Source organism: Poecilia reticulata, chromosome 9 (assembly GCF_904066995.2).
Source record: "Poecilia reticulata chromosome 9, P_reticulata-male-v2, whole genome shotgun sequence".
In the NCBI taxonomy this organism is placed as follows: Eukaryota; Metazoa; Chordata; class Actinopteri; order Cyprinodontiformes; family Poeciliidae; genus Poecilia; species Poecilia reticulata.
This window is the reverse complement of record NC_088838.1, coordinates 1,103,269-1,175,357: the sequence shown is the minus strand read 5'-3', so window position 1 is coordinate 1,175,357 and position 72,089 is coordinate 1,103,269. Positions and strand designations below refer to the sequence as shown.

Sequence of the window (72,089 nt, the reverse complement as noted above, 5' to 3'; positions counted from 1 at the left end):
GTCAATGACCGAGAGGCAGGGTACACTCTGGACAGGTCGCCAGTTCATCGCAGGTTAACACAGAGACAGACAGGACAAACAACCATGCACACACACACACCCACACCTAAGGAGAATTTAGAGAGATCAATTAACCTGTTTTGAAAAGAATTAAGATATATTTTGAAAAGACCTCTGACTCAATTTTCTTCTCTCAGATCCCAAGATCTCCCAGATCTCACGCGGGCCGAAGTGAAACCACACAGAAAACAACAATCAGTGTTCGACGTCACAGAGTTTAATCAAAAATAAAACAAAACATGAAAATTACATCAGAAAACTGCAAAAAATCAGAAAGCATACATTTATTTACCTGAGAAAAATAGGATAAGGGAAAAATGCCAAAATAGAAGAAAAGCAAAGACTCGTCTTTGGAGAGTGCTCATGCGTTTTGCAAAAGCAATCTGATTCGTTACTCTGGGGCGCATAGTTTTATCCAAAAGGGTGTTTCCTTGTTTTTTAATTGATGCAATTAAGGCATGTTGTCTCCTTGTATAGCTGAAACCAGTTTCAAATTACTAAGTTGAAAAGTTCAAAGCAATTTTATTACCTTCTGGGGACCTGTTTAAACTCTGAGACAAGACATTCACTTCTCTAGACAGAGTAAAGTTAATCTTAAACAAGATTTTTCCCATGTCAAATTGAAATGTGATGTTACTCCTAATTCCTGGTTGGAACGAAGCCTCTAATCTTTTACCAGAGCTCAACAAAAAGTTGACTTGTCTTACGCCTATTTTACTTCCCTGTGGAGCAATTCCTACAAATACACAAATCTGTGCAGTAATTTTAAATTGACATGAAGCCTGGTATGCAAAGTGGTCCAGAACCTCTCCATTCGTAGATCAAAGCGCAGATTTTAAGGATTAAGACACTTATAGAATATACCTGAACAGTTTTAAATTGAAACACATTCATTCTAGACATTTTCTAATTAGTACTATAATAGTTTTGATTATATGTTTGACTAATTGATGTTATAGTTTAACATGAGTTAGGCTATAAGACTACAAGCTAGACTATTTCAAGTCATGTTAATTTTAACTAAATGGTATTCTACTAATTAAATTACAATTATTAAAAATATTAATTAAATTGCAATTATTAAAAGTGTTATATGTTGTTAGTTTGTTTTTCCTTAAGTTTTAGTCTTTCTCTGTGGGAGATGACTTGACTTGTCTCCTCCACTGCCTCTGTGCCAGAGTTTATTTATGGCATGGTTCCTTCTTGATAGCAGACATTCTTTTCTGCAGGGCTAACTTAAAGCCCTCTTATTCAAACTATTCCTGCTCAATCTACCTTTTTCACATGTGGTAAGATTAATTTTATTAAACATTAATGTAAGTGTAACCCACAAGAAGGGTTACTTTAAATACCTTTTAAGAGTAGATGGCAATACCAACACTACAAAAGTATAAATAAGTTGGGCCTGATCAGGAGATTCTAAATTCGGGGGAGCCTAGGTGTGAACAACAGAGGAGAGCACACAATGTATATATAAAAAGTAGAATTTAATTTAAAAAAGTAGAATTTAAAAATAACATTTGTGGATCCACATTGTACAAATAAACAAAAATTGCGCGCTTTAAAAAAAATTAAATAAAAAAAAGAACCCAGTCTTTTATGTGTCTGTCAAATGTTCTTTCAAAGTTTGTTTAGTCTTTCCAATATGTCTGTGAAATATTTTTTTATGTTTCATGGCTGGTGACCAGTCGGGTCACTGTCTACCAGTTCACTTGGTCCTCTGGGCTGGGGCTCGCCATCCAAGTTCTTGTAAGATTGATCTTGATGTCTCTGGCACAATGTTTCAAAAGTGCACCATAGGAAAAAAAACCTGACCGATGCTTCAATGCTATATAGTTATATAGCATTATATATGCTATATATATAAATCCCTGGTAGTTACCAGGGATTTTTCCGGATGTCAGTTGTTACAAGCTTTTGGAGATCAATTTCCAGGATTCTTTGTAGAATTTAACAGAATCTTACAGGGGATTCATGGAACAACCGTCAGCTCTCAGCTCTCACGGGAGTTAGACGCAATCTGAGCTAAATCTCAGCGCTCCAGTTAAAGGGGCGGGACAATCAACCTGATTGGCTGATGTGAAATCAGACGGTGCCAGTTATTGGTTGTTTAAAATGTCACTAAAAGCAATCATTAAAGGGATATTTCACAGGTTTAAAAGATTTTTAGCACTTTTTTTAAAATCAATATTTAAGAACATATTTACAAACATTCTTTTTTTTAAACTTAAATACTTTTTAATCTCGTTGTGGAATGAGATATTAAATCAACATCTATTCATTTTACTTGGGTTTTTACCACTGGGTTACACTGTCCCCCCTTGGAACATGCAAGGCCCTTTGCATGGGATGGGTTGCTTTGAAATGATGGGAAACCTGGAACCTTTGAAAGTGGTTTCAAGTTCAGGCTCTATCAAGGCACTGGTAAAAGCAAGGCTTAAGCCATGGAATAGGGACTGGGCAATGGATACGAGTGGGTTCCCTAGCTGGCTATACTGGAGCCTGTTTGGTTGAGTGGTTTGTCTCTCTGAACGTCTCACAGGATTTGTGGTTTCAGGACTTGGGTAGTTGGGTCTGTCCTCTGATACGTTTTGGTTACATACACCTTCACTAGGTAGATTAGGTTCACTTTCACAATCATTATCATGGACCAAACGTTCAGTACGTGCTACTGCTTCAAACTTCTCACAAGGAACTACCGGGTCACTGCCAGGTATGTTATCACAATCGGGTCTGTTGTTGAATTCAGGTATGTTGCCACATTCAGGTAAGTTGTCACATCCAGGTAAGTTGTCACATCCAGGTACAGTGTCACATTCAGGTAAGTCTTTAGGGCATGTCTGTTTTGGAATCTCATAAATTCGCGTGAATTTGATTGACTCTGGGACAGGTTGTTCTCTAAGCCAGTAGAGCTCCTCATCTTCAGGAGGTTCAGGAAGATTGCATTCTTCATTTTGCTCAGGAGAATGCCGTGTTTTAGGTTTACAGACGCGATTCGGCGGAGTTGGATTCTCTTCTGTGACAGCAAGGAACCCGCAAGGTAAAAGGAGGTCACGATGGACTGTGCGCACTGACCCATCTTTAGTTTCAGGCTTAATAGTGTAGACTGGTAGATCACCAGCTTGTTCCACCACAACATAAATGCCTGTCTCCCACCTATCGGCTAGTTTATGCTTACCCCTAAGATGAACGGCTCGCACCAAAACTCGGTCTCCGGGTTCTAGTTTGGATGGTTTTACACGCATGTCAAATTTGGCTTTATTTCTGTCGGCCATTTTGTTAGCATTTTGGGTCACTAGTTTGTAGCTTTCTTGGAGAGTTGTTTTCAGTTTTTCCACATACTGTGAGTGGGACTTAAAACATTTCCTTTGGAGAGGTAGATTGAATGCAAGGTCAACAGGCGACCTAGGTTGACGACCAAACATTAATTCATAAGGTGCAAATCCGGTTGTGTCATTTTTTGTACAATTGTACGCATGGACCAATGGCTTTACAAAGTTGCGCCACTGCATTTTGTCTTTATGTTCCAATGTCCCAAGCATATTTAACAAGGTACGGTTAAAGCGTTCCACAGGATTTCCCCTAGGATGATAAGGGGTGGTTCGAATCTTGTGAATGCCCATGATCTTGCAAAGCTCTTTTATTATGTGTGACTCAAAATCTGGCCCTTGATCACTATGTAATCGTTCAGGAATGCCATAATGAACTATAAAGTGATCCCACAGACATTTTGCCACAGTTTGGGCTTTTTGGTTAGGAGTTGGAATGGCTATGGCGTACATAGTAAAGAGATCAGTTAGTACGAGCACATCCTTTGTGTTGCTTTGATCTGGCTCAATGGATAAGAAATCCATACAAACCAGTTCGAGCGGTCTGGTAGACTTTATATTCACCAGCGCTGCAGCTTTTTCCGGAGGGGTCTTTCGCTGCACACAGCGGCTGCATGTTTTGATTCTGTTCTCGATGTCAGCTGCCATTCGAGGCCAATAAAACCTTGCCCTGGCGAGATCAAGGGTACGCTCAATACCTAAATGGCCCATATCATTGTGGAGACTGTGAAAAACAGACTCACGGAGCTGTTCAGGTAAAACGAGCTGATAAATGACGTTGCCATCATCTTGGCGTGTTCGGTACAATATTTGGTTGTGCAGTTTGAGACGACTGAGTTCTCGAAGCAACAGATTTATATGAGGAAGTTCAGTTCTGACTGTAGGTGGAACCTTTTCACCAGTCTCAATTTGGACAATGACTTTGCGCAAGCAGGGGTCAGTTCTTTGTTCTTGTTTGAGTTGTTCAGCTGAGAGATGGGGCACGACTGGAAGACCACCACAGTCATCTTCATTGACAAAGTCATCTGATAAGGTGTTTACCGAGATGGCTAATGAGTGTGTAGCAGGAAGAAGCCTGCCCCAATATTCAAAACACCTGGCCCCTAATCACCTCATGAGGGGTGGAGAGTATAAAGGCAGACCTTCTCACCTGGTTGCTTATGCTGGCATTTGGTCACACGTCATTGGGAAGGTCATTTGGGTAGCGTGCATGTTTTAAAGCTCTAGATCAAAAACCACTGGAAGCTCCTGCTTGGTACTGGGGTGTGGCTGTAATTCACCCTCCCCAGTGCAGTTTGCACATAAAACGGCACATATTGGAAAGCTGATCCTCCTGCTGTGGGCTGGAAACGATCCTCTGGTTTCGGGTAAAGTCATCCAGCTCTGCTCTGTCACTGCTGCAGCTCACTGGAGACCCTGCTGTTTTGTTTCAGTGTTTTGTTTCAGTGTCTTCATTGGTTGTCTTTGTTTCATTTTTGCAACTGCTTTGTTTAATCCGTTTTGTTTAGTTTTGGGTTTTCTTTGGTTTGAATTTGTTACTTTGGAACATTCTATTGTTTTGTGTGGCCTCCAGCCTCACTGCAGGTAGCAGCCATGGATTGTTTTAGACTATTCTATTAAAGCATTGATGATTTTAATTGGTTATGTTGGAGGTAACCTCATTTTAGTCTTTGGCCAAGTTTAAATTGTATTGTGTTCTTTTTGTATTTGCTTGTTTAACCCCACCCTCTTGTCTCCAGGCTGAGAGCTGACAGTAGTGGGAGGGGCCTCCTGGGAGACTGGAACTGTGTGTTGTGCGAGTGGCCGGTGTTGGGGTTTCTTCACGATGGAATGCCTGTTCACAAGTGTTTGGGGTGATTTATTTTGGATTTATACATTTATTTTAGGAACCAGTTCCCATTTGGACCGCCCTCCCCCTGCTGGTAGGCCTCACCCCCTTCCTATTGTGTTCCTTATGTTGTGGTTGTTTATTTTTTAACATGAAACAATAAATGTAATCCCATTTTTTTTGGAAAAGTCTTGTTCTCTCTGGTCACGAACCTCGAGCCTACTGGCAGTGTATTTCCTTGGGTGCAATTCCCAAGGTGGCGTTGTTGACAACTTCTGGTTGCCCTGCTGTAAGGAGCAGAGTACCAGACTCCTACCCTAGTGTTGCCACAATCGCACAAGAGGGGTAGGTTCATCGGAGAAACTACAACACAAGGGTCTCTCACAGATGGCTGACACCACTTCTTGGCTTAAACTGGTGTCTTGCTGTGCTAAATGAGTTTGGGTGAACTACTGTATCCTGTCAAGCTCTTTTTGTGACACAGCATCATTTAATAACTCACCATTTGGTCGCCTTGAAAGACCATTTGCATCAGAGTTCAGTTTGCCTGCTCTATATTGAAGCTTAAAGTTAAAGGTAGACAGAGAAGCTAACCAACGGTAGCTCATTGCATCCATTTTAGCTGTTGTCAGAATATAGGTCAGGGGGTTACTGTCAGTGATGACAGTAAACTGGTTACCATAAAGGTAGTCTGCAAACTTTTCTGTTACTGCCCACTTTAGGGCCAAAACCTCTAATTTGCGGGTGGGGTACCGAGCTTCGCTCCTGGACAGCCCCCTGCTCGCATAAGCAATGACCCTTGTTTGGCCGTCCTGTTCCTGATAGAGGGCGGCACCAAGCCCTGTGGTACTGGTGTCGGTGTGGAGTGAGTACGGCAGCTTAGGGTCGGCAAATGCCAAGATAGGAGCAGAAGCGAGCTTCTCAATTATATCTTTGAAAACTCGATAACAAGAGGGAGTCCACCGCTCACCAAAGGGTTTTTTCGTATCATGGTACTCAGCAGGCTTAGTTTTGGGATTTGTGCTCTTACGCAACGGTGGATAGCCTGATGTTAGATCAGTGAGAGGCTTAACAATGCTCGAATAGTTCTTGATAAATCGCCTGTAGTACCCTGAGAAACCTAAGAACGAACAAAGTTGTTTAAGGTCTCTGGGCACAGGCCAGGTACTCAGAGCTTTCATTTTCTCGGGGTCAGTTTCTACCCCTTTATGGGATACTATGTGTCCGAGATATCGCACCGAAGTTTGAAAAAACTTGCATTTTTCAGGAGATAGTTAAAGACCGTACTCTTTGAGGCGGTTAAGAACCGTCATTAAGCGAGTTTCGTGCTCCTCAAGTGTCTTGGAAAAGATTATGATATCGTCAAGAAACACAAGAACTCAAGAACTTCTTTTAAGTTCATGTCACCCACACACCGTTCCATGAGGCGCTGGAAGATGAGGCGCTGGAAGGTGCTGGGAGCATTTGTGAGGCCTTGGGGCATTCTATTAAACTCCCAAAAGCCACTGGGACATACAAATACAGTTTTTGGTTTGTCAGCTTCTTCTACTTCAATCTGATAGTAGCTCGATTTTAAATCAAGGACTGAAAACCATTTAGATCCTGTCAAAGTAGAGAATGTTTCCTCCAAGTTCGGGAGCGTGTAAGCGTCTTTTGCAGTCTGCAAATTGAGTTTTCTGTAATCTATACAGAGGCGGACATCGTCATTTTTCTTTCGCACAACGACAATGGGTGAAGAGAATGGTGAAGTGGATTCTCGAATTATGCCTGCTTGTTATAGCTCCCGTAAATGTTTACGGACGGCTTCTAGGTCGTTTGGGTGTATGTGGCGTGCTATGTGTTTGAATGGAGTTTCGTCTGACAGTTTAATGGTCTGCTTGACTTGATCAGTCCGACCAAAATCAAGGTAATTTTGTGCAAAAACCTCCGGCATGTTATTGAGTATATGCAAGATGCGCTCTTTCCACTCAGTACTGATAGGAGAGGACTCAAAGTTAAAAGCCAGGTTGTGTTTTTGACTAACCTCTGACTTGGAAGACTTCACTGAATGTTCATGAGAGAGAACTCTCTGGAATGCGTGGATTTCTCCAATCACACATTTCTGAGGAATCGTGACATCACGTTCGGTTTTGTTGGTGAGAACAACTGGTATCAGGTATGGTGCTCGCTCAGGTAAGCTGATGAGACTGGGCTTTACAAGGACACCCCCGGGTCAGGTTGAAAAGGATGGGTGCTCTAGCAGCACAGATCTCTCTGTGGCATAAGTCGACACAGATACCGAGCCTTCTAGGACAACTGTTTGGCCTGCTGGGACTAGCTGAGGGCCTTTGTTATACATGGTTGCTAGACCAAGGCTACTGTCTTTGGTCTGTTTGTGTCTTAACTCTAGGACTTTTAACACTGCCTTATAACCATCTGATGTGTGAGGCTGCAGTCCAGGACCTGCTTCCTTATAGAACTCATAAAGCACATATAGGGTGTTAGTCCCAATTAACACCAAGGACTGGGAAGCAGCTCGAATGCTTGGCACAACTAAGGCAAGTGTTGACACATCGGCTTCAAAGCCGAGAAACACTTTTGGAAAAGTGATGTTCATTTCAATGTATCCTAAGTAAAGCACTGATTGGCCGTTTGCTCCTTCAACTTCAAGCAGGTCAAAAAGTGGTTTAATCTCATGACTGGACAGATGTTGTTCATAATATGACTGTGGGACCGTGGTCACCTGGGAACCAGAATCGAGTAAGCTGTTTACAGTATTGCTATTAATCTTTACTTGGGCTGTACTTTTAGTACCGATTAAGCCACGAGGCAGTTTGAATCTGTCGGTTCTAGTATGCGACTTTAAAATGGCACATTTTTTAGTCTGCGCAGTTTGCTCAGTTTCAAGGGGACAGTTTGACCCTGTTGTAGCCTCTGTTTGTCCCTCAACAGAGGCAGACTTCAGTTTAAAGAAGCAGAGCCACTGTGTTGTATATCCCATATTTGTCTTTTTGCTTTTAGTTCTTTACGTTTGGCCTCTACAAGTGCAGGATTCGGCTCAGATTCACAGTTGGCATCAATATGTCCATCGTCCCCACAGCGAAAGCAGTACCAAGGCTTGGGCCATGAACTAGGGCGGCTGTGTGAAGGTAAGTTGGGTTCAAGGTTTGCATGGTCAGGTTTTGTTGTTTGGTTCTTCTTAGGTACTGTTTGTTTCTTTTGTTTCATAACTGCGGCTAATTGGCTTTTTAAATCAGCAACTTGTTTTTTCAAATCACTTAAAGTGTTTGAAGTTGTATCAGAAGAGTTTATTTTTGTTTCAGTGACAGTTTGCTCATGTGACACTGCTTTTTGTTTTCCATCCATCCATTTTCTTCCGCTTATCCGGGGTCGGGTCGCGGGGGCAGCAGCTTCAGAAGGGAGGCCCAGACTTCCCTCTCCCCATCCACTTCTTCCAGCTCCTCCGGGGGAATCCCAAGGTGTTCCCAGGCCAGCCGAGAGACATAATCCCTCCAGCGTGTCCTGGGTCTTCCCCGAGGCCTCCTCCCGGTGGGACGTGCCCGGAACACCTCACCAGGGAGGCGTCCAGGAGGCATCCTTACCAGATGCCCGAGCCACCTCAACTGGCTCCTCTCGACGTGGAGGAGCAGCGGCTCTACTCTGAGTCCCTCCCGGATGACCGAGCTTCTCACCCTATCTCTAAGGGAGAGCCCAGCCACCCTGCGGAGGAAACCCATTTCGGCTGCTTGTACCCGTGATCTCGTTCTTTCGGTCATGACCCAAAGCTCATGACCATAGATGAGGGTGGGAACGTAGATCGACCGGTAAATCGAGAGCTTCGCTTTTTGGCTCAGCTCTCTCTTCTTTTTGTTTTGTTGCACTAAAATGTTTCCTAATTCTTCTGCTCTTAACTTCTTGTCTGTTTTCTGCAGTACGGAGAAGGAGTAATAGTTCTGCAAACGTGGGCAGATTATTTTTCTTTAACTGCAGTTCTGTCAGCAGGTTTTCATCCCAACACCCCCTTCGAAATTGCTTAAGAGGCTGTCTGTCTCTTTCACTGGGGTCTACACTACCCCGGCGTACTGCAAGACTCAGTGCCACCTGCAAGCGAGGTAAGTAAGCAGATGGCTTTTCCCCAGGATCCTGCAAAGTGTTCATGAATTGCACAAGCAGTTCATCACCATCTTCAACAGTGCCAAATGCCGACTCGAACAGCCTAAGATAGTCATCAGGGGACGCGTCAGGCCCAAGAGGTCGAATAACATCTGAAGCCTTCTCACTTCAGAGTGAGAAGGCTCTCAAGAATTTTTCGGGTTTTTTCCAAGTTAGAAAGCGATGCGTCTCCCATCATTAAGTTAACATGGGAACGCCATGTTTCATAGTCTGCTTCGGTATGTGGTCTAGGGTTTTTCCAGAGAAAGCTCTCAGCCTAAGGGTGGAATGAGTATTAGATGTTCTATCTATAGTTTTAACATGTTCAACCACAATCCTCTGAACTTCAGGTGAGACTAGATCGCTTTGGCTTAACATCTGAGGTTTCTGGTTAAGTTTCAAGGAACTTGCATTAGGGCTCTGAACAAGCTTAGGAAAGTGGGGGTTATCAATGTGGTGTGGAGGGAAACCAGCACTTTGTGTAGGTTCTGCGTCATTATTTGGACATGGGCTTGCAGCTGCCTCAACAGGTCCCATAGACTCTTCAAACTTTGACATCACCTCCCTTAAGACTTCTTCAAAATCCTTCCCACTTAACTTAGCTAAGTTCTTTAGTTCAGTGAGGTAGGTATCTGTAACACTGCCCCCTCTGGTTTTTGTATAAACATCTGTTAGGGCGCGGATACAGTATTTAACATCTGGATTATCAGCTGATGGATAGAGGTAAGGCAATGTTAGCTCGTGAACAGCTAAATCAGTACTAAACTCCACAACACAGTTCTGGTAAAACTCAGATGAGCTATCGTCGACTGTTAGTGTCCTATTTATTGTACCACATTGTTGCAAGTAGTAAAAAACATCATCCTTTTCTGATCCAGTTAGACCGCTAACAATGACTGCATTTGGTATCTTAACACCTAATTTTGCAATGAAATCCATTTGTCCAATGTATTAACAAGCAAGGTTCAAATCGTTTTTCCACTGTTGTCACACAACTCTAGGCTCCTGGCTGGCTCGCCAAATTTTTTATGTAACCCACAAGAAGGGTTACTTCAAATACCTTTTAATAGTAGATGGCAATACCAACACTACAAAAGTATAAATTGGGCCTGATCAGGAGATTATAAATTCGGGGGAGCCTAGGTGTGAACAACAGAGGAGAGCACACAATGTATATAAAAAAGTAGAATTTAGTTTAAAAAAGTAGAATTTAAAAATAACATTTGTGGACCCTGTCATGTTGGGTTTAATATTCTTTGCCCACATGCAGAAACACTCACAGAGAGGGACTGGTGTAAAGAACCATGGGTTTATTATTACTCAAACAAAAACGCAGTTCAACTGATAATCAGAGCAGGTCTTCCTCACGGGGGGGGGGGGTTCGGGAGCACCCGCTCACTGAGGGAGAGAGATGAGGTGAGTACGAGGTAAGGAGAGAAAAATCAACTCAATAGAACGGGAACGGAAGCTCTTACTTGCGGAGGTCGGGATTAGATCCGAGGAGGGGGGGAAGGCCAGGTGGTGGGTATGTTCGAGGGTGATGCTGGGCGGAGAGGCGGAGTGTCGGCGGGCGGACAGGTATTCCTAGTTGGCAAGGAGGAGCAGTGGTGCTGGCTGCCAAGGTGCCTCGAGAGCATTCCTTCCAAAGAAGGGGGAGACTCGGGATCTTCCGGAGGTTCTGACACGCGTCCTGGAAAGAAGGATCACAAAGGTAAGTTTTTAGATTTCTAATCTACTCAGATTTCAACAAGAGTGCTCAGTGCGACTTCTAGATGGCTCAGTGTACCAATTCAGGCAAACACTCTGGCGGAGATGTGCTGGTAGCCAGTTGCTCATATACTCCACCACAAGATGACAATTCCCTTCAGGTGCGTCTGGTTAGGACCTGTTGGCACGCCCTCCAGGACCTTGCTGTCATCAGGCGCCCTCTGGTGGATGATCTGAAACAGAACCCAGCAGGCCCACCAGCCTGGTACCCAACAGATCCACATTGTACAAATAAACAAAAATTGCGCGCTTTAAAAAAATTTTTATAAAAAAATAACCCACTCTTTTATGTGTCTGTCAAATGTTCTTTCAAAGTTGTCTGTGAAATATGTCCAATATGTCTGTGAAATATTTTTTTATGTTTCATGGCTGGTGACCAGTCGGGTCACTGTCTACCAGTTCACTTGGTCCTCTGGGCCGGGGCTCGCCATCCAAGTTCTTGTAAGGTTGATCTTGATGTCTCTGGCACAATGTTTCAAAAGTGCACCATAGGAAAAAAAACCTGACCGATGTTTCAATGCTATATAACTACCAGGGATTTTTCCGGATGTCAGCTGTTACAAGATTTTGGAGATCAATTTCCAGGATTCTTTGTAGAATTTAACAGAATCTTACAGGGGATTCATGGAACAACCGTCAGCTCTCACGGGAGTTAGACGCAATCTGAGCTACATCTCAGCGCTGCAGTTAAAGGGGAGGGACAATCAACCTGATTGGCTGATGTGAAATCAGACGGTGCCAGTTATTGGTTGTTTAAAATGTCACTTAAAGCAATCATTTAAAGGGATAATTCACAGGTTTAAAAGATATTTAGCACTTTTTTAAAATCAATATTTAAGAACATATTTACAAACATTCTTTTTTTAAACTTAAATACTTTTTAATCTTGTTGTGGAATGAGATATTAAATCAACATCTATTCATTTTACTTGGGTTTTTAACACTGGGTTACATAAGCGTGAAAATTGTAGTTATGAGAATGTAAAATGTTTTATTTTGAAAGGCTCCCCGGATGGGGGAGAGGGGCGAACGTTCGGGAACAGCTGAGTGCCGGTCAGCTGAGTTCGAGGACAGCTGATTGTGTAGCGGAAAAAAATTAAATGTTCGACACCGAGAAAGAGCTCAATTATTTTCTGTCGATTATTCTAAAAAGTAGAATCACAGTATCTGGACACCCACGAGTTTTACACTGGTGGCAGCGGTGTCGAGTTTGGGACTCTTCTCACCAGGCACGTGCGCAGAGGGGGGTGGTGGTGGGGGAATGGGGGTGCTGGAGCACCTGCCCTTTTTGCTCCTTGTCCCAAAGTGCCCTTTTGGTCAATTTTTATTTATTTATTTATTTTTTGTATTATTATTTTCTAAGCCCTCTTGTGACACATAACATGTACTAAAATTATTCTTTTATTTATTTATTTATTTTTTTACAACATAATAAGCCCTCTAGTCACCTTGTTATCTTTGACCTTTTACCCATGACACATGACGCAGTTGCCTCTCGCGCAGTGAGATAAGCCGGCTAACTGGAGCTCAACGTGGTGAACGTTCCAGATTACAGAACAGTTTTTGGTGGAAAAAAAAAAAAACGTTTTTGGTGAATAAAGTGGAGTAGACTTGCTACTTGTCAGATGACGAAAAACGTTGAACGTATTGTTTCTGCTTCAGCACGGAGTAGCGGTTTAAGCAGAGAGGTAATGAAATACAACAGACACTGACAGGCCTCTGCGTCTGCCTTTCTCTGAAGAACTACTGAGCGGGAGGAGACAGCCAGATGAGGAAAAACTGTTCTTATCTATCGATTCAGTATTTTTAATCATACAGACATTAGGCTGTTGTTGTTGTGCTATTAACTAGCTGCTAGCTAACGATTTTGCTAGCAAAGCAAGATAACTAAAAGCTTCTTCCCTGTACCGTTAGTGATAGCGGTCATTCTTTAGTATTTATTATGCAATAAGGACACATCGCCCGTCCAAAACCGATCATCTCCATAATGGATATATGTCAGATCTTCTAATTTCCTTTGCTACATAATGTACATTTCATTTATTCTGGCGTTAGGTAAATGTATCCTGAAGGAGAATAACACTTAAATAATAGTCCAACAAGGATATTCATTTAGTATTAAAAATAACTCACCCTGAATTACCATGATGGATGTAATGAATGTAATAAAAGTGACATTAATGAAGGGGAAAAAAACTCAACCCAGACTTTAAGTTTAGGGTCTGGTTCGCAGAGTATGAAGTTAATCCCCCCCCCCCCGCTCCCCCCCCCAAATAATTCAATGGGGGGGGAAACTAACCTCAGTTAAGTAAAATAAAATTTTAATCAAAACTTTTGGAATTGTAATGATTCCTTTTCGTTTTGTTTAAAAACTTTTTAATTAAATAACAAATTTTTGTCTTGTGAACATAAAAAGTTATTTGCCAAACATAAACTTTTTTTTGCACACATCAGAAATCTTTTGTTGTGATTTTGAGCCCTGCCAACAACTCATGTGAGAATCACAAGCAAAACTTTGAGTCACAAACAAAACCTTAGAATATTAAGAAAATATTTCTGACATGCACAAATAAGTTTGTTTTGCAAAAAAAAAATTCACTTCATGAGACAAATGTGATTTAAATGTTTCAAAAAGTTTTTTAAGCAAAACTCAGTAGGCTTTTCTCATGGTGACATTAACAATTAAATATTTGTTTTTGTTTTTTTTCTGCAGTTCCCCGTTAAAGTTTGATGCAGCTCTGCTTTCCTGAATGGACCATCTTCATCTCCACTGCAAGTGCAGCAAACAGGCAGTTCTTTGTTTTATAGATTACTGTACACTAAAAGGTTGCATTGTGCCCTTGTTTATATTTTTAATAGTGTAATTCTGTAAAGACAAAATATGTCTGGTGGTCCAGCTCTGATTTACATATCTTGCTAAATTGCGAGTTTGAATATTGCAAAACTTTCTCATAACAAAATAGACCTGCAGAAAGAAATTACTAATAAAATATCTTACATATGCATAGTTGTATGCTCTATGTAGAGATTCTCTTTCGCTCTGATTATATATCTCACAATTTTGTAATTTATCATTGTTTATTAAACTTTGAAAGCTGAGAGGCTTTGTTAATATTCTGTCCTAAAATACGGTTAGATGTGCCCTTATTTTTTTTTTTTGAGCACCTGCCCTTTTAGTGGTCACTGCACGGCCCTGGTAGTATGGCACATGTTACTCAATCTAGAGGTCAAAGTGAGGGCAATATTCCAGATGCAGTAGCAGGCCCACCAGACAGTGCAATTCCAACCCCTGTGAAACAAACTAGGTCCGGAGGTCCCATTTGTCCTCCACACAGGTATAGCCCTGAGTTCTGAAAGGTTATTTTACTTTATTTTTTTTCCTTCTTCACTATAAAGCTATGACTTTTGGTTACTCTGATGCCCTGTTCAGAACGGTTTTTGAAGTCGCGTTGTGATTATTTTTTTTCTCTTCCTTGTTTCCTGTGTTAACAGTTCATTCCTGTAAAAGTATAATTCTATAATTCTAGTTTATGAAAATGGCTGTTTTCTTGTACTAAATCACCCCATTTTATTTGCTATGTTTTGAACCGGGGACACTTCTTTTGTTGTAAGGGGGAAGTAGTGTAAGCGTGAAAATTGTAGTTATGAGAATGTAAAATGTTTTATTTTGAAAGGCTCCCCAGATGGGGAGAGGGGCAAACGTTCGGGAACAGCTGAGTGCCAGTCAGCTGAGTTAGAGGACAGCTGATTGTGTAGCGGAAAAAAATTAAATGTTCGACACCGAGAAAGAGCTCAATTATTTTCTGTGGATTATTCTACAAAGGAGAATCACAGTATCTGGACACCCACGAGTCTTGCACTAAGAATATTCATTTTTCCTCAACACCTGACAGTCATGTTCTTGGACTGTGGGAGGAAGCCAGAGTTCCCAGAGAGAACCCACACATGCACAGGGAGAACATGCAAACTCCATGCAGAAAGACCCTGAACCTGGAATCAAACCCAGGATTTAAAATTTGACTGTATAAGACTTATCTGTGTAACTTATGTGGTGACAAATATATTCTATTGTGTAGTTTGAATTGTTCTAATCTTGTTTTAAGTTCCCTTTACGTTTTTTTATTTATTTTGAAGTGTCATTTTCCATTCGTGATCTCTGAAAGCCGTACCAATATCGGCTTCCCAGGCTGATCGCAATGCAGGGAGCCCTTTGTTCATATCTTTTACCAAAGTGGAATAATATTGGAGACTACATGGTGTCCCTCTGAGATTTTCCTAATATGGGAAACTTAATAATGGATGGCTGGAGATCTATAAATTTCAAGTAGTAAGTGACAAAGTTGTATGTACCTCCAGAGAGTGTTTTTTCCTCTGATTATGAAGAATAATATGAATTTTTGACTTTCTGAGAACTGAAATGATAATTTTAACACACTAAAGGACTTAAAGATTCCTCCATTATATAGGTCCCCAAGAACCAAAATTATTTTTTGAACCTAGAGGTCCCAGAGAATTGGGGGCTTACCAATGTAAGGTTTGGGATTAAGCCACATAGAGACTTTGTTATGGAGGTATGGGTTAAAGTCCACCAGCGATGCAATCTTTCTCCAGACCTCCCGCAGAGCTGAAAAGACTGGGTGGGTCTGTAACTCCAGTGCAAGTTTGGTGGTATGCTTCAGGGGGAGCGGAGAGCAGAGTACTTTCAAGATCGAACACCATGGGGGAGCTCGTCCTGGTGGAAGTATATGCCTCAAACTAAATGCATAGTAACAGAATAGCATATTTTGGATGCCAAGACTGCACAAGTCTTCCAGTTGTTGTAATTTTCTAAGCTTTATTCTGGGACACTAATTACTACAGATAAATTGGTTGCGTAGTTTGTCAAATTGATGGAAGTATTTTTGATAGAATTTTAGGTGGGAGTGCCTGCAATAAGTAATTAAATTTTGGGGCACAATTAATTTTGATTATATTAGCTTTGCCCCATAGGCAAAGCTAATAAGGAAAGGAATAATGGAGCCCATCAGGCTATGTCAGATTTAAATTTATCAAGCAAAGGTTCAAAGTTTAAATGGATTGTTTTCGCCAAGGAATGGGAAAAAATAATTCCCAGATATGTAATGGCACCACTCTACCACTCTAGGCACCAACTAAAGACCCTGGCTGAAACAAAGTTTGAGGCAGAAAGCTGTCATAGGTGGGTGATTCTTTTTTTGCGGCAACATTTTGGCCTCAGGATTTTTGAAAAGAAAAAGTATTAATGTTTTAAGTTTTAAATATTTTGTTACAACATTGACATGTTTAACAAGAAATTAATAATGGGCAAGCTCAGGATTGGATAAATTAATCATTACATGTGTTTTTTTTACACCATTGTCTCTTAATGTGCCACCTTGTTATGAACATTCACATATAGACCACAAATAGTTAATGTTTAACAAATAGTTAAACATTTAAATTTTGAAAAATGACTCTTAAAAAGTGTGTCCCTTTTACTATATAATGTTTTATTCTTGAAATTGTAACATGAAGTTACAAATGATTTATGACTAAAGAAAACTTTTTTTTACTCATTACTGACAGCATTGAAAATATTGGTAATTTAAAAAACTTATACCAATATTTGCATTTATTGGTCTTCAAATCCCAACATGGCACATAAAAATTCACAGTACTTAATGTTTCTGTAACAATATTTAATAAAAACATGTGTGGAATGGAACATAACACGGTGGATTGTCCCATAACAGGGTAGAAAATCAAAATCTTTGATTCTAAAATCTGACGATTTTCATTATTAGTTGCAAGATTGGCTCTTTCAAGTCAAAGTATAGGTAGAGTATTTGTCCTGGCTCTATTTGGGAAAACAGGTGATATCCCTGTAGTGGATTTTCCCATGATAGGAACTCATTGTTCCCCTCACAGGAGTCAATGGGGGTAACTAGCTAAATGAAAACAGACAAATGGCAAAGACATCTGATTAGTCTGCAACTCTATTCCATCTGACATTTTTTTATTTGACTTAAAATTATTACTTTTCACCCTAATTTCTACCTTATTTGGTTCATGAACCTAACAGGGTGGAACTTTCTAACTAATCTACTTGTAGCTCTTTATGTGGCCAACATTTAGCTAGCTAACCTTCAACAGAATAACAAACCTTTAATGACTAAATATTATTGTGACCAGCAGGTGTAGATCTTTTTTTAAAAAAGTAACAAGATGCACCGAACACAGACTTATCAATGCATAATATTTTATTTAAACAATTCTTTAAAAAACATTTAAAAAAAAGAGGCTTCGGGCCCACTATTCGGTCCCTGGAACAAAAGGAAAAAAGGACAATACAAGATCATTTATTCCAAAGGAAATAAAACATGCAAAAGAAATTAGTAAATCAAACAAACTAGTAACTTCAATCACAAAACAAAACTAAAAGAAAACAATGGAACAAATCATTGTCATCAGCTTCCAAATGGCCTTCTATGGGGCCAGAGGAGTAACGCCCCGCCCACACAGCTGGCCCAATCCGCAACGGGTTTAGTTGAGAGCGGCCCAACAAACACTGGCAAGATAAGACAAGACAAGACAGCAGAGCGTCCAAAGCGCTGCAGCTCCAAACACAATCAGGTGCCTAAAACAGAAAAACACCTTAACAGTGGATCCAGATACAAGAAATCAAAAGCTAAATAGTAGGTAGCTTACCCAGGGGTGGAAACACAGCCTAACCCGGAAGGAAGCGGGTCAGCAGGTGAGGACCAGATGGACGCCGCACGCCAAGCAACCCCCAGCTGCACCCGGCAACGCCATCAGAGCTAGTGATGGGCTATCTGAATCCAGGCTTCGAGGCTTGTACCGAGTAAAAAGGGGGCGTGTCCGATGAAGCCCCACTTCGAGGCTTGTGTTGACTTGCTGAAAACCACGTGACTGGCAACAAAGGATGCCTCGTGTTGCAGGGGTCACGTGACTGCTTCATTTTGCGTGTCGGTTTTCAAATTAAAAGCGCGATGAGCCGCTCTGCATCATGGGTTGTTGTCCTTTTGGTCTCGCATCAGAGGAGAATATTTGTCTTCAGTGACCAAAATAAAATGAACATTGACCAACATATTTGATGTGTATTGATGATGGCACTCATCAAATGTAATGTTTGTTACTGGTTTTCACAATTGTAGATTGTTTTTTTATGACTTTATATTTTTTTTGTGATTTTATGAACTGAATTGTTGCTGAAATGTGCTACAGAAGTAAACTTGATTGATTGTCTGAAATGGAGCCAGTAAGAGGAAAATCTCTGACATCTGGGAATACTTTGAGATGATGCTCACAATAAAATTCTTCTTAGACAATAATTAACCCTCCACCTCATGATTTCTCACCTTCTGCAAAGTTCCACTATTATTTGTAGTTTGATTAGCAAAGATATATCAGTCTTGCGCAGCAGAAACAGATTTAATCCTGTTGCAGAACTAAAATTTAACATCTAGCCAAATATAAGGGATCAGAGCCAATTATAAATTCAAGAAAACGTGAACGCCCCAACATGCACTGCACTCCCAAGACACTAAAACATCAAATGTCTTTATTGTCAAATCAGTCTGACATAAAAGAAAACCCAACACAACCAGTGTGTTCAACATATACCAGGATTAGATTGGCTACAAATCATTTTAATAATTAAAACATATGACAATTAAATATGGTTTCATTGATTCTCCTGTTACTAAATATGAGTTTGATGAAAACATTGTGACAATATTGCATTTACTCATTTTTGGAAGTATGATCCAACTGAGTGACAAAGCTGTTAGTTTCACCAGCAGATGTCACTAGTGAGTCCTGAATGAAGCATCAAGTAATGACCCTTTTTGCAAAGCAAAGGCCTGGAAAGGTTCATTGCTTCATGAGGCTTCATTTGCCCATCACTAATCAGAGCAACACTGCAGAAACGCACGACAGGTGTAGCACCCAAAAACCAACCATGATCCCAGCCACGGATAGCAAAACTGCCACTTACGATCGCAGACGAGTCGACCAAACCCACAAGCCGACATGTAGCCGCCAACCGTAGAACAGTGGGAGAAACAAAGACGCACGCACCCTGCAGCGGCCCGCCCAACTATAAAGGCATTCGCCCCGCCCACCAATCAACGATGCCCGGTGCACAGAGTGGGGAAGGGTGGAACACCATCCCACCACATTATGTTTTTTAAATTCTACTGAATAAACATTTTCCACAATCTATCCTAACACGGTGGAACTTTAAGCTTTACGCATACAGGTTTAACATATTTAAGCTAAGAAAAAGTACAGAGATAGTGACAGTTGAAGCTACTTTGTTTTCCATGGTAGAATTCACATCAAAACCAATTGATGTCACTTACATTAAATGGTTTTTATGGAATTTTAGACTTTTTGAAGGCAGAAATGAAACATCATAACAGGGTGGAAAGTTAGTACTGGGACATGCATAATATGAAGAAAATATCAAATGAGAAAATAGTTTCAGTAGATTAAATTGCATATTAAAATAAGGTTTAGTTCAGTCAATCAACGTATTGCAGAAAACATAAATATATATATATATATTTTATAGTTTAAACTTCATGAGGAAGTCTAGTATACTGCACTGGGGACACATGAAATTGAACATGTCAGTCACCAAAAAGGTGTGTAAAGAACAAAATAATAATTAAAAGGCATTTCATTTATATTTGAATAATGGCAAACATATAAATGTATAATTAAAATACTTTGTTGTAAATATTTGGCACATTTTACAAAAAATAATTGTAAGCAAAACATGGGGACATGGAATGTTGCTGCAAAAAAAGAATCCCCAGGTAGCGCCTCAGATTTCGACCAGTTAATTTCATATCCAGACATGTTGGAGAATAAACTAACAATTTTTAAAAGGACAGGCAGGGAGCATTCCGGTTGTGAAACCTAGACAAGCGCATCGTCCACATAAAGCATCAGCTTATCCTTCACATTATTACTTTGGATACCTGGAAAATCAGGTTCCCTGTGTATTTTTACTGCTAGAGGCTAGAGCGAAAAGCAGTGGGCTCAGTGGGCAGCCCTGCCTTGTCCCTCTGTGTAGGTCAAAAGGCTGCGATATAATGTGATTTGCGACAGAAGCCTTACTGTCGCAGTTTGACGCAGCTAATGTATTTTGGGCCAAAGCCATGTGTTTCTAATACACTGAATAAGTAGTGCCACTCCACCCTGTTAAACACCTTTTCTGCGTCCAGGGAGAGGGCCATGGCAGGGCCTGTGGCAGGGCCTCTAGGCCAGATTTGGCCCACAGGCCTCTATTCAGAGCCTCTTCAAACATCTGGAAGAGTAAGGGAGAAAGTTCCTCAGGAAAATTTCTATAAAATTCTATTGTAAACCCATCTAAACCTGGTGCTTCATGTGATGTTTTTTATTGCATTTATTATCTCTTCCTTTAAAAGTGGAGCATCCAAAGATTCAAACTGTGCTCCCGAAAGGGTTAGGAGATCTAACTGGGAGAGAAAACTGTCAATCTCCTGAGCGCTTGCCTGCAGTTTTGGGAAATGGAGCTGCATATAGTAGTTTCTAAACACCTCCTTCATTTTGGTGGGGTTAGTCACTACTGCTTTCTGACTGCATTTATTATAGTCTGTGCCTCCTTTTGTTTCCTCTTTTTGTTTGATAAATCTAGCCAGAAACTTGTCAGGTTTATCCACACCCTCAAAATGTTTCTGCCTAGCGTGGAAAATGTAAAATTCTTTTCTTTCAGGAGCAGATTGAGTTCGTACTTCAATCTTGTTAGACAGATAAGGTTTGTAGGGCTTGCTTCTGTCTTAAAGGACACTTCCGCTATAGTGACCTCTGTCTTCAGAGCTAGCCGTCTGGCAAGTGTAGTTTTCTTTTTGTATGAGGCACGTTGTATAAGAAACCTCTGATGTATGCTTTTAGAGATTCTCACGCTACACCAGCAGAGGGAGCTGCTGGTAATTTGAGAGGGGAGATAGTCTCTATAAATAAGTTAATTTGAGCTCTTAAGGAGTTCAGAAAGTCATTGTCCTGCAGCTTAAATTTAGCCTCCATCTTAGAGGTCTGGGAGAGCTACTAAATGGGTTTTAGAGAAAGAAGTAACTTACGCATTGCCAGAGAGGAGTATACTACCAATTGAGCAGGACATAGCTAAGGATATAATAGATTTTGACATGAAAAGTAATTGATTCTTGACCAAGTATTATGAACGGCAGTGTAGAAAATGAAATCCCTCATGGAGGGATTAAGCAGTCTCTAAATATCAATTTAAATCTAAGGCCTTGCACATTTTTAAAAGAACTGAAACCAAACAAGAATGATGCTGTGCAGGTATGCTTTGGTCCAATATTAAGGGAATTTTTAAGGCTTCTGAATTCAAGAGGTGTATGGAAAAGGGTAAAAAAAAATAGCTGTAGGTGTTATACTTCAGACAGTTGAGAACTTACTATTTCTTAAATATTCCCTCAACTGGACCTAATGATGCAATCTAATCATAGGGCAATTGGGGTTCTTTCAGCCATCTCAGAGCAGAGCCACAAATTCTGAGTTGCAAACATCTGATGACTTCATCCACAGAGCTACTTTGCCCATATAATCAGGATTCATCTGAAATGTTGCTCAACAACTCTTTGTGGAAATGTTGTTCGGACTTTTAGCAGCTACAGAAATCTTCTGGGGGTGTGTAAAGCAAAACACAGTCCAACCAATAGCATCACATTTTTCTGGTGGGGAAGTGGCTTTGTTTCCAAAGTCGCAGCTGCCAGATCACACACGGTGAGCGTGGGACTCCCACAGATGACTCATCACACGCATCTACGACAGATGACTCATCACACGCATCTGCTCCACAGAAGCCAAGTACAGAGGGCAAAAATTGTAGCAACAACAACAAAAAGCAGATTGGCCATAGGTATAGGAAATATTGTGTGTGTTGTTGGGGTGGGTCTTGCTGCATATTGTGAACTTATTGTTTCTTCTGCAGGATGAATTTTTTTCACTGCTGATGTGACCGGTGGACTTCTGCATTGTGTGTATTATGTGGTGATCGGACAAACCACAAGACACCATGTCTGGATTTGGAGGCGGTCTCCATTTACAGACAGTGGAAGACACAAATGATTGTGGCAGTTACTATACTTACTACGCTGCTAAGAAAAGTTATAAAATCAGGTTTTCAAAAAAGAGAGAGAAAAAGGCAAGAGTGTTAATTTATAACCCAGTTTTTCTCCATGAGAGTTGAGTAGACTGTGAGATTATCAAACATTTAGTATAGTTAGCTTAGCTACAAACTACTGTTTGCCTCCATTCCACTAGCATTTAATGAATTAAAGAAAAAAAATACCAACATATTCATATATGCCTTGCGACAGACTGGCGATCTGTCCAGGGTGACCCCACCTCTAGCCCGGAACGTTAGCTGGAGATAGACACCAGCACCCTCCCGACCCCACTAAGGGTTACAAGGGTGTCAAGAAAATGGATGGATGGATGGATGGATGGATGGATGGATGGATGGATGAATGGATGGATGGATATTCATATATTTAACTTGTACCTTTTACCACTTAACAACAGATGAGTCAATCAGCAGCAGTTATAACCAAAGTCCCTCCTGTCCTGTTCTCTTGAGTGAAATTAAAGCTGCAGTATGTCACTTTTTTATCAACATTTTTTTCACATATTTTTAAAACTGTTATGTTGTCACAGTATGGTATGAGAGGTAATCTGTGAAAAATCTATTTCCTCTGCCTTCTCCCAGTGTTGTGACTTTTTTACACTTATATGTTGTTCAGTATGATAAGTGACTGATTTACAATTATATGTTAAGCATAGATTACATGATTGTTATTAATTGAATTGAACATGATTGTATATAATTACAAGGATGAAGTGAAATATATTTAAGTGCAAGACATGATTTATTTGAGTAGAAGAAGTCTTTTATTTTGAAGAATGCTTAAGTATCTAGTTTTGTCACTATCTTGCTTTGTTGATATTTTGGTTGCCTTGGTAACGAAAAGCTGTTGTCGTTATCAGCTGTCGCCGTTTTCTCTCTTCAATAAAGAACTGAACAGAAAGGTTCAGTAAAAGACATACGAGCCTCCGTTTTGTTTGAAGAAGCTTCACTCCGTAACATTTTGGTGCCGAAACCCGGGAATAAGGACTTTTTTGATTTTTCTGAACGAAGTGAAGCTAAGGTTCAGTTTAGCAGCCAACATGACGGAAGGACTGGAGCGGTTAAAGAGGAAACGGTCGACCATCCGAACAGCAATGACGAAGTTGTTAACCCGACTAGAGGAGGAGGTGGGCAAAGAGAATCCAGATATTGATAAACTGCGTGAGTTCCTGGCAGTTTTATCTTCTAAGGAGGAAAATTTATTGGATTTGGACAAGATCATAGAAGATGAAATGTCTACTGAAGACTTGGACACTGAGATAACGAACTCACAGGATTACACGGACCGGATTCTCATTTGGAAGGTTCGCACCACCAACATTATTAGATTGCAGGAGACCGCTGGAGACGCCCTGAGAGCGCGCGCGAGTGACGTAAACCGCGGCTCATTTTCATCACAATCCAAACAGACGGTTAAACTGCCCAAACTAACGATAACCAAGTATGATGGAGAAATAAGCCAAAGGCAGGAATTCTGGTCACAGTATGAATCAGCTATTCACAGAAATGATGGACTATGTAAAACGGACAAGTTCACTTACCTGAGATCCTACCTGACTGGAGCAGCTGCTCGGACTATTGCAGGACTGACAATGACAGATGTCAACTACGACGCTGCAATAGAATTACTCCAAAATCGTTTTGGGAGGAAGGATATTGTGATAAGTGCTCATATGTCCAAATTACTGAACTTGACACTTGTGAGAAGATCCTCTGATGTTGCAGCTTTGAGGCAGTTATATGATGAATGTGAAATCCAGATACGTAGCTTGGAGTCTCTTGGAGTGCAAAGTGATACTTACGGCTGTCTGCTATGTCCAGTGTTGCTACAGCTTATTCCAGAAGACATAGCACTTGCTTATACGCGGCAACAAAACTCAACCAATGAATGGAAAGTCCCAGAATTGATTCAGTTTCTGCAAAATGAAGTGCAAAGCAGAGAACGGGCGCTTCAGCTTACCAGACCAAGCCACACATGGAAGAGCCTGAGCCCACAACACAAGCATGTGGGTAAGCCATCCTATGCCTGTGAACAACCTAGAAAGAGGAGTGTCCCATCAGCGACTGCTTTGCACACAGCCAGCGTCGTGCCGCGAACCTGTGTGTTTTGTGACAGTAATGACCATAAACCAGAGAACTGTCCTGACTTCACAATAAGTGCACGCAGGGAGAAGCTGAAAAGGCTTGGACGGTGTTTTGTCTGCCTGGGTCCAAAACATATTGCGAAATACTGCAGAGTGAAGAATTTGTGCAGGCAGTGCAATCGAAAACACCACTTGTCAGTTTGTGAACAATCTGCAGCTAAACCAGAAGTCGACAGTACCAGCTGATAGGTATTTAAATGATAGGTATTTTCCTAGAACCTACATAAAAGAACCACAGACAACGTATATAAATTTTTGACTAAGCTTTTGCAAAAGGTGAAAAACTCTGTCAACTGCTCCTCCGAGCCGTTCACAGAGCATTCTGAATTTCTTTGGGTACAGCTTGTCTTTTATTATCAAACTTCAAAGAGGGAGGATAGGCAAGATAGACAGCAGAGGAAAAACAACAGAGGTCGTAAAACATTTTACCCAAACACAGCAAAGGTCGTAAAACAATTTAACATCTGACCTACGATCTGAGCCCGGTTCAAATCTCGGTCAAACTGTTTTACATGTAGATGAACAGGCAGTTGTGACCTCCAGGTCAGTTACACTAAAGAAGAGAACACTTTAAACTGACTAACATTAGACTGAATATGAACTAAAATAACAACAAAATGATAATACCAAAAAATCTCTATCATTCCCCCCTTTTTATCATTTTACATGTGTGTAAACCTTATTCAAAAGCCAAGCATAGAAAAGAAAAGAAATAGAATAGAACCAATAAATGCAAGATATGTATATCTATATTTTTACTAGTCTAAACATAAAAATTACACAATGAATAAAGGAAATGAATAAAAACAAAAGAAAGAAACAGCAACAAATCAAATGCAGTTTTCTCATCACTAACACCACTTGTTTTCACATTTTCGGTGTAGGAATCATTCAGCAAATGAATTAATCTGTTTATTGATTACAGAACATCATCATTGTTCAGAAAATCGTCAGAAACTCTAAACAAGTCATCTTCATTTGTCTCATAGGATGCCTTTGCTAGCTGATAGCTGACAACAGTTGTGTTAATCGCCTTAAACATCATACTTCGTAGACAAGGAATAATGCAACCCGTAAAAAGACAGAACAGAACCAAAACAATCAGAATAGGTGTCACGAGCTTTAACAGTAAAGTCCACCATGGGCCAGACGTGAGCCATGAAAACAAATCAAAAAAGGATGAGCCGCGTGTTCCACTCTCCACATATTTTTTAAGGTCTTCCAGCTCATATAGAGCATCAGAAATAGTTCCTCCAGTTCCTGTTTCATCCGGCACAAAAGTGCAGCACGTTGGGCCAATAATTTTGCAGACCCCTCCCTGAGGGGCAGTGAGGAAATCCAGAACAACACGATTTTGCATAACCATGTTTCTCAGTTCAGTCAACTCTTTCGCGGTGCCATTGGCCAGCTGGTATGTGATGTTGATTAGTCGCAGTAATCCGTACCTGTTTATCTTTACGTGGTCCCGAATCTCACCTACTCCAACCCACGGAAACAGGCCTTGCATGAATTTTTCTCCGCCGTTCCAAATCCTGAATTCCCATGGAACTCCAGTATGTGTAGTTAGGCCTCCCCATCTTTTGACCTCTGGCATAACTGTTCGTTTGGAACAGGTAACATCCCAAGAGAAACGTGTCCGTTGTTGAACACGCAGCTCCTCAAAGACCCGGGTTTAGCTCCTGCTAAAGAAATGGTCTCTGGTATTTTCCATGCGGTTAGTGGAAATGGAAATACGTCAGCATTAAAGGAACAGTTCATAGATCAAAAAAGTTCCTTCGCGGCATCTCCTGTCCGAAGTAGAACAGAATAGTCATTTTTTCACCATTTGCATCCCTTTGGCATGGGGACGCTGAGTCGTGGTTGTGTGCTCAGACCATAGAGACACATCTGTTTATCATCAGTGATGTGTCCTGCACGTAGACCTGAGTTGTGTGTGGCGATTGACAGCTGCGCACACACACATAGCAGTTCACCTCTTTCTCCTCGTGAGCAGTCCTGTTCATCAGCTGCCACCACAGGTTGGTGCTGTAGTCATGTGGGTGGAAAGTGATGTCACTTCCTCCTCCAAACATCAGACATGCTGCAGTCACAGTGCAGTAGAAGATCCATCTGGCATGTGGAGTCTCCATTGCTGCTCGGCGCGCAGAGATGTCAAAACCCCCAACCTAAAGACGGGGGAATCTTAAGCGTTTCTTCACCGGGTTTGAGACGAGCTACCCTAAAAAATAGCCCCCCTCTGAAGTCCGGCCTTCCTCCCTCCGCCTACTTAGGGGTTCAACACTCCCTGCAGCTTGCAGTGACTGAGATGTCTCCAGCTGGGTCTTTCAGCAATCTTTACAGCTGTTTGTGTTGTCATCAGCACCTGGAAGAGTCCTTCCTAGCGTGGGCTGGCCCAATTCTTTCTTTTGATGACCTTTATGTAGACCCAGTCTCCTGGCTGGATGGGGGTGATTTTATTTATTTCCTGTAGAGGAGAACAGTCAGACGGCAGTAAATTTGCACTGGACACTTTCTTCAGTGTAAGAGTTCTGATCATATTATCTGCTAATGTTTGTTCTTCATCTGCTTTCTGCAAGTCAGGAGCAAACAGAGGCAATCTATAAGTTCTCCCATGAATTATTTCAAAAGCATGCTTTGCTGAAACTATTTCAATCCATTTAGAAAAAGGATCAATCATTTAACAGTATTTGTTAATTCAAAAGTTCATAACAAAAAAAAATTATGTAAGAAGAATTTTTTAGTTATATAGTATTACCTCACCATTTTCCCTTTCCCCCCCTTTTTACATATGGCATTGTCCATGTGTTACAATCATTTTAGCTTCAAATTGGTCTTTGGGAGGATTAATGGTTAATTCAGGTGAACTCTCAGGTTTGCTGCTTGTAGAAGATCCTTTAGCAAACAAGTATTTTTAATTACAGGTTTACCTTTCAGTTATTTTAGTTTTTTCTTGTAATTCAGCAGCTTTCAACATCTTTATTGTATTTCTCCAAAATAAAAATGTTCACCTTTAATTTAAAACAAATCTCATATCCTCTAATTCAAGATTTTTCTTTTTGAATTCATTGACTATCAATCAAATCTGGATTAAAAAGTTCTAGACTGAAATCTAGAAAATGTTGCTTTTACTCACAATCATCAGTTTTTAGTAGCCATTTACATCTCCCAGGTTGCTTAAAGTCTCAGACTTTCACTTAAACCTGCATTTCAGACAAGTTAACAATGTAAGTTTTTTATATTTTAAATTAAATGGTCAATAATTTTATCCATTACTCAATTTAGCAGTAAAATTTCTCTCTTCTCAAAATAATTGTCATTCATCCCAATATAAAACACACAAACACAATCCCAATCAATTTGTAGATTCTTTATATAAGTAAACTCTAAGTTAAATGTTTCAGTTAAATGCAAAGAAATACTTCATAGTATTTCAACACTGCAATATCAATTATTTTCAACACTTAGAGATGTTTAATTTTGTTCCAAACTAGTATTTATTTCAAAGAAAATAAAACACTTGCAAATCATTATTAGCTTTGAATATAATAATTTTTAGTTGGTGTAATTTAGCCGCATCACACTCAGTTTTTTTTCTTAACTTTTAACCATTACAGTTTTTTCCTTCACAGTTTTCCAATCTATGGCTCGTGGGCCCTAAGAAGATCACTGGTCCTTCTGTTAAGGACTGAGTTAACGGGTACAAAATGAACGATTTTATCTAACATTATACCTAAAAACCTTCAAAATGTTCTTTTGATAATTCCTATATGCCAACAGGATTAGTGAGCACATTCTCTATCACAGTGTGTGTGTATAACTTATCTCGCATTTCTCCTTTCTGTCTTGCTTCTCGCTTCCCCCTCCTGCTGCTGGCGTCGCTGCAGCTGGTCCTCCCTCCACCCCTCCTCCAGCTCCCTGTCAGTCCAACTGGCTCTGGAGTTGGATTATTAAGTTGTCCAGACTGTCCTGCTGCATGGCAGTTCCCAGATGTCCAGGAATTAGGATCAGTGGACACTTTAGCGCCTTCAGTGTCCAGGTGTTAGAAATCGTCCTGTCCTTTTTCGCTTCTTTATCAACTGGCTGGTGATGAAAGAGGCACGTCATCTGATTGGCAGGACAGGTCTGAGCTGAGGTCAGAGGTCAGACGCAGCGCAGCGAGGCTCAAACAGAGGAAAAGGAAAGAAGCAAATAAGAGTCAATTAGGGTTTGCTTGTTTTTCTGTTTTTTTTTTTTTTTTTTTTTTTTTACAAACATTTTCCATATAATTTTTCTTTCTTTTCATCGTATAGTTTTTAGCCACTTATTATCCAACTTTTTAAGAAGTCATGAATCAGTTCCTTATTCAAACACATATAAACATTAAAAGCTGTAGTCTCTTTCATCATGTTCACTATTAACTTGGAAAATGTAGAATGTACGTTTAAGTTAACTTCGTCTGAGTCATCAGAGAACAATGGATTTCTCTAAACTTGTTGATCTCAGTGCTGCAGACTGTGAGGTCAGCGGGCAGCCCTCCTCTCAAGGCCTAAGAGAGTTATGAGGCTGGATAATGTCCAGGTCGGTACCTTACTCTGACCGCTGACCCCTCCAGCTATACAGCCAAAGGATCGTTTCACCACGTTGGTGTTATAATCTAATTACGACACAATACATTAAACATTATTCTCTGAGGAGAATTTTATTATTTAGTTTTATTTTTCAGCTTCTCCTCCTTTAGGAAAGTCATGATTCCACTTTTAGCATACAAAGACGTCGTTCCCATGTTTTTATTTCAGTGAGACCTCTCTTTACTGGTTTTTCTTTAAAGGTGTAGGAATGCTCAAAAAGAAAAACAAAACAAAACAAACATCAGTATTTCTTAAAACGAATTATTTCTCACTTGTGAGGTTTACCTAATTTTTAGTAGCATTAAAAATTATTTTGCATACACTGATGTCTTACAGTAATTCAATTTCTTTTATGGTTTTACTTAACGTGTCCCAAACTGCATGCACATGTCTCTACCATTTCATCAATTTGGTCAGGTGATTTGTGTTTCTTGGGGTTTGGTAGAGTCTGATCATGCTGAGGATTTCTCCTATTTGTGGTCTCCTCACTCCACCACCCCTCTTGTCGACCCATGCAGCATTCTTTGAAGGGCAGTTTCCCAGTGACCAATATTGCCACAAATCCAGCAGCCATTTGAATGCCGTGGATTTTGTGGGGTGTTATTTTGGGGTTGTCGCCTATTGTGACCTCCTCTGCCTCTGCCTCTTCCGCGGCCTTTTGTCCGGTCTTTGGAAAAGGCAGAGGTATCTAAACCTCCAAATTTATACAGGTGAAAAACATCTGATACTTTCATAGCCTTCCTGACCTTCTAAGGTACAGGGTCTAAAAACATATAAGTTTTGTGTCCCTTCCTCTAGTGAGGGGTACAGTCGTGTTGCTGGGACAGCAGCAGCTGATACTGGGGCAGACGGAGCTGCTGCAGCGGCGGGGGGAGAGGTGGCTGCAGGAGCTTGTGCTCTCTGCACCGCTACAGCATTCCGTGTGCTTGGAATTACTTTATTTTCTTCCTTCTCTATAATTAAGTTTTTAGATTCGTTTAACCATAATTTAGCACCTCAGCTCATTCTCCTTTTTAGTCTTTTTTTATCCCCGTTTTTCTTGCTGCACTACTCTCCAAAATTCTCACAATTGTTTGCCATTTATCGATTTTTAGCTTTCCATCTATTTTATATTTCTTTCTCCATTTTTTCATGTGTACAGTGCTACCAGGAAACCTGGACAGCATGTACTTTTCATCCCCATTGGGGCCCTCAACGAGTGAGGAATCACAAGAATGTTTATTTCCCATATTTAAAAAACTTGCAATTTCAGCTTGAAAATATTATTTATTTGAGTTTATTTAAATTTGGTCCAGGTTCGTTGACTCCTAGGGAGTCCTATGAACTGGAGATCTTTTCAGTGGGCCAGCAATTAAAATACCTTGTTGTAGTATTCCCTGCTTCGACTCTTTCGAGTGGGAGAATCTTGCCTATTGCATCCACAAGAGGTTTGCTGCTTAATTCCACTGTTTTATATGAGGTAAAATACAGAGCGGTATTTAAACCTCCAATCACTCTCACACTACTCTTTCACGCACACACACACATCAAAGCAGCAGTAGCAAACCAGCAATATCAGCACAGTAATGACAAGTTTCCTATTTACATGAGGACTTGCCCTTAATGGGTGTCCTCGAACAGAGTTTTAGCAGAGCGAACATCATACAAGGGAACTCAAACCACAGAGTTTTAGCAGAGCGAACATCATACAAGGGAACTCAAACCACAGAGTTTTAGCAGAGCGAACATCATACAAGGGAACTCAAACCACTAAAATAGCCATTTTAAAATTCACCTACGTTTCTGTAGTTTTCGGGTTGTCCAGTCGGATCTCGTCACTCCGCCGTTGGCAGACAAAGTCGGACATGTGTCGCTGGCCCAGCGAAGAATTCTACTTCCTGGGTCTTTCTTTCCAGGTCCAGTTGACTCTGGCCGTGCACGGATTCAGCGTGTCTTCCTCTGCCTGACAGCGGTCGGTATGAGAGATCCCGGGTTTCGGCACCAAAATGATAGGTATTTTCCTAGAACCTACATAAAAGAACCACAGACAACGTATATTAATTTTTGACTAAGCTTTTGCAAAAGGAGAAAAACTCTGTCAACTGCTCCTCCGAGCCGTTCACAGAGCATTCTGAATTTCTTTGGGTACAGCTTGTCTTTTATTATCAAACTTCAAAGAGGGAGGATAGGCAAGATAGACAGCAGAGGAAAAACAACAGAGGTCGTAAAACATTTTACCCAAACACAGCAAAGGTCGTAAAACAATTTAACATCTGACCTACGATCTGAGCCCGGTTCAAATCTCGGTCAAACTGTTTCACATGTAGATGAACAGACAGTTGTGACCCCCAGGTCAGTCCACACTGTTACTCCTTTGTTTTATTTGTATTACATGTCCACCCACTAGGGGCACTGTTATGCCAGGAGCATATGTAATGGGTTTGTGTTCTTCTTCGTTTCTCTCTGGATGTCTGTGCGGGGGATGCACATGGCGGAAGAAAGCTGAGTAAAGAAACTAGTTGTTTCTATGATTTAACATTGGTAGCCGAGGATGGTTAGTAACTACAGAGTTCCGCCAACGTTTGAGAAAGGAAAGCTCTGGCGGCAGAGTCCCCATAAGAAAACTTCACAGCTCAACACTCCGCAGCCCGGTACAAACCCGCTGGATAAGTACGGACGACGGTCAAAATGTGCAGTGTGCCAAAGTACTTTTCACTGGGTTAAAAACTGTCCGCATAAAGCTGATAGTGTTAAAATGGCTGATGATACAAAAGACGTGGAAGAGTGCAATTTAACTCTGTACACCAAAGAATCAGCAACAGATGCAGAAATATTCATGACAGAATGTCTTGGCTCAGCAATAATAGACACTGCTTGCACTAGGACAGTTTGTGGACAAGAGTGGCTGGACAACTATAGTACTGTATTACAAAAGAAAAGTGTGAAGACTATGAAAGAAACAGAAACACAAAGTCACAGGCCCTTCAAGTTTGGAGATGGAAAAATCGTCTACTCCATAAAAAAGGTAAAGATACCTGCTAAAATTGGCAACACAAAGTGTAATATAGAAATTGAAGTAGTACCTGTTAACATCCCGCTGCTACTGAGTAAGACCTCATTGAAAAGGGCAGGGACTGTTTTGGACATGGAAAGGGACAGTGTAGTGATGTTTAATCAGCCTGTCAAACTGGACTTTACTAGTTCAGGTCATTACTGTGTAAACATTGTGGACAGTGTGAATAGAAGTTTCATTCACTCTGATAAGCTATTGCAAGCTAATGAGGAAGAAATACTGACTACAACAGACAAGATGAACACAAGTGAAAAGATGAAAGTTCTGGAGAAACTTCATAAACAGTTTGGACATGCCTCTGGGATTCCCCCGGAGGAGCTGGAAGAAGTGGCTGGGGAGAGGGAAGTCTGGGCCTCCCTTCTGAAGCTGCTGCCCCCGCGACCCGACCCCGGATAAGCGGAAGAAAATGGATGGATGGATGGATGGATGGATGGACATGCCTCTGCTGACAAAATACAGAGACTTTTGACTAATTCTGGCAACAAGGACACAGAATGTGACAGTCTGCTGAAAAACATCGTGAACCAGTGTGAAGTGTGTCAAAAATATTGTAAGACCAAACCAAAACCTGCTGTCGGCTTACCATTGGCATCTACATACAATGAAACTGTTGCTGTAGATCTGCACAAACTTGAACCTGGGGTTTGGTACCTACACATTATTGACCAGTTTACCCGTTTCAGTGCTGGTAGTGTCTTAACCACCAAGAGGTCTTTAGAGATAGTCAGACGTTTTAGTCATGATTAGATCAGTGTGCATGGCCCACCACAAAAGTTGTTCAGTGACAATGGTGGTGAATTCAATAACGAGGAAGTGAGAGACATGGCCGAGAACTTTAATATTGAAGTCAAGACAACACCTGCTTACAGTCCATGGAGCAATGGACTGTTAGAGCGCCACAATCAAACTCTGACAGAGATTTTGCTGAAAGTCAAAGCAAGTACTGGATGTGACTGGAGCACTGCCATGGACTGGGCCCTGATGACAAAGAACTCTATGCAAAGTGTCCATGGATACAGCCCACATCAGCTGGTGTTCGGGCAGAATCCTAACCTGCCTTCTGTATTAATAGACAAAGCTCCAGCTCTAGAGGGCACCACCAAGAGTGAATGGGTTGCCAAGCACATTTCAGCCTTGCATGCTGCAAGAAAAGCTTTTACAGAAGCAGAATGTTCAGAAAGGATACGGAGAGCACTAAAGAAACAGATGCGGCACATAGACGAGCGATATGAAACTGGAGACAAAGTTTTTTACAAAAGAGTGGATTGTCCAGAATGGAAAGGACCAGGAGTGGTGATTGGTCAAGATGGTGCAGTCGTTTTTGTTAGACACGGAGGCACCTGCGTCAGAGTCCATCAACTCAGATTGAGGAAAGTTACTCATGAGAATGAAGAACCTCAGATTACCTGCGTTGAGAAGAACAATCGAGGACAACACACAGTGGACATCATTGAAGAGGATGTAGAAGGAGACACTATTGCAGTAAATCCTGAGAATCATCATTTGCTTGCTCCTGAAAATACAGAGGCTGAGAGACCGCACTCTGAGAACACCATAATAAAGACAGGTCAAATTGTGACATTCAGAAATGCAGAGGGTGTACCACAAAAAGCCAAAGTGTTGGGACGTGCCGGCAAAGCAACTGGGAAATACAAGAACTGGGTTAACTTGGAGCTGCTTGAGCCAGCAGAAGTGGCTGGCAACAGTGAGTCAGCTGACCTGTCACAGTTGGAGGATCTTCACATCCAGGCAGATGCTGAGGTTACAGATATGCACGAGGATGTTTTTGTGAATAAGGACATATCGTTTGATGAAGCAAAGGAAAATGAAATAAAAAGCTGGAAACAAAATCAAGTGTTTGAGGAAATTGAGGACAAAGGACAAAAGTGTGTCTCTACTCGTTGGGTGTGCACTCTGAAAGAGACTGAAAATGGAATAATGCCAAAAGCAAGACTTGTTGCACGAGGATTTGAGGAGCTACAAGTTTCTGACCTACAAAAGGACTCTCCAACCTGTGCCTCGGAGTCACTGAGACTCTTGGTGGCAGTTGTATGTCAAAAACAATGGGAACTTCACTGTTTGGACATTAAATCTGCCTTTTTACAAGGAATGCAACTGTCCAGAGACATTTTCATCAAGCCTCCTCGAGAGGCTAATAGCACAGGTGTGCTTTGGAAACTGAAAAAATGTGTGTATGGTTTAGCTGATGCTTCACTGTATTGGTATAACAGGGTAAAAAGCATCATGATTGAAGCAGGAGGCATCATGTCTAAGGTTGATCCTGCAGTTTTCTATTGGCTGGATGAGCACAAAAATGTAACTGATGATTTTGTATGGGGTGGATCACACATGTTTTCAGAGTCAGTCATACCTCACCTGAGGTCAAAGTTTAATGTCGGTCGTGAAGCACACAATAGCTTTTCCTATGTGGGTGTAGATCTTGTTACTGAAGGTGAGAAAGTACAAATACACCAAGAAACATACATTCAGCACCTGCAGTCCATACACCTCTCACCCTCACGAGCAGCAGAGTCCGCTTCACCTCTCACTGAGAAGGAGACAGAGCAACTTAGATCTAAGATAGGCCAACTTCTGTGGGTGGCAAGACAGAGCAGGCCTGATGTCATGTTTGATGCTAGTAATTTAGCATCCCGTCTCAAACATGCTACAGTACAGACCATTAATGAAGCAAACAGAGTTGTGTGTAAGCTCAAGGCCAAGTCTGTTGAATTGAATTTTCAACACCTTGGGGACGACGGTAACTTAAAGATGGTTACATTCACTGATGCATCTTTTGGAAATCTTTCAGATGGAGGTACTCAAGGTGGGCACTTCATTGTTTTGATGGGTGACAATGGGCGGTTCTCTCCCATTGCATGGCAGTCAAAGAGAATTAAGAGAATTGTCAGAAGCACACTGGCAGGTGAAACACTCGCCATGTCTGAGGGGATTGATAATGCCATTTTTCTTTCCGCACTCTTTTCTGAACTCAGTGCTGGTAATACTGCTTGTAGTCCACCTATAATCTGTGTGACTGATAATTTCTCTCTTGTTGATGCACTTAAGTCAACTAAGTTTGTTGCAGAGAAGAGGTTACGCCTGGAAATGAGTTCAATTAAAGAACTGATGCAAACTAAGAAGGTTCATCAAGTGGTGTGGTCTCAAACAAAAGACCAACTTGCAGACTGTTTAACAAAGAAGGGAGCATCCGCAACCTCACTCCTTAGGGCTCTTTATGAAGGACTTTGGATTCTTCAATAAATTCAGTCATAAGATGTTTCACATTCTGTTACTTTGAGACTGTTCTGACAAAAATCTTTAATGGTGTTTTAAAAACAAAACCAGTAGAAACTTAACTGAATTAATATGACAGATTCCCTCCTCACCCTCATCTTGATAAGAACAGAGAGCAGTTCGCTGGTTTCTGTCCAGACGGTGATAAAGCGCAGTTGACGCTTGGTGCGTAGACATTTTCAACTTTACGCACAGAGAACATCGTGGAGCTCATTATTAATCATTATAAGAACAATATCTGTCAGAGAATCATCTCTGATCTGGGCTCTTTAATGGACCAGAGGCTTTGGAGCGCCTAGCGCAGCTGATCCGCTTCTGCTGGGCTTTTCTCCCGCTGAGGGAAGTCAGTGTGGGATCAGGAAACGATCAGAGTTCTGCCGTCTTCTAATCACGTCATTTCGTAAAATGTTACCTGATTTCAAAAACGTTCTCGCAGAGAAATAATAAATGTTTCGTTTGATGACTACAAATTGGAAATAAAATGATTTTTTTCTTTGACTGACAACAAAAAAACTCTAGCACAACCTCTGCTTCAAACTACGAACATTGTCGGCCCCTCTTCGGTTTTTTTCTCTTTTTGCAGAGGATCAATAAATAACTTATTGGTGTTTTACCATCACCACCAGGTATGAAGGGCTTTAGCCTTTGAGTTGCTTCACAGCGCAGCATAACTGAAACACCCAGGAGAAGAATATCAGCTTGTTTTTATGAGTATAAAGGAGGCTGGTATCGCGCCTGATAAAAATCGATTTATTTATGTCATCACATGGACTTATATAAAGTTTTATAAATTTTTTTTTCATATATTTATTATTGTGTTTCTTCTTTAGATATTAGGTTGGCTTAGAATAATTCCAAATAATGTACAGGAATAATGTTGGCTTCATCGGAACGTGATCTGCAGCTCTCACTGGAGCGGTTCGCAGCCGAGTGTGAAGCGGCCGGGATGAGGCTCAGTGCCTCCAAATCCGAGGCCATGGCCTTGAGCCGGAAAAGGGTAGAGTGCCTTCTCCGGGTCAGGGGGGTCGTCCTGCCTCAAGTGGAGGAGTTTAAGTATCTGGGGATCTTGTTCACGAATGAGGGAAGAAGGGAGCGGGAGATCGACAGGCGGATTGGGGCAGCGTCTACTGTGAAGCGGGCGCTGTACCGGTCCGTCGCGGTGAAGAGAGAGCTGAGCCAAAAAGCGAAGCTCTCGATTTACCGGTCGATCTACGTTCCCACCCTCATCTATGGTCATGAGCTTTGGGTCATGACCGAAAGAACAAGATCACGGATACAAGCGGCCGAAATGGGTTTACTCCGCAGGTTGGCTGGGCTCTCCCTTAGAGATAGGGTGAGAAGCTCGGTCATCCGGGAGGGACTCAGAGTAGAGCTGCTGCTCCTCCACGTCGAGAGGAGCCAGTTGAGGTGGCTCGGGCATCTGGTCAGGATGCCTCCTGGACGCCTCCCTGGTGAGGTGTTCCGGGCACGTCCCACCGGGAGGAGGCCTCGGGGAAGACCCAGGACACGCCGGAGGGATTACGTCTCTCGGCTGGCCTGGGAACGCCTTGGGATTCCCCCGCAGGAGCTGGAAGAAGTGGCTGGGGAGAGGGAAGTCTGGGCCTCCCTTCTGAAGCTGCTGCCCCCGCGACCCGACCCCGGATAAGCGGAAGAAAATGGATGGATGGATGGATGGATAAAAAACCCACAGTCCTTTTAGGACTTTAGTTTAACGTCATTTAAGTGGGACTTTAGTTAAAAAACACTGACGACAACAAATGCAGGGTTCTTAAAAAACGCATAAAATATGAAACTGAAATGGAAATTGGTAGAAGCATTATTCCTGTCTTAATTTGTTATTGTGATTAAAACAGGGGACGTGAGGAAAGCAGGACAAGAGTGACAGCAGAAGGCACTGCTACTGACAAACGCAGCTAAGAAGGCTGTTTGAATTCTTGTCATTCCTTTAAATGGTAAGTATTAGAACTGAAGCAGGTGGAATAGAATCTGTACAAGATCTTTTAACACAAAAAGGGAGTGTCAGCACTGGAGCTGTCTGATGAGCAATAAGGAGTCAGTTAATGACCGACTCTGACAAGGACTGAATGGTAAGGTGATTCTTTCTCCTGATATGAGACTCCAGGTTCTTCAAGAAGTCTATGGACTTGGCATGAAAGGATTTCACAGGTGATAAAAACCTGGAGCACAAAGACATGGTTAAAGGATAGATATGCTGACGCCGGTAGGTATTAATCTCTCTGGATGCAATACTCAAGATACCTGGAGGCATAGGCGTAGGAAGCGGGGGGGGGGACATGTCCCCCCCAATATTGGAGACAGTCACATTCGTCCCCCCCAATAATTTCACCGCAGTTGCGAAGAATTTTTAAATCTTCCACTCAAATGCTTTTATTTTGAAGGCACATAACAGCGCATTCAACAGAGCGCTTCCTCCCCCTCCCCCCTCTGAACGGCTCAGAGTAAAGGAAGCAGCAGACGGAGTCAGAAATCCGTTTGAATGAGGTAAACTGTCTGTCAGAAATGTTGCCATGAATATCGCTCGTTTATAACATCTTGTTGTCAGTTTACTTTTATATATAGAACTAAATCTTTTTGGTCAAGCGGTTTTAATTCTGGAATCGTCACATGTTCAAAATTTTACTGCTGTTTAAAAGTTAGCTAGTCTAGTCACAATGATTTAGAATGAGACTGAAACAGCAGCGAAATGAGCCTTTTTATTAGTGAGCAAAACCTGATCATACTGACCACTTAATATGTACTTATATCATATATTATATTATATTATTTAGATATTTAGGAGAACAGCAGTGGTAGAATAATGAAGAAAGGTGAAGAAGCTCTGGTGAGGTCTTCATTTAGTTTATTGAAATATGTATTAACTGTTTTAAATTTTTAAATAAACTAAACTATTTTATTATGAGAGGAGCAGGTCAGTGAAGACATAGGAGAGTCAGGTGGAGTTTCAGAGTGTGAAGATATAAAAATTATACTAATTTCAATAAAACCAGAAAGGAGAACAGATGAAGACTGATGTCAGGTTTATTTCTTTCAACGGTTCAATATTTTTTTCATTATTTCCACACTATAAGGTTAATGGTTAGGAGACGTTAAGAAAAGTGCTTGAGGAGAGGTTTAAAAATGAATTTGTGAAAATTTTTGCTACACAGTAAATAGAGTTGAGATGTATAATAATGTATACATCTGAAAATGAAGTTGTTTAAATTCTCATTCTGTATGATAAAAACATACTTTTTATCTTTAGTTCACATTCTGACACTGTACAGAATGTGTCTGTTGTAAATCCATGCAGGAACATCAGGCTTCAGAGAATCAGAGGGAGGCAGAGACAGAAACACATATCTGTAGATATTTCAGTTAAATATTTGCGGCTGAAAATGACAGGAGAAAAAAAAACCATTTAGGCTTTTTGCCTCAGTGTTTTTATGGCTCATGTTTGGTAAGTTACTGAATGCAGAGCTGGAAGTGAGACTGAGTTATCAGTGAGGAGCTAAAGGTCTGTTAGATGTGAAAAGTATAATTTTTATTTATTTTGTAGATCAAACTGTTGCACTGATGTAGAGAGATGTTCAAGAAGAACAAAACTTGTTTTTTAGACTTTATTTTTGTTGGTCAAACTGCTGTATTGAGTTTAAAACGGTCGAGTTCTATTTAACGAGCTGTTTTCTACTTTGGTTTTAGAAAGAGGTAGAACCAGTTCAATTGGCAGTCAATTTATATCAATGCATTTTGACCAATAATCAAATGTCTTTTGACCAAATATAAATAGTATATGTTAGAATACTTGTTACTGAAACAAGGGTCAGATTAGAGTAACGCATTACTGACATGTTGATGGCATAATTGTTTGATATTTCTGCTCAAGCTATTTACTGATCTGTCAGGTTTCCGATATGCGTCCCCCCCAATGACAGACTCGTTCCTACGCCCTTGCCTGGAGGCGTGGCCAGTGCAAAAGAAGACAGCAAAGCTTTCATATTCTGCTTGATCAATCATTACATTCCATGCTATGGATTTCTAACGAAGATCAGGTGAGTAAATGGTACTCCTTTTAGGAATCAAGATCTGCAGAATGTGGAACAGATGCTCGGATTGGCCCAGTTATTCGGTACAGTATATTAACCCCAATCACAAGGCAAGGTTGAGAGAGTAAACAAAGCAAAATTGGCTATAAACTGTGCACAGTCTAAATTTGAATTGGGTAAATGCATGGCCTATATTATTAGATGTTTGTTTGAATGTCCATTAACAAATTAACAGGGTCCATATGAGCTCCACACAAGAAGGATGTCTCCGGGACCTGCACTCGGATTCCAGAATGGACAGGTGAACCTGCACATTTATTTCATAATGATGTTTTTAATGAGTCACAGGTTCTGGCAACAGAGTTTGCAAAATACCAGACGTCACAGGACCGTCCAGGCTCAAGACCGGTCCCAGGAATCAACTGGGTGCGGCTAAAGGTCATCAAAAGACAGTGGTCTGAACCTCGCTTCACCAGACCATACCAACTCGTGGAGAGGACGTCTCATGCTGTTCGTCTGCAAGGGAAAGGAGACACCTGGTTCCATTGGAGTCAGTGCACAACAGCTGAGGAGCAACGACGCGCTCCGAGACGTACAAGAAGATCTGCAGCTTCAATCTTCAGATGAGGAGCGTCTGCAGGCACTTCCCAGGACCGAGGAGGATCAGCAATTCCAGGCAGGAGTGTGGCAGGAATTCTTGCCATGACCACTTCTAATTCCTGGAATTCTAGGCTTAAAAGGCCCGGACAGGCATAATACTCCTGTTTCCGGTGTCCTTATATTGAAAAAAGGAGATTGCACCCTCTCCTTAAACTCACTGTTGGCACAATAAATCAAATTTTCAGTGAGCAACGAACACTCACGTGGGAACCTGAGGTTTAAACCCGATAAGGAGAAACGGGTACACAAAGGATCAAGTTACAAGAGGATCACTGTTAACTCATCTTCTCTTTTTTGCATCTTTTCGTCTTTTTTGCGAACTCTTAATGAACTTTCATTTCTTTTCTGCGCGTATTTTTGGATCATTTCTGGACGAAGAACTCCTTTTGTTTTTGAGGAATGTCAAAGAAGAAAAGACACGGACTCTAAGACTATTGAATTCTGTAAAAAAAAAAAAAAACTTGTAATTGATTTTTATGTGTTCTAATTTCTTTTTCCTCCACAGCTTTGCTTTTGGTGTTGCTTTTTACACTGTTGAAGGATTGTAATTGTTATCATCATTATTGATTTTGTGATTAGTGTCCATCTTTGGTAAGTTTTGTGTACCTCAGTTATTTTTTCATTTATCATTTTGGGTGATAATGTGTTTTGCTTGTTCTGAAATAATTGAGTTATAGGATTTTTAAAAGGTTAATAGGTATTTTTACATTTAAATAGATTTATATGATCGTTTATTGACCATCAGTAATCTTCACTCTTCACCTGCTGTGCCGCCTAATCGTCATGTGTTTCACATCATGTGTTGATTTTTTCACTGTTCAGCGTCGGATTCTCTGTTTTTATGCCATAATTCACATCTAGTTTGTCGCTCCGTTTTTTCCGCTTCTCATGTTTCAGAATTTTGCGCAATGTGTGCAGCGTTTTTTATTTTATTTTATTTTTTTAACTCCCTAAGGTGCAGGGCGGTCGGGAAACATATCGATGGGGAAAAGGCAGACTGACATAAGTCTTTTAAAACAACGGAAACAATTTCGGTATTCTGATTATTGAAATTTAAAAGTGCTGTGGTACCGTTGTTCCATCAAACCCGTTTCATGTCGGACCACTTACAGCACCGGTGTTAACACTATAAAATGAACGCTCTCTATCGTGGAATCACCCATGGAGGGATTTCTTTATTTAAATGGGTTCATTTTTCAGAGGGATACAAAGTGAGGGTATCATGATTTTAGTAATTACATGTTTATAAGAGCGATTTTCTGTTGTCCTTCCATGGAAGCGTGCAGCTTTCAAAAGGAAATAAAACATATTTTAATATAAATTGCTGCTTTGACATGATCACAGAACTGCCAAAACATGTAGCCTACATAAATACCAGGCAAAGTGAATCACAGCAGCGTCATCAGCCGGTGTTACGCTAAACTGATGCGGAGCAGAGCTGCGCCATGAAGCTACAAACACTGAATAGAAGAAGAGCTGCCATCAATACCGTTGCAGCCAAGCATGATTTAATGTTACATAATACAGTTTTACCAAGTTGCTCAAAATCTAAACTAGTATTGTTGTGGATTTAAGGTGTAAAGTTTACCTTCGACCAAACGCAATACGACCAAAGGCATCCCAGCGCCCCCCTTTTGTAAAAATGTCCGCCAGCGCCCCCTGCCGTCCTCTGAACGCCCCCTGGGGGGCGGTACCGCCCACGTTGAGAACCACTATACTAGAGTATACTTTTTTTTCACCTGGGTGTTCTGGTCACCCAGAGCTTGTCTCAACTCCTCCCTGAAAGTCACACAACATTCTTCCTTTTTCAGCTTCCACCACTTTGTCCTCACATTACTGTAATCACATTACTAATATATTAAATAGTACTAATATATTAAATATGTATTTCCAATATATTAAAAATACATTTTAAGTATATGTTAAATCTCATTCAATCACTAAAATAGTACACTCAAAATATACTAATCAAGGACGTTTTTAGTACATTAAAAACAGTACACTTAAAGTACACTAAGTACTTTAAGTGTACTTCTTGTCCCAAGTGTACTTGTTTGTCCCAAAACAGTACGTTGAAGTATGTTTAGTACACTTTAAATTGTGCTTAAATACTTAAATACTACTTAAATACACTAAGCACTAAATTAGTATGTCAAAAAGTCACACTTTAAGTATACTAATTCTAAGTATACTTGAAATGCACTCAAGAATGTTAAAATTTAACATACTTAGTACACAAATTTTTCACCTAGGTCGGAATGCTCTGGAAAACTGTAATAAGGACCTGTTGAAGATATTTATGATTGCAAGCAAGAAGACGATTACTACATGTTGGCTCCAACCTAGACCCCCTTCTCTGAAGCTTCTTGTGAATATTATAAATCTGATCCACAATATGGAAATGTTGACGTTTACAATACGTCTCCAGAAGGGGAAAGGGGAGACTTTGGGAAAAATTGTATTTTATAGCCAAAGGTGTGTAACAATTAATTTTTGTGATTCCACATCACCCAGATAGACACCTGGGAGTTTTCCTCTCAGTTTATTTTTATGACTCCATGCCCTAGCCCTCATGTTTGATTTTATAATTTTTTAAATATACTTTATTTGTTTTTAAACATACAAATGAAAACAAATTAAAAACAAATAAAATTAAAGCCATAAGCGGCGTTGGAGGCCCTCGCAGCTCCGGCCTATTTGCCACTGTGGGGGTTCCTGCACCACCACTCTCTCGCCACCGCTGACGCTCTGGCGCAGTTCCCCCAGCCTTCATGTTTCATGGAGAATGGCCAGATTTGAGGCTTGGCCACGCCCACATGCTTTGACATAGGAAAATTCCTTTGCTAACTTTTGACCCTCAATGCCTCAAGACTGTGCGGACTGAGTTTGAAGCCTGGATCTGGAAAGTTCTAGGACGAGTTCACCCAGATACGACATAAATGAAAAAAGACAAAATGGTGACTTTGATCCAAAATGGCCGACTTCCTGTTGGGTTTTACCATGGCTCCAAGAGACTTTTTTGTAGGTCCTGACAAGTTACACATGTGTACGAAGTTTCATAATTGTGGGATAAAGCATGGCTGGGGGCTGATTATTTAAAATATTTTAGGGGGCGCTGAGGAGGAATTAGGCAATTCCCACCAAATTTTCCACTGGATTTATGTCAGGGGGTGGACAAGGATCGATCTCAGTGAGTTTGGTGCAGCTGGACTGAGACATGTGGAATCTAGAGCCAAACGTATGGTGGCGGCGTGACCTGTGGCTTGGCCGCGCCGCCACGGCCACGCCCTCCACTGGAAACTCTTGGCGCTTTAAAGCAAGTGAGACCAACTTGTTATCAGTCATCTGACACCAGATCATCTTGATTAGGTCAAGAGAGCCAGAGTTGTATCTTTCCAAGTAAACAAATGTCACTTCGTCAGGCATCCAGCAGGATCCCTCATACCAAAGTTTGGTGCCAATAGACCCTTTTCACATGACGTCACACAACTTCCGTAATGGCTCGAAACACTGTATCTTTAGTTCGGTGTGTGTAGTTAACGCTGTTTCTGGACTCTAAAGCTGCTGCCACAAATATGATTTGAAGATATATCACTATTTGCAAACAATTTTTCTTCATCAACATCATCTAAACCAGTTTGACTACGAAGGTACGTGTTTTGTTTTTTTCTAGCTGTTAGTTGATATGCTAGGATAGCAATAGTAATTTGTTAGCTGGCTAACATTACGTAGCCTTTCTGTTTTGGAAATAGAATGTATTTAGGCTCTAATCTTAATCAGATGTTTATAGTATAGACTGGGGTTGCCACCCGTCATGTAAAATGAATGATCGTATTAAACTCTCCTCACTAACGCTAGTTTCACCTCCCGCTAAGTAGCAACATTACCTGAAGCCACAAGTCCAAAACTTAACAGTTATGCCAAACACCCGCTACTCCATCACGTCCTGAGAAGTTAAACTCCTGCTACGATCGAGACAAGAGGAAGACGCTGTCTTAGATATAGATATTAACGTTTCCTTGGAGAAATATGATGATCTATCTATCTATCTATCTATCTATCTATCTATCTATCTATCTATCTATCTATCTATCTATCTATCTATCTATCTATCTATCTATCTATCTATCTATCTATCTATCTATCTATCTATCTATCTTAGCTAATTAACTTCACATTTCTCCAATGAATATTTATCAAATGATTAGAAGGTTAAGTTTCTTATACTTTATCTTCCTGCGGCTGTAGACTTGGCAGTAGAAAATTGATAACATAAAAATAACAACTTTATATCCTTTTTAACAGGTTACACTTGATTCTGCTGTGGTGCCTGTGGAAACAAAGTGCATGAAGTTTGTGCTCAGCTGGGAAAACCCTGTGGATCACATGGTGGGACTTCTGCTTCAAACTGCTCACTACAGTATAGCATCGTCTCTGTCATCCACCAGTTCACTGCAGACTGACACCAGTTCACTGCAGACTGGCACCAGTTCGCTGCAGACTGGCACCAGTTCACTGCAGACTGGCACCAGTTCGCTGCAGACTGGCATCCGCCAAGGACCCAACATGGATGTCTTCTTGAGTTGTAAACCCTGAGTGCATACTGTTGAAATAAAATTGATATGCCTTTTCTAAATACATTTTCTCTATCAATGACTTAAATTATTAACTGTGGTAATTATCTACATGTACAGTGTTTAATGTAATTATTAAATAGATGTTTTAAAGAAACAGCCACAAACCTTATGTCTTTGGTCCACAATGGCAGCTTTAATTTGAGCATTTCCTCTCCTCCACATTCCCAGATGTGTAAAATTTACAAAAAGAAGCAATTTAAATGTAAAAGTTGCACATATGTAGATTACTCAAGAGAAGCTATTAACAATAGTTTTTACAGAACTCTACACAACATCAATTCATTTATTAATAGAATAGATACACAAAGATTTTCTTTCTAACACAGCCTCACAGGATGAGTGTTCATCCAAGAAGTGTGACTTGCAGGAGCAGGGAGGCTCTGTACTGGTTTCTCCTTTTAAATCAAGAGGTCCATGATACTTTGACTAGGCAGCAGATGTCCCACAGCTGATTGACTGAACCTGCCATGGACAGAGGAACAAGACCATCCCAGATATGGTAGGTTGTTAGGTCGGCTACTGTTGAGAAAGATGGACAACAAAACAAAAGGAGAAATTATGAATCACATCAGAATATGTAAATTATTTGGCAGATGGTGCTTAGATCAATATTTAAAATGCTTTTCTAAACAACAGTGTTGGAAGTTGTTAGTGATTTTAGTGAAACTTTTAACAACACACCACTGAAAGGCAGCAGTGTTTATGTTTCCTAACTGTGGCTAAAGCTGCTGCTACCTGGTTTACTCTCCGATCGGAGGCTGGTTCCTTTGAATACAGTTGAAGAATGGTAAATTGACAATGACTAATAACGGCTAACACTTAAATGCTGTTTTATTAAAGTTGATGCAGAAAGTGAACCTCTAAACGTTACAGCACTGACAGAGCGGTGTATATTTTTCTTAACTGTGGCTAAAGCTGCTGCTAGCTGGTTTACTCTCCGATCGGAGGCTGGTTTCTTTAAATACAGTTGGAGAATGATAAATTGACAATGACTGATGAAGGCTAACATGTAAATACTGTTTTATTACAGTTAATACAGAAAGTGAACAAGCTAGCAGCAGCACTGAAAGCTGCTGCTAGCTGGTTTACTCTCCAATCGGAGGCTGTTTATTTTATACACAGTTAGAGAATGATGGCTTGACAATGAGTAATGATGGTTATCTAACACTTTAATGCTGCTATTATTAACCTTACCTTTTATTATATCCTTAAGATAATGAGTATCCGTGAATTTTTCAGTCAGGTTTCCCGAGGTAAAATCACACCGGAAGTAAAGATACACCGCTTTGAGTTATGGCGGCCATTGTCTGACGTCACTGTGAAAAGGGTCTATTGACCTTTCTATGTGAAAGTTGTAGCGGTTGGTTTTTTGTGGCGAGTACGCCAACTTCAGTGCCCCGGAACGCCCCCTAAACATGTACGAAAGCTAACCATTTTGATAACTTTTAATGCCACACCCCTTAACTGCATCCTGACCAAAAATGAAGTCGATAGGTCAAAGTCCCTAGGAGGAGTTTGTTAAAGTTCGACGTGAATAAAATGGAAAAATGGCCACAATTTGACCTTTGACCCAAAATGGCTGCCTCCCTGAGCATTTTAGGGGGTACGTCCAAGAGACTTTTTTCCTTGATTTGGGGAGATCTACCTACAAACCAAATTTCAGATCTCTACGATCTTCGGTTTCCCCCAACTCACTTTGGGAGGGGGCTATAGAGCCGTTTGGCCACCCCCACTTCGGATTCCACCAGAATCCAAAGATTTTTGTCGGGGGACAATTTTGGGTGAAGTTTGGTGAGTTTTTGAATATGATAAAGCCCCCAAACAGCCCCGCGAAGTGACGTAAAAATAATAATACGAAAAACAACAACAAGAATAAGAAATCCTGCGATTACAATAATAACCAGGCAGAGTTTAGTTGCAGTAGTATTTTTATTTTTCACTGGTTGTAAAACGGTGAAACAAGGACCAATTCTTTTGGATAACAGTACCAGAATGTATTGTCTTGCTAAAGAATCTGGTATTACATCATGAGGCATGGAATCACTGAGCCAATATCACATCATACATACCATGAGTGGGAATAATGGATGTTAAACATGTTGTACCAGTATGTATGTCAGTACACAAAACTACAGGCTGTGTCAGCCAAGGGTGTAGGAATAATGAAGTGTGCCGCCTTTTTTAAGAAAGCAGTCATGTTGATGGGTTCCAGGCTGGAGCTGACGCTGGCAGACCCCCACCAGGTCATCAAAGAGTAGGTCAGCGTCATACACTTCAAGCGTCACCTCATCATTTTCCAGAGCATGGAAGTAGTTGAACTCCTCTTCCCACCAGGGGTTGGCTGTGTCTTTACGAACAGCAGTCTTGCCCAGGCTGGTTGCTCCACAGAACACCTTGACATAACCGTCAACTGTTGAAAGCAGGTCAGAGGGAAGATTGCTGGCCCGAAGATTGAAAAGTCTTAGCTGGGCCTGAGCCAAGCTGAGAGCACACAGGACCAGCAGCGCAACAGGAAAGATGGAGACCATGACTCAAAAGAGGCTGAGCTGAGGAAGAGAAGCAAATTCTGACTGAAGCCCATGTTCAATTTAAATTATACACGAGATTAATGAAAGGTACATGCCAGGAAAAGTAATTATGACACAAAATTTTGAGGATAAGATTGAAAAAAAATTCTGTCATCAGATGTCTATTGTTTTATTTTAAACTTTGAATCAACTAAACATAATACTTGTACTTTTGAGAGTATATAAGCATGCTCTTTTTATGCTGTCATTGCTTTTGTATCTAAATGACTTGTAAACTAAATAAGTATAAGTGATATTTAAGGCTTATTTTCATCATCATGATCATCAAGATCTCACTCCTACGGAGTGCATATTCTCTGTTCATTTGATTTAGTCCAGAATCCAAAGTAAAATTATTTTGAGAGTGAACAAAAACTACATTAATAGGGATGTCTTACCTTCAGGTGGAACACCTTGTTTCTCATTTCTACATATGAAGCTCTTATATTTAAAGACCGGTGGAGCTTCAATGTGGTTGATAAAACCCCTCCCATTACACAGGCGGCTATTTTCCCAGAATTATGCAACATGACAAAAATAACAGACTGGTGGGATTTTCAGATGATTTAGCAGATGGATTAGCTTCCTACAACAATAAAAAGACATTTTGTGGGATATAGATTTGCAACAGGTGCTAACAGGTACTAGTAAAGTGCAACCTTACAAGTAAAGCCACAATGTTTTTTGTTGTGAAGTGAATAAAATCCTGCTACGCCCTCTGGTTGACATGGTGTGCCACACAGTTGTCTTACTATCAGCAGAGTGTAACCAATTTTTGGTGAATATGCAATGAATAACTGTTGAAAAAAACAACAGGTGATGGGATGCAGTAAGGAAATTACTACATATGTAATTACATTGTACATATAAAATGTTCAATGTAATGAACAATGTACATTCCATAGTCAAAACTCATCACCCTTCTGTCCTCAAACAAAAGAGGGAGATCCCTTTTTTAATTAACAGGGTTGATATACCAGTTTATGCCAGCTTTACATTTGCAGCTATAACATCTTCAACTTTTGAGGGAAATTTCTCCACAATGTTTGGGAGAGTAATTATGAGAATTCCTGATCATTCTTTGATAGGTGCATTAATGACGTCAAACACTGGTATTGGAAGTTGTTGATGGGTTGGAGTTACAAAAATATTTTGTACATACTTGTTAAAACTATCACTATGTTGACAGTTTAATATAAGACAGATAATCTGTGAAAGGATGGCGCTACTATTGCTGCTTCCAGTCAGAAACAACCAATTAGACACAGGTGCCTGGTGCTGTCAGTAACTCTCATGTATGCACTGTCTTACATGAGAGGCAGGCAGAGACACAACTTACTGCTCCAGAAAAACTGTTTATCACCTGATTGACAGCTCTAAGGCTCTCCTCCTGACTCTGGTTGCTTGTTTCTGACAGAACTGTGTATTTCTGTAAGTAAAAGCAGGCCCATTGGGAGAAGGCAGAAGAGCTCCATTTCTTCACAGATAATCTGTCTCATATCATACTGTCACAACATACTGATAGTTTTAACAAAAATGTAAAAAACATTTTTTTTGTAGTAAAAGTTAAATACTGCTGCTTTAAGAAGCCCTTACTATTTATGTCACTCCAACTTCAGCACATCATCACAACAAAGTTAGTTTCTTTATTCCGTTTACAACCATTGTAAGAAGTGTTGCACAGAGAAGTAGTTTATATGATGAGTTCAGCATATTCGAAGATCCACCAGGTGCTTGCTAATTTCTGATGCTGCTAGTCTGTGAAGGCAATAGGGAGGGGTGCTCTGTGAGGCGGAAGCTTGGTTGGAGATGGCAGTTTCAAGGAGGAGCTTTGTGGAAATAGGTGGCATTTGTGAGAGCAAGCATTTTGGTACCCCCGAATGGTTGCCATTGGAGATTTGTATTTATTAATCCAGGCACGGCTGGAGATGGGCACCAGCACCCCTCCCGACCCCACTGAGGGAAAAAGGGTGCAAGAAAATGGATGGATGGATGGATAATCCAGGCACTTCAATGTTTAGTCTAATCTACATCCAAAAGCAATGTGTTCAGACAGCGGTCCCGTGTAAACGTGGCCTCAGTCCAGGGCTCCTAAGAAATGCCGGAAACTGCATAATGGAGAAGCACAATTGCGATGAGATGCTGAAGGTGTGTCGGAAAAATAGGGGCTTCTTAAAGAGACAGAAGCCCAATTTCAAGTTGTCAAATTACAAAATCAAATTTCGTTCTTTGACTAAACAACTGAAGGTGACATATCAAAATGACACTATGTCTGAAAAATAAATTATCCCCATCAAGCCATAGTCACAAAAGTTAAAAATATAAGCTAATCCTAACTTTATGAGTCTATATGTAATGTTAACTTTCAAAAGTTAAAGCAGCCACAAATATAGATTTTTTTCCAACATTTTTTTATTTAAATTTTTTTGATATGTACCTTTTGTAAAGTACAGGCAGAAGACTGGGGAAGGTTGGTCAGTTATCTTGCAGCAGCCTAGCACAATAAAGGAGAACTTTTTATGTGACGTGTCATCAGGGGCGTAACTACACATTAGTACGTCAGGGGGAAGGAGTGTAGTAAATATACGCTCGCTCTACCCCATCCCCTTGCCCCCGAGAAGAATATAAGTGAAGGGTAAAATGCGCTACATTTAACTCGTTAGGTGAGGCATAAGGCGCGCTGAAGTGTAAGGGAAAACATAATCGGCGCGCCGCCCCCTCCAGACGGGGTTTTGACGCCCCCTCTGGTGCTGCGCCCCTGCGTTGCATGCGCTGCATACCCACTTTTTGAGCCACTGCGTGTCATATATGTAGGGACAGAGGGGGTGTTTTTGGTGTGTGTGCATGCTGCTATAAAGCCAAAACATAACAGAAGGTGGCGGTATTACACTAGCGGGGTGTACACAGCCGCAAAGAAGAAAGTGACTTCTTCTTCTTCTCCTTCTTCTTCTTCTTCTTCTCTTAATGTCTTCATTTTGGAAACGGTCTAGAAAGACTGACATCTCGTTTTTCTTTTACCTTCTCGGTTTGTCTTTGTTTTTAATCGTCTGTTTAGCGGTTTGTGTGTTGCATAATTCAAACAGTGAGAGAGCTGAGAAGCAGTTGAAGTCTAGGGGCCCTCAGACAGGTATTCTTCAGTCTCCAATGAGTCTATCAACAGCGCAGTGACACTTTACTGACGAAGAATGTTGATATCTCTGCAGGAACGATGTGGGACAAAACACTACAGTACTTCAGGAGCCGCAGCCTGCTTACAGGAAGCGACGCTGTCCAGCTCAAGTGGTCGCACGCAGTGAACAGCAGGAACGCGCTTGCTCAGGCTCTCAGCGGTACGTCTACATCATGCTCGATTCACAAATACAATTTAGCTTCGTAGCGCCTCACATGCAGTGAGTGCGCATGCCCGCGTATGCGCATTAAGAAGTCCGACCGTCAGTGCAGTTGTCAGTTCAGCATACGCAACAAGTTATGACGAAAATAACCCATAAATTGTTTATAATATGATAACTAGATAGATATACATGCGTTGTCGTGGTTTCAACGTGTATTTAAAGCAGGGTCTAGCTGCAGCTGCAGTCAACTACAACACACGCCCGTGTAAAACTCATTAACCTACTTAACCCCTAAATCAGGATGCTATATAACTGTTAATAACATAGTGTCATGATTCTATGTTGCTTATTAAATAAAATCATATGGTAATGACAGCGTATGGATGTCTGAGCTAAGCGTATGACTATCTGACAACGTATGCTGATCTGACAGAACACCGGCCAGCATGAACTACTGGGACTGTCAAGAGACAGGGAGAATGTACAAACAGCCCAGTCACTGGTTCTGGAAGAAAACAAGACTTTTCTCTCTGATCACTAATCGAAAGAGAGAATGTTATAATCACTGGCCTGGATCTACAGGCCAGGCCAGTGATTACACCAAGTTTAACAGCAGAAAGTTAAAGTCATCCAGGTTTTTATGTTTTCTAGACACCCATGACCTTAATAACCTCACGTTAGAGATGGAAACCTATCTCTCTTATTGGCTATAAAAGGCAATCCTGATTCAATTATTGGTAAAGGTTCAAACTGAAGTTCTGTGGGCTGCACAGTGGCCTTGGTAGCACTGTTGCCTTGCAGCAGTTTGAGGGTACAGTGCCAACATGAGTCTTTCTGTGTGGAGTTTGTATGTTCTCCCTGTGCATGCGTGGGTTCTCTACAGGTACTCTGGCTTCTTCCCACAGCCCAAAAACATGACTGTCAGATTAATTGGTCTCTCTAAATTCTTCTTAGGAGTGTGTGAGTCAGCTGGAGATGGGCACCAGCCCCCTGGTGACTCTGAAAGGATAAGCATGACGAGTGTGATAATGGATGAAGTGATGTGGGCTATGATTGTATCCTCAGGTCCCTCTCATATGATTGAAGCTGATGTCATCATGAGAGCTCATGATCCCATGGAGCCAATCATGGCTCACCCACCTGACACAGATAGTGACATCACACTGAAAGAGTGGCTAGAGAAAGTCAAAATGAACAGCAAAGGAATAAAACTGGACTTTAAGAGGTGAGAGCTGTTTTCCTTGAGTTCTCCTCAATATTGTGCGTGTGCATGTGTATGTGTGTGATGCTAATCCTGAGGACTGCCTCCATCCAGCTTGGAGGCTGTGTCTCCATCCCTGGCTCTGCTGGAGGACCTGCTGGCTGAGCCAGACCGTCCACTGTGGATCAATGCAGACGTCCTCAGTGGACCCAATGGACGGACTGCACCTGTGGACTTCCAGGCTTTCCTCTCTCTTGTCTCAGGTCTTCCTGCTCAGACTGTGCTGTCTCTTGGCTGGACAACAGGATGGACTGTGGGAACTAATAACCCAGGTGAAGTCAGTAGGACACTGTGTGTCTCTGTCTGTGTTTACATGCAAACTAAAAGAAAGGTCATTCTGATCATGCAATACAATATTTCTGGGACAGTATGAAAATGGAAATCATATCAGGTATGGCAGGTACAGGGTTATTAAAGGTCAAACATGATTCTGTTTAGGTGTTGCCTATGAGCAGTGATGTCAGTAACGCAAGGGTGTAACTTTGTGTTGCAAGTTGATGGGAGGGGGAGGTCATGCACCCAGTTACTGGAAGGCCTTTTCTTTTTTACTGCTAAGAATAATGCTAAAATTAGTATATATGACCTGATCAGGCCTGTCAGATTAATAGTAACTTTCAAAAATAACCTATTAAACATACTGCGAAATGTAAACATGTTAAAATGGAATATAAGTAATCTATATAATGTCTTTCACTTGGTGATGGAATTACAAAGGAACTTTTCGGTAGTATTCTAATTCACAGAATGAGTGTGTATTTGCTGAATATATTTGCTTTAATATAGCAAATAATAAAGAGGCGAAAACATTTATTTATATTATCTGCTTGTAAATCTACACATAGTTGGGTTTCTGTCAGTTCTGTAAAGATACAAGAGAGCAAAGCAAATTTCTCTTTTATATTGGCCAATAATTACATTTTACTTAATTGTTGTTGTAGGAGTCATGGTTTAACATTTAACAAACTTTGGCTCCTCTATGCTTTATGAAATATTTCTATTTGATGATTGCTCTGAATATCGCCACGTTCTACGAACAAACGATGCAATTTGTCCAGGGGAAAAATGTAGAAAAACGGGTGGTTGTATTATTTTTCTCTCAGTCGGTCAGCTTAAATGTCACGCGCAGAGTTTATTGCCATGGCAACCAATAAACAGCCCTGGGAGCGCAGAGTAAAGATTACGTTCAAGTGCATCAGGAAATAAAACTTTAAAAAAAACCCCACAGAAACATTTCCCAAGCAAAAAAGTATGTTAAAACACCAAGCAGAACATTCTGTTTGTTGCAGGTTTATGATTTTGAATTCTCATTTTGCGATCATTACGAAGGAACACTCATGGTGGTTAAATTAGCAAATTTAAACACCTGCTCTCCTATCTGTCAGAAAATGTAGGTCGCCTTATTTTCGTGTTAATTCAGTGTTTCTCAACCTTTTTCCAGCCAGCCAGCCAGCGTTTCCTTTTATTGCTATGTCCACTTTAGTTTCTTTCCACGCTCACCATCAGTAATCTTTACTCACCTGTTGCTCCACCTAATCATCATGTGTTTCACATCATGTGTTGATTTTTCACTGTTCAGCGTCAGATTCTCTGTTTTTATGCCATAATTCACATCTAGTTCGTCGCTCCGTTTTATGTCCCGCTTCTCCTGTTTCAGAGTTTTGCGCAATGTGCGCGTTGTTTTTTTTTTTAACCCGCTAAGGTGCAGGGCTATGGAGTTAGATTTGTTTCACAATTATTCAATCCAAAAAAAATAAATAATTCAAACAAAAAAAAAAAATCGTAACGTTTTAATCATAAAAATAATTTTTTACAAAACAAAATCTTTTTTAAAGAGTTTTATTTTTTAATTGAAATCACAAATTTTTATTTGAAACTCCTGCTTTTTGGTTCAGTCTAATTTTTTTTTGAAGCTCCTGTTTTAGTTGAACTCGTTTTCTTGATTATACAACTTTATTTGCTTGCAAATCTTACATGAACATTCTGGGCGGGGCTTACGGACGAGCAATGTAAGATTGGTTAGCGCTGACTAAGGCCCCGTTTACACAACAACGATTTCGGGGGAAAACGGAAGTTTTGTTGCGGTTGTAGTGCGCATTTACACGAAACCACGGAATGTTTTCTCTGATTGAAAACTGGTTCCAGAGTGCGATGTTTCTGAAACGTACCGTTTTAAGTTGTTGTGTAAACGGAGAAAACGGATCTTTTCTTCCAGAGAATCCCCAGCTCATGCATAGTATTGCGCAAAAAATAGCTGCTTCCTACAATCCACAGAAGAAGAAGAAACTACTCACAATGCTGGTGTTACTGTTTCCCCATCAGATTTGGTTCCCTCAGCGTCTCTTCACCGCTCCGCTCCGCCCAGGTGGCAAAATACACGGCTGCTTGTTCAGCGCTCTTATCTAGAGAACTACGGACCAGCCCTGGCTCCAGACGAGTTTAACAGGGGGCACCGACTTATTTTGGGGGGCAAAATGAGTCTACGTAGCTGAACATAGACAACATCATAGACAACATCATAGACAACATCAGTACAAGCTACTTGTTAACAAGCTTAACGTGCTGTATTGATATTACAGCTATCATTACCTGCATCCAACAGCTTTACTCAACTCAGTCGGTTAGTTTGGGGAAAAAACTGTGCAAAGTTATTTACGTTTTGCTGGTTTGCTGCCATGATTCCAGCACACACCTATGCAGCAGCAGCTCCTTTGCTGCCTCACAGGTGTAAACCCAGCGCGAGCGTCTCAGCTTTCATGTGGCATTTGAAAGCAGCTTGGAAAAACAGGTTACGACTTGTTAGCAACGGATTAAACTGTTTTAACTGCTGAAAAAGATAACGGAGGACACAGACATGGGATGTGCGGGAGCTCCTATTGTATCAAATTGATATAGGAATAACAGACTGTTGGCCATTCCAAGTTAAAAACAATAAACAGCTTCCAGTCCGGGGCCGCTACAGACACCGTGAAAGCTCAAACAAGGTGTTTCAGCAAAGTTATCCCACTTTTTCCAACTGCATGCGCCCTAATCAGACGCACACAATGCATGTTTTCTCCCAATCTATGGGAGAACGGTACCTGATGGGGAAACGCAAATCCACGTCTTCAAGTACAACTTTTTTGTAACACATGCGCACTCAGTTTCAAAGAACCTAGCACCAACTAGGAGCAGCGAGAGCATTACACGTTTTCAATGTGTACCGTTACTGTGTAAACACAGATCATAATTAGAACGTTTTCGTGTAAACGATCCAACAAAAACGGAACAAAACTTCCGTTTTTGTTGGATTGTTGTTGTGTAAACGCCCCCTAAAGCGGATGACTCCCGGAGATATCAGAACTCTGTCCCAAACTGCAGGGCTTCGGTGACGGGACATCTTCACAAAATTAGACCGTTTAGCAGCTACTAAAGTGTCCACCCTGTTTCAAAGAAGAAATCTTACACAACTTATGACTACAGTCACATATTTTGTCTGCTGCGATCCCCGGTAGCATATTGTGCTAGCTAATGTTAGCACTAGGTAAAGTTTATAAACTAGGCTTGTGTAATATTCGCCAGTCTTTATGTTGAATTCGTTAACCAGCGAACCTCTGTCAAGTTGCATTAAGCGTGGAAAATACCAAGTGTATCTGGAGAAAATATGTATTAAAAACTGTTGCGTAATCCTCCGTGTGTGTGTGGGTGTGTGTATTAACTAGCATTGAAGCTAAAATGGGAAAACAGTGGATCGTTGCACCAATGTTATTAGGTCCACGTTAATCTGCACCACACGTCAAGTGACTGTGCAGATGATTTACCAAGCACATAATCAGTGTTGTCGATGAGGGGAGGCAATGTAACTCTTAAGTATAGTATATTTTCTTCCAGATGTAAAATGTAAAACTAAGCTGGTAGGTCACAGGCCGAAGGAAGATATTCACATAATTTCTGTGTTTTTATTATTTGGTGTGTATGTGTCTTGGACTTAGTTTTATTCCGAATTAGATGTAATATGCCTTTTGCTGTGTTATATTAAATTAAATTGGTGTTCTCTTAATTCCCCATTCTAATATAACTTTAAAAACACTTTTGTTTTGTAAAAAATAAATTTTATGATTGAAAAGTTTTTAAGATTATTTTTGTTTGAATTTTTTTTTTTTTGATTGAATACTAGTTTTTTTGTTTGACATGATTTCTTTTTTGAATGAATAATTGTGAAACAAATCTTACTCCATACAGGGCGGTCGGGAAGCATATCAATGGAGAAAAGGCAGACTGACATAAACCTTTTAAAACAACGGAAACAATTTCGGTATTTTGATTATTGAAATTTAAAAGTGCTGTGTTGTTCCATCACCCCCGTTTCATACCGGACCACTTACAGCACCGTGTTAACGCTATAAAATGAATGCTCTCTATTGTGGTATCACCCGTGGAGGGATTTCTTTATTTAAATGAGTTCATTTTTCAAAGGGATACAAAGTGAGGGTATCATGATTTTAGTAATTACATAAGAGCGATTTTCTGTTGTCCTTCCATGGAAGCGGTCAGCTTTCAAACGGAAGTAAAACACTTTTTGATATAAGTTGCTGTTTTGACATGATCACAGAACTGCCTAAACATATGTACAAACATACCAGACAAAGTGAATCACAGCTAGTAGCAGGAGAACGGAGCTGCGCCAAGAAGCTACAAACACTGAATAGAAGAAGAGCTGCCATCAATACAGTTGCAGCCAAGCATGATTTAATGTTACACATTACAGTTTTACCAAGTTGCTCAAAGTCTAAACTGGTATTGTTGTGCATATAAGGTGTAAAGTTTACCTTTGACCAAACGCCCCCAAAAGGAATCGCAGACCCCCCTTTTGCAAAAATTTCCACCAGCGCCCCCTGCCGTCCTCTGAACGCCCCCCGGGAGGCGGTACCGCCCACGTTGAGAACCGCTATGTTAATTGAAACGAAATATTCCGAGCTGCGCAGCAAGAGTACATGTTAAAGTGATAAAAGTTAAGCTAGCATATCTAACCACTTTATTGATATTTTAATTAAAACTTTTTACTGACCGGTGAATTGTGATCCCCTTGGACCTTGTTATCTTGCTGTCATAGTGTTGACAATTAATATCAAAACAATTCGTCCCTTTTTCAGATTCTTTGCTTGATTGTGTCATTTCTCCCCCCCTGATATTCCTGATTCAATGTAAAACAATAGTGCACGTGGCACACTGCAGGTCTCGATGTCCAATCCACTAGATCACAGCTGTGACACGGGACATGAGCGGACTTGCCATTTACGTTTTACAGACTGCGCGCAGCTGCTGCTGAGTTACTGTCCTCACATAGCTGCAGGTACATAAAGAAAAAAAGGAGAAGGAAATATTGGTGGGGACATGTCCACATCAGTCCTTCGGGAAGTTACGCCAATGCAATAATGTGTTACAAAGTAACTGACGTCCACTAACGCATTGGACGTAGGTGAAGCAAACCCTAACCCTAGTGAAGCAAACTAATTCAGAGCTAGCCGTCATTCCGGGAAGATTAACAGAAGAACTCCAACCACTGGACATTGGTGTAAAAAGGGCGTTCAAAAAGAAGTTGCGAGCGGCTTGGGGGTGATGGATGACAGACTTCTAACACATGTTTACTAAGACGGGGAGGCAGCACCGGGCGAGTTACGCCACCATATGTGAATGGATTGTGGATGTCTGGGCTAATTTATCTGTCTTAACTGTTGTCCGAGCTTTCACGAAAGCCGGCAACATTGCTGAACAGCCACTTGGCAACGAATCAGACTCCGACAATGATGAGAGGAAACCTGGCATGTTTGGTGGCGAAATTGCCCAGCTGTTCAATTCAGATACAGAAACGGATGACTTTGATGAATTTGTGGAAGAAGAATAAAAAAATAACGTGAGTGTATTGTTACATAGTCGAATAAAGTTCAACTAAACTTACTGCTCAAAGTAATTTTCCATTACCTTGTTTTTTGTTGACTGTATGTTTTAGCATACGTCTTATAATTGGGTGCGGTTTATGTATGGGTTAAATACAGAAATGTACGCCATAATTGAGAGTGCGCCTTATAGTCCGGAAAATATGGTAATATGAACAGCGCAATAAACATAAAAACAGCCACTAATGGACGTGTCCATAAAGTTGTGCAACTAAACACCATTATGCTAATTAATATTAAGATAAGTGTCACAAATCTGTGGAGAAGGATATCTGAGTTGTGGAGCGGCAGCAGGAGCTCTGTGCACTGTGCTCCGACAACAAACGCAGGGTCGTAACGCAGAACCTGGAGGCTGGGGCACGAGGGGTGGAGGCTTTAAAATCCTATAGTTTTCCAGACAACAGTGGAACACACAAGTTACAAACTTTTTTTGTAGTGTCATCACCATTAAACAATCTCCTCTTCAGTTCAACCTTATAAGTGGAAATACATTGTTGATTTTACTACTCTAAAATAGCTTGCAATTAAGTTTTGGCAAAGCTCAAAGTAATTTTCACAGGTGGCAGAGCGTTGTCACCAGCTGCTGAAAATAACTAAAAAAAGATACTTTTAATGTAACTCAGTTACTTTCCAAATCAAGTAGTCAGTAATCTAAGTTACTTTTTCAAGGAGTAATCAGTAATCCGATTAAAGTTACTTTTTCAAAGTAACTCTGCCATCACTGCCTATAAGAAGGTAAAAACAGTTTTCTACTGTGCTGAGTTTGGTGTTCTGGTGGACTTTCCTTATTATAAATAGAAACCATAAGATAAATGAACACTGTAGATGTGAAGGGGAAAAAAAGACATTACTATAAGTGAAAATGAAAGCAGTCATGGTGAACTTTAAATGAGTGCTACCAAGAAACAACATGAAACTGTAGCAAAACATAAAATTTTATAGTCGCTATATCTAAATTATCTTATTGATTCCTATTCATTGTGGCAACAGAATGATACAGATAAACACACTCATTCTAAAAATGTCATTTTATGGCTTTTGCGCCTTCCACATCTGTTTGGTTCTGGATTTTAAACTGGACCCAACTGGGTTTTGTTAAGATGATCTTCATGGTATTAAAATTCTGCTTTTTTTATCATGACTTTTGTGAAATGAAGATGTTATCACAGCCTGTGATTTAAATTATCTGCATTTAATCTAATAAAGTACAGATTTGTTAAGGATATTATAAAACTAAACACTGAAAGAGAAGCTTAAGCCAGGAAATTGAAAGAGGTTTGAAACAGAAGTATGATGGGTACACTGTTGTCAGGAAGTAACTGTTAAGATGAGTTCAACCACCTTTTTATTAACAGAAACTAAATGGAAGCTTTGTTTAAACTAGATTAGCAAAGCTACAAGGAGGAGATATTTGAGCTGATATCAGAGATACCACAATGTTTATTGTCCCATTGTACAGCAAGTTTAAGGCCTGTACTGGCACCTGATTGAAATTTGGATTTAACTGTCTGATGTACAGTGGGGAGAACAAGTATTTGATACACTGTTGATTTTTCAGGTTTTCCCACTTGCAAAGCTTGTAGATGACTGTAATTTTTATCATAGGTACTCTTCAACTGTGAGTGATGGAATCTAAAACAAAAATCCAGAAAAATGATTTTTAAATAATTAATTTCCATTTTACTGTGTGAAATAAGTATTTGATACACCAGAAAAAAGAAACTTAATATTTGGTACAGAAACCTTTGTTTGCAATTACAGAAATCAGACGTTTCCTGTAGTTCTTGACCAGGTTTGCACACACTGCAGCAGGGATTTTGGCCCACTCCTCCATACAGATCTCCTCCAGAGCCTTCAGGTTTCGGGGCTGTCGCTGGGCCACACGGACTTTAAGCTCCCTCCAAAGATTTTCTATTGGATTCAGGTCTGGAGACTGGCTAGAGCCACTCCAGGACCTTAAGATGTTTCCTATGGAGCCACTCTTTAGTTGCCCTGGCTGTGTGTTTTGGGTCGTTATCATGCTGGAAGACCCAGCCACGACTCATCTTCAGTGCTCTTACTGAGGAAGGAGGTGTTGCCCAAATCTCACGATACAGGCCCATCATCCTTCCCACAATTGGTGCAGTCGTCCTGTACCCTTTGCAGAAAAGCATCCCCAAAGAATGATGTTTCCACCGCCATGCTTCACGGTTGGATGGTGTTCTTGGGGTTGTACTCATCATTCTCTTCCTCCAAACATGACGAGTGGAGTTTAAACCAAAAAGTTCTATTTTGTCTCATCAGACCACATGATCTTCTCCCATTCCTCCTCTGGATCGTTCAGATGGTCATTTGCAAACATCAGACGGGCTTTGACATGCATTGGCTTGAGGAAGGGCTCCTTGCGTGCACTGCAGGATTTTAATCCTTGACGGCGTAGAGAGTTACTGATTGTTTTCTTTGAGACTGTGGTCCCAGCTTTATTCAGGTCATTGACCAGGTCCTGCTGTGTAGTTCTGGGCTCATTCCTCACCTTCCTCAAGATCAATGATGCTCCACGAGGTGAGATCTTGCATGGCGCCCCAGACCGAGAGAGATTTTCCGTTATTTTGTATTTCTTCCATTTTCTAATAATTGCACCAACTGTTGTTGCCTTCTCACCAAGCTGCTTGCCTATTGTCCTGTAGCCCATCCCAGCCTTGTGCAGGTCTACAATTTTATCCCTGATGTCCTTACAGCTCTCTGGTCTTGGGCATTGTGGAGATGCTGGAGTCTGATTGATTGAGTGTGCGGACAGGTGTCTTTTATACAGGTAACGAGTTCAAACAGGTGCAGTTAATACAGGTAATGAGTGGAGAACAGGAGGGCTTCTTAAAGAAGAACCAACATGTCTGTGAGAGCCAAATTCTTACTGGTTGGTAGATGATCAAATACTTATTTCACATAAAATGGAAATTAATTATTTAAAAATCATACATTGTATTTTTCTGGATTTTTGTTTTAGATTCCATCACTCACAGTTGAAGAGTACCTATGATAAAAATTACAGTCTTCTACATGCTGTGCAAGTGGGAAAACCTGAAAAATGAACAGTGTATCAAATATTTGTTCTCCCCACTGTAGTTCATTATTCCAAAATGTTTCCATCTTTTCCTGACTGGCAGACTATTTTCTCTGTCTTGAAGGAAGAGATCTGGTCAACATTTAACAGGGAAAGAATGAGGATTACAAACTCCAGGAAAACATGCAGGCCATGTTGATGTTATGACAGCTTAGTTAAGTAGAAAATCCATTAAATTGTTGTTTCATTAGTGTGCTTAACATTCATTATGGCTTTGATTAGATGTTAGAAACACAATTAGCTGTCTGGCCAGGAGATCAGAAGGTGTTGTTTGTCCTGGGATTGTCCAGGTTACAGCTGGGACATGGTGCATGCCATGGAGGAGAAGAGCAGAGATCTGAAACATCCTGTCACCTTCCCGGTTCGTGCTGCGCTGCTGGCTCTGTCCTTCTCCCAGCTATCATGGCTGCTGCAACAGTCAGACAGGTGACTACACACACACACACACAAAGAACATGGTAAGCTGGTGGTTAGTCTGGCCGGTACACCTGTCGCTGTCTGCCTGAAACCAGAGGCTGGAGTTCTGCTCTGAGGAGTTGGAGAAAAAGTGGCTGAAGTTTGTCCGACAAAATTTCTTAAACATCTTCATTCTTTGCCAGCTACTCTTCACCTGATGTTGCTAAGACCCGTCTTTCCTGCACAGGTACACGCTCACAGTGTGGACAGGCCAACATGATGAATTTGCTCCGCAGGACTTAAAGCTATACAGAAAAAGTTTTGATGTGAGCAGAATCTATTATGACCTGCCGAACTCTCAAACAGCAGAACTCTTGGTGATGTCATGACTGAAGATGCCCAACTGCCGTTTCCTAAACCTCACAACAAGACTGCCTGCTGCTCTGTACAGATTGCTCACATTATATGAAATAAAAATTACGGACAACACTGTAGTGTTGAAGGGCAATCTAAAACATTAGATTGTTGTAGAAAGAAGCATTATTAAACTAGTTGCACAGGGACATCTGTCGGTCTTTTTTCATAGCAAATCCTTTTTGCTCTGGAAAAGGTGTTGTGTGATCCTGGGGGTAAAACTGGGTGTTTTTCATTAAAATTTAAAAATGAAAAGGTTTTCCAGAGCACAGAGGAAGAACTATTGCTGCTCATTCTGGTTGCATTCCCATAATTGATATGAAGATGCTCTTATCTTATTCTAAGCTGAAGTTTTTCGTAAGCACTAACCCACCCACTACATCTGCTCAGTATTTTCTTTTTTTCTTTTGTTCTGAGTTGGGTAAAATTCACATTACAGTTAACGTTGTGTCATGTTTTATCATGTAATGCACTTTGAAATTCCTGTTGCTGAAACGTACTGTACAAATAAACTTTACTAATATGGATGACATCTGTAAAAGTGTTTATGTAAAACTTTTTTTATTTTTGTGAATAAAACTTTTTTGAATAGTGTCAGTTTATCTGGCTGAACAAACCTTCTCATAGTGAGCCTGGCTGCCAGAATGTGAAGGTCACCAGAGAAGATAATGTTTTTCTGAGAGCATATATTCTCATTTGAATTTTTGAATGATGCTGAAAGATTTATCTGGTTTGTGTCTTCTGTTAACATGGATGGTTTGTCCACATATGTTATTGCAAGATAAAAAGACTACTGTACTTTTTTAAAACTTGTGCTTGAAGATTTGAATGTCCCTTAAAGTCTTGACATGCTTCTGTCAAACTTTGAAGTACATTACCTGGGATCATGGATAAAATGTGGTTTATTTTAGAGTAACTATTTTAATTGCAGACACTCATGAAATAAATGGTGGTAGTTTTTCTCATTTTGAGATCGTTTTTGATTACTTTCAGTAATGAAATATAATTTTATTGCATTTTTCAGCCTGTTGGAAATAAAGATCTCCAGGTACCTTATGTAGAACTACAATATACATTATTCTCACTTGGTAGTATGCTCTCCTCATATACTTGTGTAATGAGGTGTAATGCATATGAGGGGCTGTGCATATCAGATGTCTGAGGTGTTGGTAGACATCTTCAACACCTCATTTTCGCTGTCTTCTCTGCCCACCTGTTTAAAGACCGCCACCATCATCCTGTCCCCAAGTGCTCCACAGTGACGAGCCTGAATGACTACCGGCCTGTAGCTTTAACATCAGTCGTCATGAAGTGTTTTGAGAGGCTAGTCATGAACTAAATCAAGAACTCCATCGACGTCACTGTGGACCCCCATCACAAAGATCCCCCGCTGCTGACGCCATTTCATCGGTGATCCACACAGCCCTCACCCATGAACTCCTGTCTGCTCTTCCTGGATTTCTCCTCGGCTTTCAACACCATCATCCCTGGTGCAGAAGCTCTCCTCTTGGACTGAGTTCCACATTGGGGAACTGGATTCTGGACTTCCTGACCAACAGACCTCAGATTGTCAGGATCCACAACACCGTCTCCTCCTCCATCACCCTCAGCACTGGCTCCCTGCAGGGCTGCGCACCAAGCCACCTCCTTTTCACTCTGATGACACGACTGCTCGGCAAGGCACTCACACTGTCATATAGTGAAGTTTGCAGACGACACAGCAGTAGTGGGACGCATCACGAACACTGATGAGTCCAAATACAGAGAAGCGGTGGAACACCTGGTGCAGAGAAAATAACCTCTGCATCAGCGTAAAGAAGACCAAGGAGATGGTGGTGGATTTCAGAAGGGACAAGAATCCTCTTCAGCCCCTGTACATCGGGGAGCAGTTGTGGAGGTGGTCTCCACAACTGCTCTCATATGGAGTACCTCACCTGGAGTACCATCACCTCCTGTCTGGTCAGGAAAGCCCACCAGTGACTACTTCCTCAGGAAGCTGCAGAGAGCTGGACTTGGGAACTCAGTCTTGAGGAGCTTTTATCGCTGTGTGGTGGAGAGTGTTCTCTGCACCTGCATCACCGTGTGGCATGGCAACTGCACTGCTGCTAAGAGGATGGCTCTGCAGAGGGTGGTCAAGGCTGCACTGAGGACTGTGGGAAGCAGCCTTTCCTCCACCTCGAATCTGTATACAGCACGATGCAGGAGGAGGTCGCTCCTCAGCATGAAGGACTCCATCCATCCTGCACAAAGACTCCATCCGCTCCCCTCAGGCAGGAGGCTGAGGAGCATCCAGAGCAAAACCACCAGGCTGAGGAACACTTTCTTCCCTTCAGCCGTCAGACTGCTGAACTCAACCTGCACCAAATGCAGTTTCTCCACAGTTACACACACACACACACACACACACACACACACACACACACACACACACACACGTATGTGTATACATAATTTAAATCACTTAATTATTAATTTATTTATTTTTATTTAATTATCTATTTTTGTGTATATTGTATTTTCAAAGATTGTTTGTTGGAAATTTCTTAATCTGGGACTTTAGTACAAATTTTGTACCACAAACCCAAGCTGGTATGACCAGGGGCGCGGTAAAGGGGTGAAAAGTGATGACGATTCTAGGGGCCCTGAACCCCCCTATCTGCGTTAAATGGTTCCTTCCTGCTTGGAGCGCTTGACTGAAGATCCGTCCTGGAGAACGGCCCGAGACGAGTTCTATTCCGGATCCACGATTCTAGGTTGGTCAGGAAGAGAGGACGGCCTTTCGAGTTGAGACGGCGGAAAGGAAGCAAATTTTGGCAGTTGCCATAAACTGGTTTATGACTGGATTAGGATGACAACTAAGGCAGATGGGGGTGGTGAGTATGATGATATGGATTTTGACGACTGGACTCCGGTAGGAAGAGGTAGAGGTAAGGACAAGGTCTTGAAAGAGGATAGAGAAATTGGTAGCCAGAATAGTAAACGAAGTTTGGAAGAGTGCAGCTCACATGAAGAAAACAGAAGTGGTCAGGAAGAAAGTAACCAACGAAGAATTTAAGGTAATTCTTAAATTTAAGAAGGAAGATATGAACATTAACATAAGTCCGATACAAGTTTCAAGAGAGATAAAAAAGAAACTAGGGGAGGTGGAGTTTGTTAAAACATTACGAGATGGAAACATGTTGATAAAATGCAAATCTGAAGAACAAAAGAATAAATCCATGCAGATTGACAACATTTGCAAAAAAGTAGTTAGTGAGAAACTAATAGTTGGAGAAAATAGAGTATCACAGTGTGTTATTCCGCTGGAGGAAGATTTAGAAAGACTCAAAAAGAATATACAGGGGGGAGAAGTACAGAGATGGAAAAGATTGTTAAAGCATGTGAATGGAGAAAAAATAGAGAACCTATCATTTCTTCTGGAGTTTCAAGGTGAAGTCCTTCCTGATAAGGTTAAAATTGGATTCATGAGTTTTTCTGTGAGACCATATGTCCCTCCCCCTTTGCGCTGTTTTAAATGCCAAAGATATGGTCATATCGCAGCAATATGTAAAGGGAAGCAAAGATGTGCCAAATGTGGAGGAGATCATCGACATAATGAATGTGGAATGGATGTACAAATGAAATGCTGTAACTGTGGTGGTCAGCATAATGCAGCATATGGAGGTTGTGAGGTAAGGAAAAAGGCAGCAGAAATTCAACAGCTGAGAACAATTAAAACATCACTTATGCAGAGGCAGCAAAAAGTGTCCAAGAGAAAAGAGCGGTTCAGAAAAATCAACAGGTAATGTCTAGTACAAGTGCTGAGCCCAGCCAAATTTCAAAGTCAGGAATGGAAATCACAATGGATAAATTAATATTATTCATGGCATATGTAATCAACTGCACTGATCAAGTAAAACAGAAAAAATTTAAATTATAGTGAAAGGTGCAGAAAATTTTTTAGCCGTGAAGGATTTATCTTGGGAACTAATAAATAAAAGGCTTGAAATGGATGGAAAACAAGGTGGAGGAAGACTGTAATGATTATCTTGCAATGGAATGCAAGAAGTCTAATAGCAAATGGTCAAGAATTTAAAGGATATATAAACTGTTTAGAAATTAAACCAGATATTATTTGTGTTCAGGAAACATGGCTTAAACCAGAACTAGACTTTGTGATATCGGGATATGATGGCATTAGAAGGCATAGGGAGCAAGAAAGTGGAGGAGGTTGTGTAATATTTGTTATGCAAGGAATTCAGTATAGGTTTGTAGATAAAGGATCATCTTTAGAATGGATATCTGTGGAAATCTGGGTTAACAAAGAAAATATTAGGATACTAAATTTTTATAATCCCTGTAAAAAACTTAATTTAGATCAAATGGAGGAAATGTTTAAAAATCTAGGAAGAAATCTAATTTGTTGTGGAGATTTTAATGCCTTTAGCACTGTCTGGGGTCAACAAGCTGTTTTATTTGTTCGCTTTGCATCGAGTGGTGTCTCCACAACATTTTTTTAATTTTTAGATCCTGAGGACAAGCAGGTACACTGGGCAAAACAGACTTTGACCCTGTCAGAACACCATTCCCCACACTAGAACTGGAGGAAAAGCTAGGGCTAGCCCCAATATCTGGAATAGGAGCACGAGGATTCAAAGGAGGAAGGAACCCAGGGCGAGTGTAGGCAATATGATCCAGAAATAGGGCTCTGGAGCCTCTTCTCTCGAGACCAGCAGCACCTCGCCTTGGAACAAAACTCTCCAAAGAATCCTTAGTTTCAGACAAAGTAAAATGTCTGCTGTTCATCGGTTTGTGCCTTTCTGATGCAGCTCCTCCACCACTTTTGAGAATTTTTTCCACAACTGCCAACTTGCAGCAACTGTGAGTCGGAATTGCAGTGATCCATCCCAATGTTCCTGCGGTTCACTACATTTTGTAGACTGGAGATATTCAGCTGCCTAAGACAGTCAGATGAATCTTCATCCACTGCACTGGATTCACTGGAAAAAGGGAGGCTATCCTGATGCAGGTTTGGGTGTGATAAGGCATGCAAAGAACTATCATATGACATCTTTCTGCCAAGGCTTCTCCGTCTTCTCTCAGCATTCTCATTTCCTGATATGTGGTCTAGAGACTTTGGGAACCCTGTTCCATCTTTAACATCAGTGCTGTGGTGCCTCCAACTGTTTAGTTGGAGGTCTTCTTTGTATGCCAAGAGCTTTTAATCTGACTTTTCCTCAAGAGTATTTTCCGCTGGTTCCTCTATCAAAGAACAGGCTTGATTTTGTTGGAGCAGCAAGGAGGGACTCTTAGATCTCTGTTCAGTGTGTACATTGTAAGGATAAAGTTGTTTATCCAAGTCAGGAATATATATAGGACTCAGTGGTTGGGCTGAAGAGCCAACCACTGACTATGAAAACACTGTTTCATAATCAGTATGGGACCAAGAAGAGAGCAGCAGGTTTGGAGAGAAGGAGTAGCCGAGGAACCATGTGGAAGAGTTTCAGTCTGGGACTCATGGAGATCTACAACTACATACTGAAGTATAAGAGACATTCCGAAAGAGAAGAGGGTGGGACGTTGAGGTTCAGAAGCCATTTTGCTGGTAGTGATAATGATAATCTCCTTCCCCTTTGCTTTACAAGCACCCAGAAGCACACTAAGAATTTTTCTGTTTCCTGAATTCACTGCATAAACTAATGCTGATAGTCCCACATGATCTTCCAGAGTTTGATCAGCTCCACTGTCCAGCAGAAGGGATAGAACATCAGGGTCAGCTTGTTCAAGGCACGAATGCATCAAAGCCGTTTTCCCCGTCTTGTCTTGAATGTTTGGCTCAGCACCATTTTCTAGAAGATACCTTTGGGGAACAAATGTTTGTCAACAAACATTCAAACATTTGAGAAATTGAAGAGTTTCCAGACAACTTACCGAACCATCTTAGGCTTAGGTACACTTTGTGGATTTGTGTGTTGTGTCTTACAAGCTACCATAAGGGGGGTGTCTCCATATTCATTACTCTTATTTATATAAGCACCTCCTTCTAAGAGCAGCCGAGTCAGACGCAGTCGACTATGGTAGACTGCTTTGAGCAGGAAACTACCATCCATAACCACTTCCGTTGATTCATTAATTGCAGCAACCCTTTATGCAGAAGTTTCTTGTTTGGTGAAAGGCGTGAACGATTCAGCTCCTATAAAAATGACAAAACAAGAAACAATCTGTTTTTTTTTTTTTTATGAACATTATTTAAAAAGGGACAATGTACAACTCAAACATAAACGTCACCATTTGGTGCACTGATAATAGCATACAGGGCCCAGCGGCATGGGCAGGCATTGGAGGGCGTTGCCTGCCCACAGAGTCAGCTGTGGCCCCCCTGGACTGGAAGCTACTTCTTGTTTTTACCTTAAAGTGACCAACTCTTTGTATTCCTACATCGATTTGAAACAGTAGTGGCTTCTGCACTTCCCATTTGTGCTTCTATCACTTTTTATTTTACAGTGTGATGGCCAAATCCATGGCCACACTCTGAAGTCAGTAACTATTTATTTTTTTAATACAAACACAACAACACTTTAGTTTCAATAAAAACAGTTATTTGATTTGGATACATTTGTTCTATTTGTTAGAGCGCACATTTAGTTTGTTGTTTTCAGTTTTTTAACTAAAACACGGAAGATGTCTTTACCCAATCTATTTTCAGATGTATGATGTGAGATCAATTAGTGAACGGCTGTTAGAATATGTTTTCATCTGAACTTGTCTTTGAGTTATTTTGTGTTATGTGTTCATGTTTTCTAATTTACTTTGAAAGGTACAGCTGCAAGTTCTGTATCCTGTCACTTTCTGTTTATGTGCATGTTGTACTGCTGTTGTCCACTGGGGGCAATGAGAGTGAGTTTTTGTGTGTAGGCAGCACTGTTCTAACCCAGAGAAGAAGTTATAACCTGAACGTTAGCAATATAACGAACAGAGCTATCTAACGAAAATAAGTTAGTTAATTATGAATATCAGTACTGAACAAGAAAACGCAACAACGGCATTAACTCCAGTTCACACTCCAGGCCAGATGGTGGCGGTAATGCACTCTTTCGTTTTTTTTGTTTTTTTTTAAAGTGCCATAAAGGACAGCATTGAAGCCGGGGAGGAGAAGAAACGCTTTTCAAAGTTGGCATTTTACTCTCATAATATTACCTTAAAAATAAAGATAATTCAAGCTGGTGACGTCCTAGTCCGAGTTAAACGACACAACTGGACCAGAGGGAAAATAAATGTGGATCACTTAAAGAGCCCTAAGGGACGAACCCTGCTAACGTGTTGCTAGCTGGTAGTAAGTTTGCTTGGAAATGCTAATTGTCTTCGTTTAATTATAAACAGTGCATTGCAGATATAAACAAACTTATGTTGGTTTCAGAAAATCATTTTATTAATTTTATGGTAACTTATGATTATTACTATAACAATCATTCAGCTTCATGTTGTAACTGCATGGAGGCTCTGTTTGTTGCGACGTAATAGTTTTCTTCATAAACTGGTTTTAATTAAGCTCAGTATGCCAAAGAGACTTTGATATTGTGAGGCTGTTATAATTCGTTCATCATTTTTTATCTTCACCATATTTTTGTAGTCTAAGCAAATTACGATGAAAGAGGAAGCCAGGGATCAGGTATTAGAAAATCTAAAGACTTTCCTGTCTCAGAAGAGGCTCTGGCTCCACCAGATCACCAAATAGTTCTGAGAATGAACCTCCACATTCTCTTCATGGTGGAAGTCTTTTATTGTTTTTACTGAGCAGCTGGCCACATTTTTAACAACAGCAAAAACTGGTGTGTAACCAACAATAAGTGCTTAATAAACATGATTTAATTTGAAAATAATTGGACAGAATTTTTTCCCCTTGTGAATCTACCATGTCTCTTTTATCCATGTTATTTGTTGTTGGCTTTCAGGGCCCTGTGATGGACTGGTGACCTGTCCAGGGTGAACCCTGCCTCTCATCTAATGACTGCTGGAGATGGGCACCACCAGCCCCCCTCACCACTCTGCAAGGATCAGTGTGTTCAGATCATTGATGAAAAGATTTTAAGGTAGTTTGTCTCCCTTAAGTCCACACTTATTGCCATCATTAACTGATTTTATTATATTGATGACTATTTTTTCTACTTCTAACATAAACAGGCAAAGAAGAAACCCAGAAATGTTTTTCCACCCCAGGCATCCGGTCTCAATCATCATCAGTTCTGATGATGTCACATACATAGCAAGTCCATTTTTCTTTACTCTTTCTCTATTTAATTGCTCTATTGTATTTTTTTGTAGGTTTCTGTAAAGTGCAGTGAATGAGAATGTTCTGCTGATTCACACTGTTCTTAGGAAGGAGAAATGTCAACTTGTCTGCAGTAATACTGGAATACTGTGACATTGTATCAAAAGAGTAGTCCTTGGTGAAACATTTTTCACATTTCCTCTAAAGTGTACCTATTGTTTTATTGTGCTAATTTTCATAAACATGTTGTCTGTAAACTTTGAATGTATTTACAATTTGTACAATTCTGTGATAGTATATTGGCAATGTACTCTTGAAAAATGTGGGTAACACTTTATTTGATGGGTTGTGAAAAAGACTGACATGATAAACATGGTAAACATGTCATAACACCTGTTGGGAACATACCAACATGTGTCATGAAGTGTCATTCGATAAATAACGAGACTTTTAATAAGAATTTGCTTTAAAAGTTGGATTAGAAGTCCATTAACAGTCCCAATTTTTCATTATTTTGTAAATGATGACAGTTAAATGTAAAGTTGGCGCTTTTAATGGACTTTTAATCCAACTTTTAAAGCAAATTCTTATTAAAAATGTCATTATTTACCAAATTGCACTTCATGACAACAGTCAGTTTTGTTCCAAAAAAGTACGTGAAAGTACACTTAGTACACTTTAAATTGTGCTTTAATACAATTTAAATATTATTAAAATACTCTAAGCCAGTGGTTCTTAACCTGGGTTTGATCGAACCCCAGGGGTTCGATGAGTCGGTCTCAGGGGTTCGGCGGAGCCTCTGCCGCGGAGGTAAAGACTTGTGTAAACTCGTGATGACGCCCCGCTTTGCCATCACTTGCTGCAGAGGATCATGTTACATTGCTTAGCCAATTAGTGCTGCGTAGGAGCCCTGATTGAAGGAGTTCCACTCTCAGCATGGATTTGAACTTGTGTCTTTAATTACTTCAGCAAAACTCACCTGTTTTATCATAGACATCAATACGCAGACCCCTCATGGAGCGCTGAGTCGTACGTAAAAGTGTCCGCCATCTTCTATGTGGCAGCAGGGCGATCGGAGCTCCTTAAGTTCTGTGCTATGTGGACCTGTTCCAACCATTTTACAAAACAATCTGGATTCCTTCTCATTACCTTCCCCTGGTAAGGATGAAAGATCAGAATTACTTGACTTTGCAGCCAGAAATTTGCTTCTAAACAACCGGAAAAAATTTCCTATGTAGATAAATTGGCCCGAAGTAACCGCTGATTGTTAGCGTAGCAGCTAACGTTTTTATACTGTTTTGTAATGAGAGAGAGCTGATGAGAAACCGCTGTTAGAGGAGAAGTTAATTAAAAACAAAACAAGATTTTGTGAGTTAAGATCAGTCAGGATCAGAGCTGGAGCTGCTGGTCTTCAGTCTGTTTCCAGCTCAGCTTCTCCATGTTGGTATTTAGCTATAAAGATGCTACGAGTCAGAGCCCAACATGCTGAAAATGTCTTTTTCTGAATGTGAAGGAAACATATATGTAGTTTCTATTACACTTTTGGATCATTTCTCTTTTATCCATGGCTTTAACCTGTGTACCAGGACGTCTCAGAAGTCATTGGAGTTCTCCCAGTGTGACCAGCAGACTGAAGCCCTGCCTGTGACCGGTGTTCCCAGTATAATAAATAAATGTTTTATTCTTTCATTTTTTTGTGTATTTTTAAATATCTCTATCTGAAGTATAAGTGTATTAATGTAGCTTATGTAATGAAATAAAAATAATTTATTCTGTTAGAATTATTTTCATATAATTCATATAATGCTATTTGCTGTCAATAGCAGAGTTGACAAACTAAGCATTAGTTTTTATCTAAGCATGAGCTTAGATAAAAAGCTAATGCTTAGATAAGCATTAGCTTAGATAAGCATTAGCTTATGTGACACTACACTGGTGTTACTTTTAACATTATATTTTAACACTAACACCGTTGTAATGTGTTAAAATATAATATATTAATATTATAACACGTAATATTTTAACACATTACAACGGTGTTAGTGTTAAACACATTACAACGGTGTTAGTGTTAACATTATATTTTAAT

The 72,089-nt window shown here is 40.6% G+C and overlaps 2 protein-coding genes and 3 long non-coding RNA genes across 8 annotated transcripts; 4 read left to right on the top strand and 1 right to left on the bottom strand.

Annotated features, from left to right (window-relative positions):
* Positions 1-36,736: 36,736 nt before the first annotated feature.
* LOC145552975 (uncharacterized) lies at positions 36,737-41,433 on the top strand. The gene is made up of 2 exons (XR_014089129.1): positions 36,737-37,911; positions 39,312-41,433. It is a non-coding gene; the product is annotated as an uncharacterized LOC145552975 (long non-coding RNA).
* An 8,722-nt stretch (positions 41,434-50,155) lies between these two features.
* On the top strand, positions 50,156-62,723 carry fam151b (family with sequence similarity 151 member B). 3 transcript variants are annotated; one of them, XM_008419289.3, is made up of 6 exons: positions 50,168-50,443; positions 50,520-50,645; positions 51,714-51,873; positions 51,964-52,181; positions 61,233-61,368; positions 61,586-62,723. In XM_008419289.3, the coding sequence occupies exons 1-6, from the start codon at positions 50,281-50,283 to the stop codon at positions 61,725-61,727; spliced, it is 945 nt and encodes a 314-aa protein (XP_008417511.1). In that variant the 5' UTR covers positions 50,168-50,280; the 3' UTR covers positions 61,728-62,723. The 3 variants fall into 3 exon arrangements, with proteins under 3 accessions (XP_081467304.1, XP_081467303.1, XP_008417511.1); XM_081611178.1 differs by lacking the exons at positions 61,233-61,368; positions 61,586-62,723 and adding an exon at positions 61,007-61,226 and having other exon boundaries at positions 50,156-50,443; XM_081611177.1 differs by lacking the exon at positions 61,586-62,723 and having other exon boundaries at positions 50,160-50,443; positions 61,233-61,372.
* LOC145552974 (uncharacterized) lies at positions 52,188-55,574 on the top strand. Its single transcript, XR_014089128.1, has 2 exons — positions 52,188-53,795; positions 54,272-55,574. It is a non-coding gene; the product is annotated as an uncharacterized LOC145552974 (long non-coding RNA).
* A 3,129-nt stretch (positions 62,724-65,852) lies between the features above and the next one.
* On the bottom strand, positions 65,853-68,060 carry ankrd34bb (ankyrin repeat domain 34Bb). The gene is given in 3 exon segments (XM_081611135.1): positions 65,853-66,592; positions 66,594-67,141; positions 68,046-68,060. Coding segments are annotated over 3 exon segments (981 nt in total). The 3' UTR covers positions 65,853-66,174.
* A 392-nt stretch (positions 68,061-68,452) lies between these two features.
* On the top strand, positions 68,453-71,689 carry LOC145552959 (uncharacterized). Of its 2 annotated transcripts, none has more exons than XR_014089103.1 (3): positions 68,453-68,812; positions 69,684-69,821; positions 69,913-71,689. It is a non-coding gene; the product is annotated as an uncharacterized LOC145552959 (long non-coding RNA). The 2 variants fall into 2 exon arrangements; XR_014089102.1 differs by having other exon boundaries at positions 68,453-69,064.
* Positions 71,690-72,089: the final 400 nt, after the last annotated feature.

Bases quoted from the DNA above. Each gene is read 5' to 3' on its own strand.
- fam151b (XM_008419289.3), top strand. From the start codon at position 50,281: ATGTCTTCATTTTGGAAACGGTCTAGAAAGACTGACATCTCGTTTTTC. The intron at 52,182-61,232 runs GTGAAGTCAGTA...GGGATTGTCCAG, and splicing joins TGTGGGAACTAATAACCCAG to GTTACAGCTGGGACATGGTG. The intron at 61,369-61,585 runs GTGACTACACAC...TTTCCTGCACAG, and splicing joins CTGCTGCAACAGTCAGACAG to GTACACGCTCACAGTGTGGA.